Source organism: Lolium perenne, chromosome 2 (genome assembly GCF_019359855.2).
Source record: "Lolium perenne isolate Kyuss_39 chromosome 2, Kyuss_2.0, whole genome shotgun sequence".
NCBI classification, from domain to species: Eukaryota; Viridiplantae; Streptophyta; class Magnoliopsida; order Poales; family Poaceae; genus Lolium; species Lolium perenne.
The window spans coordinates 318,830,302-318,902,390 of NC_067245.2; the positions used below are offsets into that span (position 1 = coordinate 318,830,302).

At 47.3% G+C, this 72,089-nt stretch overlaps 2 protein-coding genes and 2 long non-coding RNA genes across 5 annotated transcripts; 1 reads left to right on the forward strand and 3 right to left on the reverse strand.

Annotated features, from left to right (window-relative positions):
* Positions 1-19,535: 19,535 nt before the first annotated feature.
* On the reverse strand, positions 19,536-22,573 carry LOC127330753 (uncharacterized). The gene is made up of 5 exons (XR_007869414.2): positions 22,486-22,573; positions 21,492-21,569; positions 19,991-20,194; positions 19,728-19,891; positions 19,536-19,621 (listed from the first exon to the last, which is right to left on the reverse strand). It is a non-coding gene; the product is annotated as an uncharacterized lncRNA (long non-coding RNA).
* Positions 22,574-23,667: 1,094 nt separating this feature from the next.
* Positions 23,668-38,577, reverse strand: LOC127336680 (uncharacterized). Its single transcript, XM_051363524.1, has 3 exons — positions 38,310-38,577; positions 24,589-24,777; positions 23,668-24,084 (listed from the first exon to the last, which is right to left on the reverse strand). Exons 1-3 carry the CDS (start codon positions 38,440-38,442, stop codon positions 23,915-23,917), a joined length of 492 nt encoding a protein of 163 aa, XP_051219484.1. The 5' UTR covers positions 38,443-38,577; the 3' UTR covers positions 23,668-23,914.
* Positions 38,578-41,715: 3,138 nt separating this feature from the next.
* LOC127329530 (uncharacterized) lies at positions 41,716-42,824 on the forward strand. Its single transcript, XM_051356036.1, has 2 exons — positions 41,716-41,997; positions 42,087-42,824. The coding sequence occupies exons 1-2, from the start codon at positions 41,716-41,718 to the stop codon at positions 42,822-42,824; spliced, it is 1,020 nt and encodes a 339-aa protein (XP_051211996.1).
* Positions 42,825-44,071: 1,247 nt separating this feature from the next.
* LOC127330752 (uncharacterized) lies at positions 44,072-45,222 on the reverse strand. 2 transcript variants are annotated; one of them, XR_007869413.2, is made up of 4 exons: positions 45,013-45,222; positions 44,647-44,872; positions 44,434-44,477; positions 44,072-44,285 (listed from the first exon to the last, which is right to left on the reverse strand). It is a non-coding gene; the product is annotated as an uncharacterized lncRNA (long non-coding RNA). The 2 variants fall into 2 exon arrangements; XR_011751168.1 differs by having other exon boundaries at positions 44,072-44,477.
* Positions 45,223-72,089: the final 26,867 nt, after the last annotated feature.

The window sequence follows — 72,089 nt, forward strand, 5'->3', positions numbered from 1 at the left end:
CTAAATGAATTTAGACGTAATCTGAATCTCTATGGAGGTTAGATTAAGGGGGATGTTAGAATTGTAATACCTTCTATATATGTATTGGGTATGATGTAGTACACCGACTCAATGTATTCGTGTACGCCACGATGAGGGCTTTTCTCACCACCTATAACACGCAACCGAGAACCCCCGATCGGGGTATCGTCCCTCCCAAAACACTAACAAATATAACCCACGTTTACACTTCCTTCACGGGTCCTAACATTGCAGATCTTAATCCATCCCCACTCTGCAGTGGGTTCCTAATTAGTCTCGTCCCAGTGTTACTTTCTCTTATAGTGCATTGTTGTCTCACTAATATTATTTGCACATTGTTCTTGTTATCATCGGAAGGAGCTAAATTAATCTATTAAAGCAATCACAACAACGATATCAAGATTTGTTAACGCGGTTCAATGATCAATGCCTACATCTGTGGGGCTTGCTTAACGGTCGTTTCTCCCCAAGAACTGGCATAGTGCCTTCAACGACAAGCCTGTCAGGTAGTTCAGATCTACAACGTCACGTCGGTCCAGTGCCCCTGCCCTTGCCACGGGGGCCGGACCGTTCCCGAAAACTCGATCTTGTGTCTAACCTAGACCACGTCTAGTCTATTTTGGCTACTCACGGTGCCTTTATATATTAGGCTAGGTTATAAGTGTTTGACTTCAACATGTAACCTTTCGTTAATTACAAGTCCAACTATAGCACTACTCGTACAAATACTCAACACACAAATAGTCAACACGTATCTCAACAAACTGCGCCTTGGCGAATATGTCCTTCACCATCCTGAAGCCACCATGCACGAACCTCTGTGTACCTGGACTTGAACAATTAATTATGAGCTCCACATCTAGTCCCTTGACTTCACAATATTTCACCTGCAACTATAGTCTCTTCCTTGCGTCATCACAGTCAATGCTCCCACGAAAATTAAGTTCTACCACACTTTTGTTTTGTGCTCCCAACTCTTCAGAGTATCCGTTCAATGCTGTCACACATGGATCATAAAATCACCATATCCGACAACACCGATGTATCATCACCTTGGTAGCTTCTTCAGCTCTATTTGAAAGTGAACAACTCACATATTAGGTGTCACATATAAGAATTACCGAACTCATCATCCTCGCTATTGTTGACTGCATGAGCATCTCGGCCCACCAAACATGCCCCCCATAAATTCATTTATCTTACCGCTTCATGCCTGGAAATCCTCTCTTGGTAAAAAAACAGAAGAAAATGAACCAATCAAGACCTTTAGAAGACTGTATGTCATCATAAGCCGTCAGTTATGCAAGAGAAAGAAATGATTTCATGTTGGACGATCTTTCCACTCCTATAATATGCCGTCAGTTAGAGATTGCAACGCTTCTCCATTTGCACAAGATTACAGAGGCCCGGTGAAGGTGCTTTTTTCCTATTGCTGCTTCCAACAGTCAACTTACAGATCAAACATAATCATGTTAACGGGCAGATAAATTTGTGTTGCATCGCAACCAGATGTAATGCAATTAAGACGTGACAGATTCTATCATACTTATATGTATCCATTTGCATCTCATGATTATATTTTAAAATGAAGATTAAACATGCATATTGACAAGTTCAGTTTAACTCACAATGCATCATCGTAGTCTCAACTCACTTCTATCTCTAGCTCATGTAGAATATCCAAAAAAAGGCAAATGTAAAAATATTTTCCGAGGATTACAACCTAGTCTTGGTACATGAACTAACTAATAAGAAGCAACAGTATGCATGATAAATTATTCTAGAAAATAGATCTATTAGATTGTCATTTCACCAAGTGAACAACAAAAGAATATAAATACAGGTTAATGCATCTAAAGGTATTCATCCTTTTACTGCAACGCAAGGAGATCAAAGCTGGCAGAACACCATTTGTATACAGTGATGCTTAATTAACCGTAGGCTTATAGCTAAAAGCACTACATATATTTTGGGTTTTTCAAAATGCAAGGTACAAAAAATATTAATTGCAGTGCTGTCAAGTGCAATAATTATAACCACTTGAAGAGCGTACACAATGGGCCAATGATAAAGGAATCATAACATGCCACATAAATAACTTGCAAGCAGTTTCAACTTTCGACAAATAAAATTTCCCAAAAAACTGAAAAATCTAATAGAACTGTGGAGTAACCAAAAGCAGTTGTCCACCACCAATATAAGCACATCTATAAAAATACCAACACTGATGAACATGTGACTGCAACCTGGGGAGGATAAAGAAGCTGTGGCGACTATTCTTCTCTCTAGCGCTTCAAGCGAAATTCGCCGCGAGTGAAGGCACGACAGTGGTGGCGAGTAAACTGCAAAGGAAGGCAGAGGATGGTCCATGGTAAGAAAAATAAATAGAAACAACAAGTCTTGCAGCCTATAATCATTGGCGTTTCTGATATCTTAATTCCAAGTGAGCACTTATGTTCCAGCTATGCTTCACATCAAACATCAGAATGTTGCAATATGAAGGAATATCGATGTTAAGACTATAAATGTTTCTTTCTGCTCACCTTCAATTCCATCTCACTTTATGGTTAAAGGACAGCCTTTTACAATAATAAGATGCATCAAGATTAGAGACATTATCAACCTTAGAAGGACCAGCTTAGCATACCCATCCTTCAGTACCATATTTGGCACATTTTCAGTATTTCTTCCTTGTGGTGATTATTGGGAAATAACAAGTTTTCTGATTACCAAGACAAAACACTCCCAGTTATACCATAACATGCTTTGTGATTATCATGGTACAAACCAGTAGATACCAACTCTCGGTTGAATAATAGTCAGTGGAAAGGAAAACTTGCTGTAACTAAATGGGGAGAATTGTACAAGATCGAGCACCTTGAAGACGACGTTGTCTTAACTCGTCCTGGCTTCCTCCATGAGCGCCTGCAAAAGCAAAAAAAAAAAAAAAAAGAAAAAGAAAAAAAAAAGAACATAACTTAGATTCTTGCATGTGACAGGTGAAGCTGCTCACGAACCTGTCGGCAGAGATTTGTCTGGGTGGCAAGATATTGCTCTTACCCATGGCAGCCCTCGCCCAGGACGGGCTCCTCCTCCCATGGCTTCTTTGTGGTGAGGGCTCTCCCTCATCGGTTGGGCCTCGGACGTGGTGATTGGCTAGGGGAGTGTGGTGTGGGCCTGGCTGGGGTGGTAGTGCGGGCGACCGGTGCGGCAGGTTGGGTGGGTGGCGGACCAGGCTGGACAGGTGGCGCACGGGGAGCGGTTGGCCGGTACGAGGAAGGGAGCGTGCAGATCCCGGGGGCGGATTTGTCTGCCAGGAGCGTCAGGCGGCGGATTCTCTGTGGCTGGGACGCTGCAGTCAGCAGAAAAATAGGGAAATGAAAACTCGTCAAAAACCACATGTCTAGATACAATTATGCGACACGATGAAAGGTCGAAGCAGCGATATCCTTTATGTTCCCGGGGGTACCCTAAGAATACACATGGTGTGGAACGCGGAGCGAGTTTGTGATCAGTAGTGGCGTACATGTTTGGATAGCATAGGCACCCGAAAACTCGAAGATGATCATAAGATGGATGAACGCCGTAAAAACGAAAATGCAGAGTGTCATGAGAGATGGAGCGGGATGGGCGGAGGTTTAAGAGGTGTGTGGCAGTGTGGAGCGCTTCAACCCAAAATGGAGGTGGTAATTTGGCTTGGATGAGAAGGGTTCTTAGGATGTCATTTGTTGTGCGGAGGAGACGTTCAGCTTTACCATTTTGTGGTGATGTATGAGGACATGAAATGCGAAAGGAGACACCACGATGAGCAAAGAAATCATGGAGTGCATTGGTGAGATATTCACCTCCATTATCACACTGTAGGCATTTGATAGTGACATGAAATTGGGTAAGGACAAAATGGAAGAAATTCTAAAGAGTGGCACATGTATCAGATTTATTTCTCAAAGGAAAGGTCCATGAATAATGAGTAAAATCATCTAGCACAACCAAGTAATATTTGTATCCTAAAAAACTAAGCACGGGTGATGTCCACAAGTCGCAATGAATGAGATCAAAAGCTGCGGATGTGTGAGATGCAGAGGTAGGAAAAGGAACGCGTGGTTGTTTACCAAGTTGACATGCATTACAAAGTGGTGAGCGACTAAAGGTGGTAACATCATTATTACATTGTTAAAGGAAATCTAGTGGTAAATGAGAGATGGAGGAGGCGCTAGGATGTCCAAGTCTTCTGTGCCAGAAATTACCACTGGGGGCGGAGTAGATGGCGGCCGGTGGTGTCTTGGTGCCAAAGAAGGGGTAGAGGTCGCCGTCACTATTGGAGTGGAGGAGGAGGGTCTTGGTGGCTAGATCCTTCACGGAAAAACCAAAAGGATCAAACTCAATAGAAACAAAGTTGTCACGTGTAAATTTGTGGACCGAAATTAAATTCTTGACTATTTGAGGAGAGACGAGGACATTCTGTAGGTATAAAGGGAGAGATGATATTTGGACAGAACCGGTGCTGATGATGGGGAGTTTGGACCCATTGCCAACAACAATATACTGAGAATTATGACCCAATGTAGAGCGAGATGTAGTCAAGTTACCCGTCTTACCAGTGACGTGTGAGGATGCTCCGGAATCCATGATCCAGTCAGTGGGGTACTGCGGCTGCTGATTATTGCTCATGGCGGCGTGGAGCAGGGCAGCATGATCGAGGCTGTACGATGGCGTGGGGTGGTGAGGCGCCGGCAGCTGGAGCGGAGCAGTGTACATGGCGGGGTAGACTTGTGAGGCGAGGCCGGGACGGGCGCCATGCACGTTCGCGGCGTTCGGCGCACTCCAGGGGAGCATGGCCGGCGGGAACGGGGCGCCCATGGGCGTGAAGTAACCCAGCCAGGGCTGGTGCGCGGCAGGGCTGCCGCTGCTGTTGTGCCCCCTGGTGTTGAAGCCACGGCCGCCGCCGTTTGGAGTGCCGCGCCCGCGGCCGCCGCTGTTCTAGTTGTCGCCACGGCCACCCCTGGGGCGGTACCCAGGGATGGGGTTCTTCCCACGATAATTTGGGCTGACCCCGGGGATGCGAGCATAGCCACCGCCGCTGACGTGGGCATTACCCTTCGGGTAACTGACATCGCCCTATCCTGTGCGGCCCAACTGGAGGCCCATGAAGATACCCGATGGCAAGGCGGGCCACTAGGACGGTGCTGGGGAAGATTCCTTGAAGAACAAGACAGAGAGGAGCCGAACAAGGAAAGTTTAGAGCTAGGTCTTTTGTAAACCTAGTCGTACCCGGACAGATCTCTTGAGACCTGGCCTCCTATATAAAGGCCAGGAGAGGGGCTGCCGAGGGACACACAATCAATCTTAGCAACTTTAGCCACCGCAAGTCCAGAGCTAGGTCCAAGTAGCGCTTAGCCTCTCGACGAAGCCACAGCCGAAACCTTCGGCACCCCATTGTAACCCGATATTTTCATAATCAAGATCAGACAGGCAGGACGTAAGGGTTTTACCTCATCGAGGGCCCCAAACCTGGGTAAATCGCTCTCCCCAGCTTGTCTGTTAACCGATGTCTCGTGTCAGCCTACAGGATTCCGTCAACCCTAAGCCCCAATCGGAGGGCATTGCCAAGGAGTACCCTCGACAATTGGCGCCGTCTATGGGAACCCTGTCGGCACAAGATCGGTCATCGGCAGATCCAGTCATGTCGTCGGCAGCTTCGTCAACGCCATCATCGTCATCATCGCCAAATTTAGGAAGCCCGATTCGATTCGGCTCCTATGAGTTCACCCCGCATAGCGACTCTTCTCGCTCGACTTTCTCAGATCTACAAGGAAACATGGAGATGACGTTCGGCAGCGTCCACTACAACGTCAACGCGGAAGGAGTCCTTCGACTGCTAGAACCGTATGCCACCAGGTCATCGAAGAAATCACCACCACCGGCCACGGGGCCAAGCATGTCGTCATCAGTCGACCCTTCGGCGGGCCTGACGGACTCGACAAACTCATCCTCGCCATCGACCCCTCGGTCGACGTCTTCAATGTCAGTTGGATCCGATAACCCCGTATCTTCGGAGATGACCTCGTACTACTGCTTGAACTGCGACACCAGGCACGGGTTGGGATCGAGCGACACACCGTTCATCTGCAGCGCCCAGCATTCATCGGAAGAGGACAACGTCAACAGCGTCGTCAAGGGGGTTACCTGGAGAGCGGCGCACCACCAAGTTTATGCCGCCAATAACACAGAAAACACAAGGAATAGGGGAGATGGAGATCACACCCCTCGCTCCAGCAGGCGGCTAAGTTTTCAAAACAGCGCCAGTAACAACAACAGCGATTACACCATCGCAGAGGAAGAGTGGGCAGCAGCCAGAGCAGCCGTGCTTAATAACACATCACTCCCCGCCGGAACTTCGGTTGGAACCCTCAATGCCTATCGTTCTATATTGGAGAAAAATCGGGAGCGTCTATCGAAAGAGCAAGCCACCCTCGAGAAACGTCTATTCGCCGCAGAGCAATCTAGCGAGCGACGAAGGGGCTCGCGAGGAAACGCCTCCCGAAGCAGTCAAGGCGTAGGGAAGCACCAATCGAGGTTATCCAGGCTATCGGAAGATGATGCTAGGGAAATCACGTCGAACCTGTCCAAGTCCTTCATGACTACAGACACTGCGGGTATGCTACGGCCTAAAACCGTCGAGGGAGCAACCGCCAATCTCGCGGCGTACCTCATCAATCAGCGACCCAAAGGTTCTATGGCTCAAGCTCACCGGGGCGCCTTAGAAAGCCTCGCAATCTTAGGAGATAACTTGGTCCCACTGAAGGAAAAGACCATGTTACAGGCCAGTGGCTCAAAGCATCGCTCGAGGGACGCTCGAGACGAAATCACCCAGAGTAGAATCGATAAAGCGAGGTGACGACGCGCCGCTAAGGAGGAATACGACAGTGACGCCTCAGATGAAAGCCAAGAGTACGACGGCGAGCTAAGGGGAGCTGACTGCTTGAGCTACAAGATCCGTGAGACGATGCCGCCCAGAAAATTCAAACCTACCCCCACTGACGCCGCTAAGTACGATGGACAGCAGGAGCCGAGGTCATGGATAGACGATTACCTACAGACTGTGATCCTACACAAGGGAAATCAGATAGCAGCAATGCAGTGCTTGCAGCTTTACCTAAAAGATTCGGCACGAGCTTGGTTGAGAGGCCTGCCGAAAGGTTCTATCAAATCATGGGATGACCTAGTGGACGCTTTCGTCGCGAATTTCCAAGCAACATACAAGAGGCCTGTTGGGATAGAGGAATTACGGCATTGCCAACAGAAGCAGAAGGAGTCGATGCGCGCATACATCGGAAGATTCACCAAACTCCTGAACGCTGCCGAAGACGTTTCCGTCGACAGAGCAATCGATGCCTTCAGCGATGGCATCCGACGTGAAACCTACATAGAGGAACTTGGGCGCAAGAAGCCGAAAACTATAACCAAGTTAATGGAAATTGCCAACAGCTGGGCTGATGGCGAAGACAACGCACGAAGACCACGACAACGCAGTGACGACGAAGACGACGATCAGCCGAAGCATGACTCGGGTGGACGAAGGGATCGCCATAAGAAAAGAAAAGACCGCAGTTACGACGACAGTAACCTGGTAGCTGCGGGGTATTCCGATCGGCAGGACGATCGGTACGACGACAGGCGAGATGATCGACAGGACGGCAACCGGAACAACTCTGGAAACCGTGGCAACTACAAACCGCGACCACAGAGGACTCCTGAGCTACCCTTTGCTGAACAGATAAATGCTCCATGCTATCTACACTCGTACATCGATTCTAAAGACAACAAGAAGAAGTCAAGTCACCTAATCAGAGATTGTCGGCAGTTCATCGAAATGCAGAAGCTCATCCAGCAGCAGCAACAGCCAACACCACCGCCACCTCCACCTCAGCACCAGGTCCAGCAAGCTCAGCCTCATAACCCAAACGAGTCGTTTCCACCACCACGTGGGCAGATGAGCATGATCCATAGGACAGGTGTTTCGAGAAGGGAAATGAAGAAGCTCACCCGAGAAATCAATCTGGCAGAAAGCATTATGGCCAACATTCCCGAATATATCGAGTGGTCGTCTCAGAGCATTATGTTCAGCAGAGCGGATCACCCGATGACAATCCCAAAACCAGGGCATGCTGCCTTAGTCGTTGAGGCACAAATCGGAGGGTTCAAGATGAGCAAAATCTTCATGGATGGTGGAAGTGGATTAAACCTGATATTCGTTGACATAATCAAAAGTATGGGGATTACTATGAGGATGCTAGAAGAGACAGACACCTGTTTCCATGGGATTCTCCCCACTTCACCGGCGTACTCTCTTGGCAAAGTTTACCTGAACGTCGTCTTTGGCAAACCCGACAACTTCAGGAAGGAAAAGATCGAGTTCGAAGTCGTAAACTGGGAATCGCAGTACCACGCTATACTTGAAAGACCAGCTTATGCCAAGTTCATGGTTGTGCCGCATTATGCATACCTCAAGCTGAAAATGCCTGGGAGCAATGGGATAAACATCACAGTCTATGGAAGTTTCTCACGCTCGGACAATTGTGATCGCGACTTTCAGAGGATCGCTGCGAAGTTTGGGGTAAAGCAAGAAGTTGTTGATCTCCCTTCAAAATCATCGGCACACGATAATAAGGAAGATGAACACGTCAGGAAGACGAAGCAGAAGCCAGCCGATCTTTCCTTAGAAGCTTCAACAGTGAAAACTTCGGCAGCTAATGGCACAGCAGTCATGAAAGAAAACAAGACACTGGCAATCACCGCTGGGACTCCTGGCGAAATCAACGACGCTTCCAAAATCGCTGATGCGACAGACAAGCTAGAAGATAAGAAGAACCCTCCTCTTGCTTAAGCGGATGGATAGTATTTAGTTTTCTCTTTTCAACAGGGCTTTTTTCTTTTCGCCCCTTAGTTTCTTGCTTACTTTATTAACGAGAACTCAAGTTTTGTTTCCTTAAAAGCATTGCAGTAATTCGGAACCACATCATCATAAACCTTGTTTGTGTATTTCGGCGAACATTGGTGCGATGAAGAACACGCCCAAAGATTGAATTCCAAAAAAGCCTCTGAAATTACGAGCGCTAAAGGACGCAAAATCAACGGGGACCCTGCTCTTTTCCTTTGCTATAGATGCCTCAAAGAGTGCCGCAAGTAGCAAGGATCAGGAAACACGTATACCAACGACCTACGTTCGATACTTTACTTATGGAAGCATCAAAGAACGACGGAGTCATCGGCAGAACTAGTGCTACCGATATATTCGGGAGCTGCTGTCAGATCATACATCGGTTGAAAGCAAAGTTGCACATACAACGGGTTTAGCAAGACCCGCAACATGAGCTGATCACTCAAATAATTTGCTGACCAACGAACACACATGCGCCTAAACGAGTAATTAAGATTTGCCCCCCAAAATGTGCCAACGGCATTAACATAGTAAAAGTGCATGTATATGCACCTACCGATAAAAACAGTTTAAGCCTAAACACTCGGATGTAGTCAGTAATCAAGTATTCTATTTACAATAGGGACACGATTCTGAATTATCCTTGTGGAGTTTCTTTTTCTTCAGATGCCTTCGAGGCCTCTTCAAGCCTGTTAACAATTATATTGGAAGGCAGTTCCACCTTCGGATACAGCGGCTCCAAACCACCCACCGCATTGGCAATTGCTAGCAGGTTTGCCAAAGGATAACGCACAAGGACGAGGGCAAGTGTGAATCTAGCTCCTGCCAAAAGTTGAGCTCGAACCAAGTCTCGGATTTTCTTGGTGTTACTAAATTCTGACATCAAAATCAACAGCGTGGGAGGGACCGCGTTTAAAGGGAACATCGTCTTCCATATTACCCTCAGCCCTTTGTAGCATTTGTCGAAGAAGCGATGGACCTGCTGGACCCGATCTTGGAACTTCGCGACAGCCGAAGCCTTCGAGTGCTCGTTCCAGAAAACTTCATCCGACGATGATAGCTGAGTTAATACGTTCACACGATCGTGAATCCGTTTGTTCTCTTCAGCAGGGTTCAGAGCTATGACTAGCAAAGGAAGCAAGAAAAGTTCAGACGATGCATTTCGTAGAAAAACAAGGAGTAAAAGGACAAGGGGGCTTACAGTTCAAACTTTCTGTGGCCCTATGTAATTCAGCAAGAGCATAGCGTTCTACGTCAGCTGCAAGCTCGCTCTTCTTTTTGATAATAGCAGCCAAGGCGTACGTACTGCGCATATCCTTCTCCATCTGTGTGATCCGATCCTTCATCCGCTGGAGTCGATCACTCTCAGAGACAGCACCCGAAGAATCATCAACAAATGCAGGCACAGGGAAAACCTGCAAGACATTGTTAAAGGGCATGACGGATTGTTTGGATTCAGCATTGAAAGTTACTCCCATCGGGAGAGTGCAAGTAAAAATGTCATAATAAGAGTGCACTGGCAACATTGCCAGCATGGAATTTATTACAACCACACAAGTCTCATGGCAGGACATTGTTTTAATCAAACTAAGTTACAAAAATCAGGGGGCCTGGGTCTGGTTTGACAAGCTTGGACCAGCTGATGATTTCTTTGCGGAAACTAGTTCAAGAAGCTGGCGAGCACACTTGAGAGCCGAGGTTTTAAAGACACCCAGATCGACAAATTGCCCATCTTGCTCTTTCGGCAGCTCTTTGGACATCTCCTCAATATTGGCTTTGAAGCCATGACCCATCATGAGTTGAAAGGCTAGGAGGGCGCCATAGGTACGCGAAGTACGTTTGAATACCTCGATAACCTCTTTGGTGTTGACGGCGAAAGCGTCGATCAGCTGCCCCAAAGTCTTGTCTTGACTAATCTTGGGGAAGATCATCGAGTGCATCCGCGTCATGGCTCCCTTGCCCTTCTGGAGGAGGTCCTGCGTGAGCCGATGAGAAGCAAGAGCCATCGACAGAGCGTTCGCCGGGGAATTGTCCAGAAGCTTATCCAGAGCTTCGACAGGGATATCCGCAGCCTCTGTGGAGAACGAAATAAGAGGAGTTTATTAACAAAGGATTGAATTTGCGAAGCAATAATCAACAAAAAAGCAGAAAGGGAATTACTAAGCAAAGCTAAGGAAGATTGGCGAAGAAGATCATCCTTCTCAATCGCCCAAGCTTCAGCGGCCATTCTGGATGCCTCTTCGTCCTTCAGCCTCTTCTTCAGCCCCTTGAGCTCCTCCTTCAGGGAGTCGACCTCCTGGCGAGCTTCGGCAGCTATTTTTATTACGCCCTCCAACTTCGAGGAAGAAGACTTGACCTCCTTTTGCAGTTGAGCCTTGTCAGCTTCCAGGGAGGTGTATTGGGAGGCGAAAGTCTCTAAAGAAGATATGACAGCATGCAAATCCTTAAGAAAAAAGGAAAAAACAGATATTTAATGAAGGATTATTAATCGAGGTCCATTCAGGAAAGCTTGCGTGCGACAGAAAAAGACTTACAGGTTTCCCTGAAGAAGGAGTTGCGGCAGCGGCAGTCGAAGGAGTATCCTTCCCCTTGGAAAGGGAGGAAGCAGTCGATATCTGGGCCACGGGAACCACAACAGGGGCCGAAGCCTCGGAAGCTGCAGGATTCGGCGGAACAGCGCCAGATTTGGCCTTCTTAGATGGAGGCTCGATGAAACCTTCGTCGCTGCGAAAAAAAGAATTGGCAAAGTCAAGAAAAGGATGTGAATGGTAAGGACGGAGTACAAACTCTGGAAAAGGAAGCAAGGGCTTACAGGTCGAAGAGATCATCTTCGTCAGCAAAGCCGCCGGATGGTCTCTTCACAGGCGAAGCTTTGACCTCCTCCACAGCTGCATCAACAAAGGCAGCATGATCAGCGTCATCTTCACGCATTGACCCCGCTGTGTCGCTAATATCGTTGGCTGGGGGTGGAGGATTGGTAAAGTCAGCTTCAGAGTTCATCGGATCATCACGTTCATCCTTTGAGCTTGCGTTCTCTTCAGTGTGAAATCCTACAGGGGCTGAGGAATCTCTTCCCTCAGAAGTATCGTCTGGCAGGTCTCGTAAGTTTTCAGGAGCTATGGGGATCTGTCGAAGTAAAACAAGTAAGAACAATGACAGTCATATTGACCAAGGGAAACAGCGTAATAAGAGTATGGAGAGGAAAATTTACCTCGGTTGGCTGATGATCAGCATCAAATGGCGGATGGGCAGATATCAGTGGGATTGAATCTTCCTGGCTGAAGAGAGTGAGGCGCCGAACTTCATCAAGCAGTTCCTTTTCGGATAATTCAGCGATATTTATCCTAGTCTCGTCCTTGGGACCCGAATACAACCACATCGGATGAGCCCTAACCATGATTGGCTGGACTCGACGCTTCAAGAACACAGCGGCTACCTCCATGCCTATCATGGTCTGACCATCGGCTTCTTTGATCCGAAGAAATCTGTCGAACAACTTGTTGACTGCTGGTTTTTCATCGGGAGAAAGGATGTTTTTCCAAGACTTCTTAGGCTTGGCTTCTAGAACATCGGAGAAACGAGGGAGCTGGGATTCAATTGTTGAAGTGTCCCTAATATAGAACCACTTCAGCCTCCACCCTTGCACAGACTCTCTCATCGGAAAGTTGATGTAGTTAACTTCTTTACGAGCGACAAATCCAACTCCGCCAATGACAAAGGAACCACCACTACTGCTGTACCTTTTCACGAAGAAAATTTTCTTCCACAATCCAAAGTGGGGCTCGATGCCCAGAAACGCTTCGCAGAGGGTGATAAAAATAGCAAGGTGAAGGATTGAGTTGGGAGTCAGCTGCCACAGTTGGATCTCGTAAACTCGAAGGAGGTGACGAAGGAATTTGTGAGCAGGGAGTGAAAGACCTCGGTACAAGTAAGATAAGAACATCACAGTAAAACCGGCGGGGGGATTGGGCCGTGAAATCGCACCTGGCAGAATCACATTCCCCTCGCCAGAAGAAATTAATCCAAGGCTTCGAGCCCTCTTTTCGTCACGCTTTGTGGTAGTAGATGCCGGCCAATCGCCGGGGATGGGTCCAGCCGTGGAGCTCGACGGCGCTGGCGGCGCCGGAGCTGGAGGAGGAACATCTGGAGCGCCTCTCTTCGATGGCTTCGGAGAAGTCTTGGCGGCGGCACCGCTGCTCGCAGCACTGGTGGCAAGAGTGGAGCTCTTCTTCTTCACCATTTTTAGATCTAAGGAGATCTAGAAACGACGACGGCGGCACAGTGGTTATGGGTGAAGAAGATGAATGAAGAAGAAAGAGGACGCGATGATGGATTGTGGAAAGGGAGGAGTTTACCCCGAAAGATTATAAAGTACAAGAAAACCTAAAGATTGAGTGGGCACGTGTCGTTGTTTCCAATTTATTAAGAGGGCCTCTTTTCATCATTGATCGCGGAAATCGAGGACACACCTTGGTAACTGCACGAGAGTAGCGGTCGTTTCTTGAAACAGAACCACGCAGAAGTAGGATGGGCCCAACGGGTCATGTCCTGTCAGTCAGAATTCCAGCAGTGATTGCATCATCAGTGACGTCGTGAAGCCCGCCAAAAGCATCTGAAGAGAAACGAAAAGAATCGGATGGTCAACTTGAGTCTACGCACGGATCGCAAGCATCCGCACCTAGACTCGGGGGCTACTCCCATCGGGAGCGCTGGGCGCGCACCCGATAAACATGAACTCGAAGTTATTCCTGTGAAGAAATATTTGAAGAAAAGGATGGAATGCTCAGTTCGAGTCTGCACCCGGTCACAAGCGCCCGCGCCCAGACTCGGGGGCTACTCCCATCGGGAGCGCTGGATGCGCACCCGATAAACCAGCGCTCCCGATAAAACTTTTTTGCACTCCAGGATCATGTCCGGGGACTTGATTCTGTGTAGGGTAACGTTGTTTTGCCATCGGCAGTTAACCAGCAAAGCTGGGCGCGTTACTCAATATCCTTTACGCGTTTAAACCTTATTGAAAATACAAGCCCCGGTACAAATGTATCGGATGACCTATGGAGACTTGCGGGAAACTTCGGCAGAAGAAGACGTTCGAGTGGCACAACTTGAGTCTACGCACGGATTGCAAGCATCCGTACCTAGACTCGGGGGCTACTCCCATCGGGAGCGCTGGACGCGCACCCGATAGAAGAAGATAATGTTGTTACAAGATGGACAAGAACAATCAAGGGAGAAGAACATTCGATGGAGGCATGCTTTAGTCTCTACCCGAAATATCTTCGGCTAGACACTCGGGGACTACTGACGTGGGCATTACCCTTCGGGTAACTGACATCGCCCTGTCCTGTGCAGCCCAACTGGAGGCCCATGAAGATACCCGATGGCAAGGCGGGCCACTAGGACGGTGCTGGGGAAGATTCCTTGAAGAACAAGACAGAGAGGAGCCGAACAAGGAAAGTTTAGAGCTAGATCTTTTGTAAACCTAGTCGTACCCGGACAGATCTCTTGAGACCTGGCCTCCTATATAAAGGCCAGGAGAGGGGCTGCCGAGGGACACACAATCAATCTTAGCAACTTTAGCCACCGCAAGTCCAGAGCTAGGTCCAAGTAGCGCTTAGCCTCTCGACGAAGCCACATCCGAAACCTTCGGCACCCCATTGTAACCCGATATTTTCATAATCAAGATCAGACAGGCAGGACGTAAGGGTTTTACCTCATTGAGGGCCCCGAACCTGGGTAAATCGCTCTCCTCCGCTTGTCTGTTAACCGATGTCTCGTGTCAGCCTACAGGATTCCGTCAACCCTAAGCCCCAATCGGAGGGCATTGCCGAGGAGTACCCTCGACAGCCGCTGCCCGAAGAGCTGCCGCTGGTATTGGGCGGGGCGCGATCGTGACGATCGCCACCACGATCACCGGCGCGGTCACCACCGCGATCGCCGCCGCGGTCATTGTGAACGGCGAGGGCTTGGGCGTCGTATTCGGGGGAGAGCTTAGCCAGCTGGACGCGGGAGCAGGCATCGGCGAAGGAGGGCAGGTTGCTCTTCATAATCTGGGCCTGCATCTTGTACTGGCTACCGAGCCCCTCGATGAACTGAAGGGCCAGGTCATGATCCTCGACGGGGCGTCCGATGGCGGCCAGGTCGTCGGCGATCGACTGGAGCTTGCTGGCGTAGGTGGAGATGGACATGTCCCCGCGCGGCGTGCTGCGGAAGGCTTTGCTGAGGAAGGCGTACCGCTGGGTTTGGTCATCGAAGAAGAAACGATGCACGCGCGTCCATGTGCTGTAGGCCGTCCCGTCGGCCCCTTGGACAAGACGATGCAGATCATCAGTGAGAGTGGCCATGAACCACAAACTGATGTGAATGTCGATGGCTCGCCAGCCGTCGTCGGGATTCTGAGGGGCGGCGCCCTCGGTGACGTGATCAAGTACTTGGTACATCGTGAGGAGGAGCTTGAGGATCTGCCTCCATTTTGAAAAATTTGCCCCGGATGTGTTGACTTGGAACTTGATGTAATTCTCGATGTGGACGCCTAGGATAGGGTGGGAGAAAGGGGCGGGAGCAGCAGTGGGTGGGAGAAAGGTTGTGGTGGCGCCGGCGGCCGCGATTACCGGCAGGTTCTCGCCGAGCCCATCTAGGTTGAGGGCGTCTGAAAATTGAGGGGTTGGGGGAGCACGAAGCATTGGTGGCCGTTGTTGGAGAGGAGTCCGGGAATCTGAGTCGAGTGGATTGGTTAAGGGGGTGAAGAGGGAGGAGGAGGCCGGCATGGTGGTCGCCGTGGAAGAAGAAGAAGTATCGGCCATTGGAGGAACGTGAGCAGAGCTCTGATACCAAACTGTTTTGGAAAACTCAACTGACTTCCATTGATTCAGGGCGAGAGTACAAATACGTGGGTGTGCGATCCTATTCTATCGCTAGACTAGTTCCCATAACGATATTACAAAAGGACATACAATGACGTGTTTCAACAGCAGACGAGGGCGCCACCACAGTCGACGAGGACGGCGAGTGGCGAGGGAGGCGGTAGCAGTGGTTCTCCCACTTGGCCGGCAGTACCAGCGCAAGATACAACGCCGACGAACTCAACCCGCGGCGATCTCCATGGTAGTGGCTACATTGGCGGCAGCATTGAAGTGTTTGATAGGATCAAGGAGGCATGCCAAAGGGCAAAAGCAACGGGGAGCAGTGTGCGCTGAAGCATCGTCGAGCAAGAAGATGTGGAGGCGCGGGGGAGCTGCAGCGAGGTCCCAGATGACCGCCACAGACCTGAAATTTAGGGGAAAATTGACAGATCTAACTGGGGTCGTATCTGGCCAGTACCAGGCTAATCGACCTCACACCTGCTGATAGTCGCTGAGTAGCCGCCGCCGTTAACACGCTGCGGTCTGCTGCCGCCACCGTTAGCACGCTGGATACCGGTGGTGCGGGATGGCGACGAGCGTCTCGGGGCTCCACAGATGGCCACGCTCTGCGACCTCCTTGCCCCCCGCCGGTGCCGGGAAATCAACTGGTGGCCACGTGAGATGGCTCCCCTCGCCGCTAGGAAACCCTCCACGCCGCCGTCCTCCTCTGGGACGCGCTCCTACAGCGGCACCTCTTGTCGCCGCCACAGCTATCCCGTCCAGGTCCGTCCGCTCACCGGCGAAGTGGCAGAAAGCGTGGTAAGGACATGGACATGACATGACGCCCCGAGACTGAAGGGGAGGAGACGAGGTGTGAGAGAAACGGGCGTCGCCGCGGAAGATTTTTTTGCCACGCGCCGCCATGGGTAAGACGAGAGGAAACAAAGAGGCCTCGATCTGTTTGGTGGGGGATATTTTCACCTCTGGATCGAGGTTTTCACTCGACACCGGCCAACGAAAAGGACGCAGAGAAGGGTGAGACAAAACGAGCAGCGTTGCTTCCCTCAACGTCCGAGTAGCCTTACAGCCTTTATAAGAGTAGTAACTAGATGACCCGTTGCGCCCTGCGCAAATACTGTAGGCAGATGCATCAAAACCATAAGCATTACGTTAGGAGTTGCGACATATTAAGGTGTAGATTGCAAGGATGATGGCTTGACATATGAACTTATGTGAAGAAATATGTCTCATTTTGTTTCGAACTAATAATTGTTCTGACCAAATGGCGCAAGCACTGGATCTTAGTATCTTAGGAGAATAAATGATCTCTTACACCGGTGACACGACTTATGCCATAAATGTAGGAGAAACAAAGAATTCAATCATTGGCACGAAGCATGTCTGGCGCAGGTGACATAATCAGGACATAACTCAAGCCAGCAATTTTATCTTGTTTTGCTTCTCATTGAAAGTCCTTATATGCCACTAAGATTCGCTGACTAACTGTAGATGCCTTTGAGCCACGGATATTTGGACCTTACATATGATGGCGCTCAATTGATTTTGGGGTTGCTAAATTCAGCTAATCCGTGGCCTATGCTTGTATCGGTACCAGAAGTGGCGCTACTTTATGGCGCCGATATCAAACATGTAAGTACTTGCAAGAAGCTCATATGTTATATTGTGAAGATAGTAGAATCCATTTCAAACCGGCACAAATGCTTTAGCGTGAAGATGGAAGAATCCATTTCAAACAGGTAGATCAATCATAAATAAATGGTCATCCGTGAGAACGTGGCCTATTTCATTTAGGGAGAAAATAACTATTTCTGTAATTTAAGATTGGTCGGGTTTAATCAATAAAGCTAGCCAGATGGCATTCAAAAAAAAAAGATTGGTCGGGTCTTTGTTTTAGATGGGGTTCTTAGGGCAGAATGTGCTAAATGGTCAGGCCTTTGAATATATTGCATTTTTGAACTGGCCGGGCCTTTCTGAAAAAGGAAACATTGTATACCATTTGAATATACCCATAACTGGCAGACTGTGCCAAGCACAAACATAGTCTATGCTAACTAATAAATAAAACATAGTTAAGTATATTGTAGATAATCTATATATAATCTTCAAGAATGCAATTTTTTAGGCACAACTTTTCCAGGCCACTTTTCATAAGTTGCTCTCTTCTGCTGAACTGTTCCAGATCAACCAAGAAACATGTAAATGACACAAGTCTTCCAAACAATGCTTTGATGCTACAACACATGTGATTCCATATCTCAAAAGGGAAAAAAGATTTCACCAACACCAGATAGTAACTTCAGTACAGCAGTTCGAATATTCATATTCGGCATGCTTCCATCACGTTTTTTTTTTCGATAAAGATGCTTCCATCACGTAAAGATTCAAGCCATTTTTTTAGAAGAGTGAGTATCTTTGATCAAAGAATTCCTGTAGGACAATTTTCCTGGAAATAGTTATACATAAAAATAAGACCTAGCTACAATAGATAGGAAATGGATTCACCAGAGAAAGTATTTAGTTTAGCTCTCCAGGACCTGTCACCTATTGAATTCATCCGGCTCTGGTAGCAATCCAGGTGGATAGCAGCCTGGTAAGCATGTGGGGTTAATATTTTTGTTGAATTGCTCTCAACATGTAGAACACCCGTGACTGAGAGGAATGCAGATATTAACTAAGCTAGATGCAGCTTAAGGTCTATCATGATATGCCACAACAGAAGACATAATCAGACCGGCAAGACGTGATTTAGTTTTTTTTTTCTCTAACAAGATATGGTAAATCATGTTGAACACATACCAGACCAACTTTACACAGTGCATAAACAAATAATAACATAACAATTAGATAAGTACCAATCAAATACAAGTAAAATTTTACCAGCTTGCTCAGACAGAATGTATTTAGAAATAAAAAAAGGTCAAATCAGCTATTTTGGCGCTCCAATATCGATCTAGGCGGTAGTCTTTCAGAGAAACAAACCGAGATATCTTATAATCCGATCACACCCACAGAACAAGAGCAATCAAGGCACAATTTTTCTGATGCTACTTCCATAAATAGAGGCACACAAAAGCTGGTAAGAAAACTTATGGAGCGAACCTAAAGTAGAGATAATGTGGCATGTATCTTCAGTGAAGTAGGTAAGAGCTTCCCATTGATAGTTAGGGTGATAAGGAGCGCAGCCAGTACCTATCGAGAAATAAATAACTCATCTGTTGTAGCTTATCAGCTATATCTGACATAGAATTAGACACGAGAACTCGTCAAGCATTAGAATACATATGACAAAAAGTTAAATCAATTTATCGTGTTCGACGAAGTTTGTTCTAAGATGGTCAATACTGATCTTCTGAAAACATTATGTCATTAACCATGGTTTTCACATACATTGCCAGCACCATGTGTAGTAGACATATTGGTGCTTAGTTTAATGATTGGTATTTACGACATTAACCTAGGCAATGCGAACACCACGTGTAGTAGATATATTTCTGCTTAGTTTAATAGCTGGCACTCAAGATGATATTCAAGAAGATAGACAATGTATAGATGGGAAGCGCTTCAAATTTTCAATAAGCAAAAGGGCCAGATCACTAACATTTCTGCATTTTAAATGCAAGCAGGGACAGAACAAGGCATACCATGACCCTAAATCTTATTTTTCAATGAACAAAAGTTTATACTTTAACTTAATTTATTTAAATGCAGCCTTTTGACTTTCATCGACATACTTGAAAGGGACCACGGACAGTGCCACCTCGAGGACCGCCAGCATCCATATCACCATCTATGTGTGCTGCAAAACAGAAAACACAAATTTTTAAAACCAGGTATGAAGAAGAGTAACCCGGCAGACAAATGGCGCTGCACAGGGACTGATCAGTGGGATGAACTGATGATACCTTTAGTGGCTTAGCCAGAACAACTGACCATAGCATGAGGATCACCACGTTTGCCATCTTGACGTACTTGTGCTCCTTCTTCATGCTGTCTTGTGCTTCCCTGCTTTTCATCATTGTCTTGTCAGAGGAAGTGTCGACAATCACCTCTGACAATCTCTCTATGCCTGGCCCAAAACAACGCACCCACCGCTAACATCAGGGATGCCACCAACGCAAAACTGAACCACTCGCTGCATTAAAATTACAAAGGGAAAAAAACTTACACAACAAGTTTACTGATCCAGGCTCAAATGCACTCAAAGTGGTGATCGGAGAGAGATTGCAATTGAGTGGTAATGATTTTTGCAATCTTTACATGTATATGATCAGCAAAGTTACAACAAGGACACTGCTCGTAACACGCGATCTATCCCACAAGGTTATCTGTTGGATCACTGACCCAGTTTGCTGATTGGGAATACCAAACCCTACATAAAGAGAACAAAGGTGTTCAGACTTTCAGTAGTACGAGAAGTCAAGGATTATGTTTCAAACTAAGTACAGCTCTCACTCCACCTATGTATGGCGTCTCTATCCAATAGCTATATGGCCATGGCCCATAGTCACAAAATTTTGTTGCTAATTAATTATTTACTTTTCAAGGCTTCCCGTGCTAGCTAAATTTAGTAAAATGAAACACGGCAAAGCAAAACTTCACCTAAACTTCCGGTGATTTCCCGACCGCAGTTACAGTACCTCTCTGGCTTTACAGAGCTAGTGCGTATTGATGCGGATAATATCGTCTAATAACATCTTTAACAAATTTTATCTCACCTCCAATAACTCGAGGGATGGATGCTTTTGCCAAGTCATATTAGAATTGGGAAATTATGAAATAAATAGAAGGATCCCCCAACGTGCACCATGATTACCAAACAACATAATAAAAGCCACTAGTTAACTCGAAACTGTTGGGCTAAAATAACATGGTGAGAATAAAGACATATATCATCTGCACGGTTCACTAAGCAACAAAACACAGTAAATAGGCATGAGTCTATCACTCTCCACAAAGCTAAAACAATAGAAATATGGACACTACCCGATTAACCAATCACTTCATGTAAAAAAGCATGACAATACAAACATATCTACCACATTTACTTGCAAATGCACCAACAGCTAGAAGCCCACAAGAATAAATAACATGTATCCCTGCTATTTGAAAGGTCTTCACTGATAAGGCAGTAGAACACCAAAAGATGGACAACAAGCAAAGTGAACATCTGAAAAAGAAAACCATGGTACCTCAAACATTTCCTGGGTACTATTTCAGAAACTCAGAAGCACCTCAAACAACAATTGCAAAAGGAAAACCATATCCTAGAATAGAATCCCGTAAGCAAAGCTATAAGCATAAAGTTTCATCACATACGCAAAGCATGTAATACTGTCAGAAAATCATAAGCACCTCAAGAAATATCTCAAGAACTAATAAAGCAAAATGAAAATAAATTGCACTGATGAACATTACAAAGATAAATCGCATAGCCAGTTTCCAACTAAATGACCTACATTTCTTCCTAAACTTCATTTCTTCGATGAAAAACACACAAAAAAGGGAGCCAATTAACGATCAAGACATGTTGACATGTGAAGGAAGAAGCATTTTTTCATCTGTATGTAGCAAATTAAATCTATGTAGATCCATCATTATCAAAACATAGAGAAAAAAGGCGCTGGAATCAAAGATGGATTTGTATTAAGGAAAAGAAAGATACAAACCTTAACACAGGCAGAGGAGCACAGAACTAGAGCCCAGTTGAGGATGTGACAAGAAACGAACCTACCAAATCATAGAACCTGCAAAGTGAAAGGGGACAATCAGCCAACAACCACATCGTAAAGCAGGGCAGCACCGAGCAAAAGTATATTGTCAAATTTTGGTCTATGAGGCAGTGAAGAAAATCCATGTGATATGTTACGACAAGAAATAAGGCAGAGCACCCTTCTAGTAGTCGGAGCAGCAAGCAGGTTCATAAGCGAATTTGATGTGGAAACCTGGTTTTCCTGTACTCATTTGGCTACTTAGGATATATTTTCTCATGTTTTCACAGCTAATAAGTTATGAACCAATCAAAGCTACTCACCAATCACTATAGTATATAAGTCATATATCTTGGGTGCTTTAAAAACTTCTCCAGCACATCGATAGAAATAATAATAACAAGGTGTGTAATCTCAGGGGCACCAATCCTTGTGTTGCTAGTGGATTTGTTTTACAATTCTCATACATGTGTACACTAAAGCACTGTCAGGTATGTTCTGGCTTAGCGAACTTGATTTTAGTATATAGCTTTTAGATTATGGTGGCAGTTAAATTCTACTATTAACCAACTCATTGGTAAATTAGATGCTACTGTCCTAATAGTTTTTTTGGTACTCAAATTGAAAGGTTTATAGATATTTGAGAGATTGGAGATATATTTACAGATAGCAACATATATGAGTTAGTTAACCAGCTTGTCATTTCGTCTAGAAGAGACGGGAACAAATAAAAATAGCTTGATCAAAGATGATGATGAGCTGCAGGAAAGGCCAATACTCGGGATGCTGATCTTAAAAACAGGCATCAAAGATGAAAAATAGAGTCTGTCAATTATGAGCTTCTGGTTTCTCATGTTGTCTTTTATTGACTAACAAGGTTAATAAGAATACCGAAAATCTAAGTAGGCAGAGACCAAATTATTTTATAGATGAAGGAGCATAAAGTACGTACTGTTTCCTCAGCACAACAGATATTTGTAGCAACCATCCTACCACATAAGTTCCACCTTCGCAATCTCTGATTCACTGCTCAGAATGCCTCTCAAATCTGGGACAACTCCTGCAATGAACAACGGATCATTAGACAAGTATAATCTTAAAATTATTTATGGATTAGAAAAAGAAATAAAACAAAGGCTAAGTTCTCAGGAATTAAACAGAAAGGCAATAGCATGCACCTCTGTATTTGTCAAAGGGTAAACCTTCTATTGGCAAGGATTTGTAACGAATACTCTTTAAAACCAGTCTAAAAAGAAGATAAACCTTAGAAACCAAGAGCTAATTATTCATCAAAAAACAGGAATGCATCAGCTAAAGCACTCACCCACATTTCAGATCTTCAAACTCACCAGTTCCGAAAAAATTGCTGCCCCTATATAACCATGAGTTCATCACCAAACTACACAAAAAGAGAAACTTGAATTAAATAGCATGTGCAATTGCTACAGGCTGTAAAAAATCAAAGGTCGTAGATGGGAGAACTGAACTGTGGTAACATGACATCACCTTCCTGGAAGCGTAAAGATGCAGACGGACCAAAACATCTTCAATGTGTTTGGAACATTAGCAATACACCTGAAATGTACTTGACCAGATGAGGATTAGGGGAATTAATGCTTTGCTGAAGCAGAACTACGTAATTAGAATACACTAATGTGAGGCAATCTTTTCATACCTTCATCTCCAAAGTTCCATAATGGAATTAGAAACCAAGATTCGGTCCTGCAGGCTTTCATGAGAGAAGAATAATGGAAACACCACATCAGCTATTGATAGTCTGGATTGTCCTCAAAATGCAGTGAGCGGAAGTGATGGAAGTAGGACTGAAATTCAGAAGGGTATCTATGACAGAGCCTGAAATTAAAAAAGACAATAATATATGCAAACTGGTTAAGGCATGACTGAATTTGCAGGCGTGGATGTGATGCAGCTCCTCCTCGATCCCTTCCTCCACCACACTGATCCCATCGACCTGTAATCAGTCCAAGAGAAGGCAGCCAAAGATCAATGTCTAGAAAACATAGGGAACAATAGCAGTAAAGGGAAGGAGAGTTGCGGCTGTATGTACCTTACGATCGGAGGAACCCATACGTACATTGATGACCTGCCATGGCTCAGCTGCATGGTAGTAGCCTCAGATCAATCTCGCAGGAGTACCATGCAAGCTAGCTGCATCAGGCCGGCTAGCTTAGAAGGCCCTTACGGACCAGGCGCAAACTGATATTTTTCTTGATAATGGACGCTTTATTACTTTGTGAAACAATTACACCCGGCCTCTGCATAGCTAGGATGTACACAGCCGTTTACGAGTCTCAAATATCATGGAAGTAACAAAAACAAAAGGCGAATTACATATCAATCTTGAGCAATTGTAAAAACGCCTAAAGGGGTAGGAGTGGTCCAATCCGTAGATTATGCTGCCACCCATGTTGGGAAAAGTATCGCTCGCCGTAGCCTCCAACCGTGTACAGATCTCCGTAAAGAGGTGTCGGTTCTCCACCTTTTGCATCACAGACCACAAACGGAGAGTACCGGTACATCTGTAAATAACCTGCAAGAGAGAACAATTTATATCATTAAAAACTTTGTCATTTCTACATAGCCATAGCGACCATACAACGGCAAGCGTTTCCACCCTAATAAACATTCTGAACCTGTGATCAATACCATGAAGCCAATTACCAAAGATATTGGCAACACTAGTCGGGGGATACAGATCAGATGCTACTTAGATACATGACCATATAGATCTGGCAAAGTGGCACTGGAAGAATAAGTGTTTAATCGTCTCATTGTGATAACAGAACATACACTGACTACTTCCAGTCCAATTGCGTTTAACAAGATTGTCTTTGGTGAGAATCACCCCGCGACGTAAATACCAACCAAAAATCTTAATCTTTAGTGGTATTTTCATCTTCCAAATCTTTTTGTTCTTATCAAATTCGATCAGCTTTGTGCTTCGATCTGATTTCTCTCGGGCGATCTCGACATGTCATTCTAGCAATATTTAAATCAAGACTGGGTGCAACAACAGAAAAACAGTTGCCGACACCTGATGCTGGGTGAATTACAGTGCTCGACGCTCTTGCGCCCGCCTGATGCCGAGAGTTGATGGCGAAGGTCGCTCCCGCGAGACAATGCCACGATGATATGGTGCTCCACGTAGCATCGATGCCTATGTCCTGTTTTTCTTCCAGGGGCAGGCCGTCACCGCACAAAGTGCCCTGCGCTAGGTCGGCAGCTGCTTTGAGTGACCAAAAAAACATAGCAGCAACAAAGGATCAGCATAGAGACATTACATCGAACAGTTCACAGTCATAGTTTAAAATAGCGGGCTATCTTCTTTAGCCGCAATTTTTTTAGAGGCTATAAAAGGCTATAGCTGGGTTATAGCGGGCTATTCCATTTAGCTTTTTTTCAAAAATTTAAAATATTTTTGTCATATCTTACCAAAAGAAGAGGAAAACTATGACTCAAATACGATTCGTGATACAACTTATTTAACTATTCAAGGCAAATAAGTATTCAGATATTCAACTCACAAGTTTTATCTAATTATACTGAACGCAAATTCAGAATACAAGAAATAAAAAATAAAAGAGAAGATAAATTCAAAATACAGGAGGTTTAGCGGCTAAATTAGAGGTTAATCAGGGGCTAAATTAGGCTATAGCCGGCTATTAGCGGTTTTTTCTCATTTAGCCTACAAAGGGCATAGCCGCAGCGGCAGGTCTCCTGAAAGGCTATAGCCGGGCTATAGCCAGGCTATAGCCGGCTATTTAAAACCATGGTTCACACGCAGGACGAACAGACACTACGGGGACGACCAGCTACACCGACGGCCCCGCACCGTCGGCACAACAACGTTCACCGTCGGCACCGTCTCTGCCGACGGTCACCGTCGGCGTCTCCCCGTCGGCACAAGAAAGGCCGGGGTCTGCGCGTGCACCGTCGGCACAGAACTTCACCGTCGGCACAGCCGTACGCTGACGGCTGGACGGTGGCCGTCGGCCGTCTCATCGTCGGCACAGCCAACCAGCCGTCACGCCGGCGCCGTCAACGTCCCACTGTGCCGACGGTGTAACCGTCGGCACAATTTTCTTTTTTTTTTTCCTGAATGGCGGCAAAACGGTGGCTGTTCAAACTGGAAAATCGCGCAACCGGCTGGCTGTGCCGACGGTGTCACCGTCGGCACGCACTCGCCATTTGGCACAGCTACGGGCTGTGCCGACGGTGACACCGTCGGCACAGCCAGGCCCAGTTTTTCCTGATTTTTGCCAATTTGGCCTCGTTTGCTCAGAAAATCGCAGAAAATGCACATATTATAGGATTGAATATGCAGTAACATATATATCACCATATAGCACACAGATATCACCGTATAGCACCAAATCTCACAAATATAGCATCAAATCTCACAAATAGCACAAATATAGCATACAAGACCATGGTACATACACCGGATCCACTACAAAGATGGAGCGTGTCATCATGTGCTAGTACAATGTAGAAACTATGGTGGTGCACCACCCGAGTGACGATCTAGCTCCGAGTGGGTGAAGTGAGGCCGCTGTATCTCGACGGTGCTCGGGGAGGTAGAACCACGACGAGAGCCACCGGAACCAGAAAAATGCCGAGGTTCGGCAGAAGCACCAGGAGAATGGCGACCGGGGTGCATCGGCGTACCACAAGGAGTGTCGTTCCCGGATTCTCCCAATCCCTACATGTTGGAGGGAGTTAGCAACTTAGCCATGTCACACCAAGTTAGCAACTTAGCCAAGTTAGCAACTTACCGGGGTCAACTGACGCTGACGCTTGTACATGATATAGAACTCCTCCTTGGACGGGAACACCGCGTCGGCCCCGGATGAGGTGGCTGCGGGAGTGGTTCCTCTCGCACTCCGGTCATCATGAACCGAGTGAAACTCTGCAAGAAACGGGAGAGATAGCTCAGATTCAAACATGGGGACTTATGATGTTTTGCAACCATAGAGATTGAAACTTACCGCCATCTCGGTTGCTCGTCCACCGGACATAGGCATCTTTCACAAGGTCATGCTCCTTAACCTTCTCGAGATACTCCTCGTAAGCTCACGCATAGGCCTCCTCGAGCTGAGTCTACAATTTCAGAAATAATGCGTCTCATCAACATAGCCATTCAGGAACAAGAGTCAAAACAGAGGATGAAAGTGTGGATGACTTACATCAACCTCTACCCGAGAACGGCATGTAGTCCGCGAGGAGGTAGCGTAGCTGCCGGAGGGAGGGTAGCCTTGATCTCGCGTGAAGTTCCTCTCGAGGCTTGAAACCCCAAAGGCAGGCGGGACGTCCATGCGGCTGGCCGTACCCGCCGACATCATCGCCACCTCGTCGTCGACCGGCTCGGTCATAGGGTCCTCCACCTCTGGATGGAGCTTGGCGTACTCCTCGCAGTATCTTTCCTTGTTCTCTTTGGCCTTGCCGTAGTACATCTCGTGCGCGGGCCGAGGCTCGTTCGGACCGGGCGTCACCAGCTTCATGTGCGTCCACGCTTCCATCTCACCAAGTTCCCTCCCGAGCTTCTTCCCCGCATCACAAAACAAATGTTATGCATATCATTGAAAATCAAAAAATGTAGCTTGTTCCATTTTTATATGTACCGTACGCTCCCGATAGCGATCGGTGCTGCTGCTCCCCGCAGTGTGTGTTCCACGAGAACCACGGTTGGCCTTGTTCCGGTCGCTCACGGCCTTGAAATCGGGGTTTTCGCCGACCCAATTCTTGACCAACTCCATGAAGGCGGCCCTCTTATTATTATCAGCCCAATGTGGTACAACCTGCAAAATCAAAACTCATTTGAAGAACAAACAATATAGTTGCAAGTTAGCCGCGGTACATAGAATCGCATTGACAATTACTTACCGACATGAAGTCATCTATCGTCATAGCCGGGGCGAGTCCTGCACAATCTCAGGCTTTGTGTACCTTACGCCCGCTCACGCATAGAAGTGGCCGATGCACGTGATCCTCTGGTTGTACCACTGCTGCCGTGTCAACTTCCGACACATGTTACGGAGCACCACGTCCGCCCTATCCTTATGCTCGCCGCCACCTGTAGTTGCGCTGCAATCAAGCATAACGAAAGTGTGAGAGGCATGAGTTATCACGGTGTGGTTATCAACTACATATGAACGAAACCCAAAGAGTATGCATTACGTACCCAAAACTTCTTGATCACGGCGTCGGCGGCGGAAGCAAAGCCAGGGTAAGGCGCTATCTCATAGTCTTCCCAAGTGTAGGCTAGCTTGGACTCGCCCCCAAGGACCGGAGTGTACATCCCCGGCCAGTACTTCCTAATAGCAGCTCCAATCAGACTCCCTGGCACGCGGACATTCTTCCCCGTGTATGTGAAATTCCTGCACAATTATCAAACATTAGAAAATGCTAAGTGTCATAACGAAAATGAAATCACCTTACTACTTACTCTATCTTTCCTCGGACAAGGAGCCACTTCTCATCCTCCGTAGCAGGTTCCTTACTCTCATCGGGAACCTGCGCTTCCCCACGAATCCGCAACTTCTTCGGAGCCATCTCCGTCGAAGCCTCCTCGTCCCTAGACTCCTCCTCCTCCTCCTCCCTAGTGTCCTCCTCCTCCTCCCTAGTGTCCTCCTCCTCGTCCATAGACTGTGAAGCCACTGAGCCAGAAGCAGAGGGAATGTCAGCTAGAAGGAGCTGTGCATTCCCCCCTCGTCCTCCAGCTCGTCCTCCCCCTCGTCCTCCAGCTCGTCCTCCCCCTCGTCCTCCAGCTCGTCCTCCCCCTCGTCCTCCCCGTCCTCCGTCTGCGTCTTCGTAACGCCGGGTGGGAATAATGGGTCTTGCACTCCGTCTGGAAGCACCCGGCCCTGGCTTCCGCTGATGCATCTGATCAAGCAAGGAGCTCGATGATGCCTTCCGTCCGCTCATATTGGGCAATTACCTGCATAAGAAAAAGAGAAAATAATTAATAAGCATGTTGAAAATTAATAAGCATAATGACAAATATAGGTACTAAGCATAATGAAAAATGTAGGTATTAAGCATAATGACAAATGTATGTATTAAGCATAATGATAATGTAGGTACTAAGCATAATGACAAATGTATGTATTAAGCATAATGATAATGTAGGTACTAAGCATAAAAGACCCTCACCATTCATCACCACTCTCATCTCTAGGCATTGGGTTCTCAGCCTCACTATCAAAATCAGTATCATATGAGTATTCATGGTCGGCATTGGGTTCCGGTTGAGTCTCGACAATGTTGTCTTTGCTCGCATGGCGCTTGGTGAGCATAGCTATGTCCTTCGGGTCCACCACGGTCTCACCACGCATTTGTACATCGTTGTGGAGATCCTGAAGACCTATGTCTATTTGAAGAGCCCCGAACTGCTCTTCCTCTTGATAGAAAATTCCCTCATATGTTACCGGGTCAATGTTGTTGTAATCGTCCTCGGAGGGGATGGGTAGCTTACCATGTGGCGATACCTGGAACACGACTTCCCAGCCCATGAGTTCCTCATTCTGACATGGGTAGGACAAATAATAAACTTGCTTGGTTTGGTGAGCCACAACATAGACGTCGGATCCGCTGTAGGTGGTTGTAGGCCTAACTTCAACTAAACCAATGGAAGGGGTGCTTCTCATTCCACCGTGTGGGTCAAACCAGTGGCATTTGAACACAAAGAGCTTGAGTTCTATGTTTGCGTTGTTGAACGTCAACTCGTATACCTTTTGTAACCTTCCATAGTAATCAAGATCATCGGCTCCGCGGGTGTAGACCCCAGTATTTATTGTTTTTGCATTAGGCCGGTTCTTCTGGTGAAACTCCGTATGGAAGCGATACCCATTTACATCATACTTCTCATGCGTATGGACTCTACGGTTAAAACCCTGGGAAACGCATCTCAACTCATCTGTCATCTCAACGTTGGGATCAGCTCCCTACAAGTTCAGTTCAGATTATTTTGTGCATTAGTTACGTGTAATAAGACAAATAATAAAAATTTGTCAATGCAAATTTCAATTTCCATTTCTATTCCTTCATTTTCATTTCAATTTACATTACAATTTCAATTTCAATTTCCAAATTCTTTACTTCATTTCAATTTCAATTTCAATTTGCAAATTCTATTTCAATTTGAAAATTTACAATTAGAATTCTATTTTCAATTTCAATTTCAATTTCAATTTCAATTCAATTTCAATTTCAATTTGCAAATTGTTTACTTCATTTCAATTTTAATTTGCAAATTTACATTACATTACAATTACAATTACCTACCTAATTGCAAAAACTAAAAAGCGGAAAAAAAGAAACTTACCTAAGTGGGGCAAGGGCTGCGGGGACGGCGCGGTGGATGGCTGCGGCGGGGACGGCGCTGGGCAGCAGGCGGCGGCGGCCGGGAGGACGGCGGCGGCGCTGGGGCAGTGGCGGCGGGCCGGGAGGACGGCGGCGGCGCGGGCAGGGCGTGGGCGCGGGCCGGGTGAGGGCGGCGCAGGCGCGGCGGCAGATGGCGGCGCAGTGGCGGCGGCGGCGCGGGGGCAGGAAGCGGCGGCGGCCGGGAGGACGGCGGCGGCGCTGGGGCAGGGCGGCGGGCCGGGAGGACGGCGGCGGCGCGGGGGCAGGGCGTGGGCGCGGGCCGGGGAGGGCGTGGTGCGGCGGCTGGCAGGGCGGCGGCGGGCGGCGGCGGGCGGGGGCAGGGCGCGGGCGGCAGGGCGGCGGGAGGACGGCGGCGGCGCGGGGGCAGGGCGGCGGCGGCGCGCGCGGGGGGAAGGCGTGGGCGCGGGGGGAAGGGCGTGTTTGGGGATGAGGCAGGGCGGCCCGCGTCGACCCCACTTAAGTGGGGTTCTGTGCCGACGGCCAGCTTGTGCCGACGGTCACCGTCGGCACACCTTCTTTTTTTTTTTTTTTTTTTTTAGACTCTTTTTCTATTTGTATTATAGATGTGTGTATGCATCCATATATGTATATACATTTTTTTTTATCAAAACTTCAAGCCAAGAATACCAAGGTTTAGGATTTACGGCTACACCGCACATGTTCTTCTCCTCGGTGCTCATCCATGCTCATTTATCGCCCGCTAAAATATATAGCCTAGTCCTTTCTAACCGTTTGAATTATTAGCTAGTGCATTAATTCAATATAATATAAGAGTCGGGAGGTCTCAAGTTCAACCCCGACTAACACACTTTCTAATGTAAAAATGGTTGCGGACTCCTATCTATGCATGTTTGTTGTCTTCTAGTTAGACCTCCTTTGTCCATCCTCAAAGTGTGTCGACGGTTAGGTCATAGGTACATGTGCATGCCATGTGGACACACACAAATTTTGGGGCCATTCCCTAGGTCCGATGCTCGATTTCTGACGAAACCCTAGTTCTGTTGACCGCGCCGTCTACCCCTTTGACTGCATCCCATCGGGGGTCCCCCGGTGGGCGTATGCCTACGTTTGAGCTTGGTTAGGTCATAGGTACATGTGGAAACAAGTACCATCCCCTATGATCCCAAGGTTCTCTCGGTTCACCTCCGAGGGAGTTCCCCCTATACATGCGTAGACCGCCTAAGTGTAGGAACCCCATCTCCGAGAAGCGGGCACACCGGAGGGGGTAGCATTGGATATAGAACCATCTCAAATCACTTTTGTGCATGCCATGTGGACACACACAACTTTTGGGGCCATTCCCTAGGTCCGATGCTCGATTTCTGACGAAACCCTAGTCTCCGTTGGACCGCGTCGTCTACCCCTTTGATCGCATCCCATCGGGGTCCCCGGTGGGCGTATGCCTACGTTTGAGCTTGGTTAGGTCATAGGTACATGTGGAAACAAGTACCATCCCCTATGATCCCAAGGTTCTCTCTGGTTCACCTCCGAGGGAGTTCCCCCCTATACATGCAGAATCTGCCTAAGTGTAGGAACCCCATCTCCGAGAAGCCGGGCACACCCGGAGGGGGTAGCATTGGATATAGAACCATCTCAAATCACTTTTGTGCATGCCATGTGGACACACACAACTTTTGGGGCCATTCCCTAGGTCCGATGCTCGATTTCTGACGAAACCCTAGTTACGTTGACCGCGTCGTCTACCCCTTTGATCGCATCCCATCGGGGGTCCCCCGGTGGGCGTATGCCTACGTTTGAGCTTGGTTAGGTCATAGGTACATGTGGAAACAAGTACCATCCCCTATGATCCCAAGGTTCTCTCCGGTTCACCTCCGAGGGAGTTCACCCCTATACATCCTTAATCTGCCTAAGTGTAGGAACCCCATCTCCGAGAAGTCGGGCACACCCGGAGGGGGTAGCATTGGATATAGAACCATCTTAAATCACTTTTGTGCATGCCATGTGGACACACACAACTTTTGGGGCCATTCCCTAGGTCCGATGCTCGATTTCTGACGAAACCCTAGTTCTGTTGACCGCGTCGTCTACCCCTTTGACTGCATCCCATCGGGGGTCCCCCGGTGGGCGTATGCCTACGTTTAAGCTTGGTTAGGTCATAGGTACATGTGGAAACAAGTACCATCCCCTATGATCCCAAGGTTCTCTCCGGTTCACCTCCGAGGGAGTTCTCCCCTATACATGCAGACCTGCCTAAGTGTAGGAACCCCATCTCCGAGAAGCCGGCACACCCGGAGGGGGTAGCATTGGATATAGAACCATCTCAAATCACTTTTGTGCATGCCATGTGGACACACACAACTTTTGGGGCCATTCCCTAGGTCCGATGCTCGATTTCTGACGAAACCCTAGTTCTGTTGACCGCGTCGTCTACCCCTTTGACTGCATCCCATCGGGGGTCCCCCGGTGGGCGTATGCCTACGTTTGAGCTTGGTTAGGTCATAGGTACATGTGGAAACAAGTACCATCCGCTATGATCCCAAGGTTCTCTCCGGTTCACCTCCGAGGGAGTTCTCCCCTATACATGCATAATCTGCCTAAGTGTAGGAACCCCATCTCCGAGAAGCCGGGCACACCCGGAGGGGGTAGCATTGGATATAGAACCATCTCAAATCACTTTTGTGCATGCCATGTGGACACACACAACTTTTGGGGCCATTCCCTAGGTCCGATGCTCGATTTCTGACCAAACCCTAGTTCTCGTTGGACCGCGTCGTCTACCCCTTTGATCGCATCCCATCGGGGTCCCAGTGGGGCGTATGCCTACGTTTGAGCTTGGTTAGGTCATAGGTACATGTGGAAACAAGTACCATCCGCTATGATCCCAAGGTTCTCTCCGGTTCACCTCCGAGGGAGTTCCCCCTATACATGCAGAACGCCTAAGTGTAGGAACCCCATCTCCGAGAAGCCGGCACACCGGAGGGGGTAGCATTGGATATAGAACCATCTCAAATCACTTTTGTGCATGCCATGTGGACACACACAACTTTTGGGGCCATTCCCTAGGTCCGATGCTCGATTTCGACGAAACCCTAGTTACGTTGACCGCGTCGTCTACCCCTTTGATCGCATCCCATCGGGGGTCCCCCGGTGGGCGTATGCCTACGTTTGAGCTTGCTTAGGTCATAGGTACATGTGGAAACAAGTACCATCCTCTATGATCCCAAGGTTCTCTCCGGTTCACCTCCGAGGGAGTTCCCCCCTATACATGCAGAATCTGCCTAAGTGTAGGAACCCCATCTCCGAGAAGCCGGGCACACCCGGAGGGGGTAGCATTGGATATAGAACCATCTCAAATCACTTTTGTGCATGCCATGTGGACACACACAACTTTTGGGGCCATTCCCTAGGTCCGATGCTCGATTTCGACGAAACCCTAGTTACGTTGACCGCGTCGTCTACCCCTTTGATCGCATCCCATCGGGGTCCCCAGTGGGCGTATGCCTACGTTTGAGCTTGGTTAGGTCATAGGTACATGTGGAAACAAGTACCATCCGCTATGATCGCAAGGTGCTCTCCGGTTCACCTCAGGGAGTTCCCCCCTATACATGCAGAATCTGCCTAAGTGTAGGAACCCCATCTCCGAGAAGCCGGGCACACCCGGAGGGGGTAGCATTGGATATAGAACCATCTCAAATCACTTTTGTGCATGCCATGTGGACACACACAACTTTTGGGGCCATTCCCTAGGTCCGATGCTCGATTTCTGACGAAACCCTAGTTACGTTGACCGCGTCGTCTACCCCAATGACTGCCTCCCAGCGGGGGTCCCCCGGTGGGCGTATGCCTACGTTTGAGCTTGCTTAGGTCATAGGTACATGTGGAAACAAGTACCATCCCCTATGATCCCAAGGTTCTCTCCGGTTCACCTCCGAGGGAGTTCCCCCTATACATGCGAGAATCTGCTAAGTGTAGGAACCCCATCTCCGAGAAGCCGGGCACACCCGGAGGGGGTAGCATTGGATATAGAACCATCTCAAATCACTTTTGTGCATGCCATGTGGACACACACAACTTTTGGGGCCATTCCCTAGGTCCGATGCTCGATTTCTGACGAAACCCTAGTTCTGTTGACCGCGTCGTCTACCCCTTTGACTGCATCCCATCGGGGGTCCCCCGGTGGGCGTATGCCTACGTTTAAGCTTGGTTAGGTCATAGGTACATGTGGAAACAAGTACCATCCCCTATGATCCCAAGGTTCTCTCCGGTTCACCTCCGAGGGAGTTCCCCCCTATACATGCAGAATCTGCCTAAGTGTAGGAACCCCATCTCCGAGAAGCCGGGCACACCCGGAGGGGGTAGCATTGGATATAGAACCATCTCTAATCACTTTTGTGCATGCCATGTGGACACACACAACTTTTGGGGCCATTCCCTAGGTCCGATGCTCGATTTCGACGAAACCCTAGTTCCGTTGACCGCGTCGTCTACCCCTTTGATCGCATCCCATCGGGGTCCCCGGTGGCGTATGCCTACGTTTGAGCTTGCTTAGGTCATAGGTACATGTGGAAACAAGTACCATCCCCTATGATCCCAAGGTTCTCTCCGGTTCACCTCAGGGAGTTCCCCTATACATGCAGAATCTGCCTAAGTGTAGGAACCCCATCTCCGAGAAGCCGGCACACCGGAGGGGGTAGCATTGGATATAGAACCATCTCAAATCACTTTTGTGCATGCCATGTGGACACACACAACTTTTGGGGCCATTCCCTAGGTCCGATGCTCGATTTCTGACGAAACCCTAGTTCTGTTGACCGCGCCGTCTACCCCTTTGACTGCATCCCATCGGGGGTCCCCCGGTCGGCGTATGCGTACGTTTGAGCTTGGTTAGGTCATAGGTACATGTGGAAACAAGTACCATCCGCTATGATCCCAAGGTTCTCTCCGGTTCACCTCCGAGGGAGTTCCCCTATACATGCAGAATCTTGCCTAAGTGTAGGAACCCCATCTCAGAAGCCGGGCACACCCGGGGGTAGCATTGGATATAGAACCATCTTAAATCACTTTTGTGCATGCCATGTGGACACACACAACTTTTGGGGCCATTCCCTAGGTCCGATGCTCGATTTCCGACGAAACCCTAGTTACATTGACCGCGTCGTCTACCCCTTTGCGCATCCCATCGGGGTCCCCGGTGGGCGTATGCCTACGTTTAAGCTTGGTTAGGTCATAGGTACGTGTGGAAACAAGTACCATCCCCTATGATCCCAAGGTTCTCTCGGTTCACCTCCGAGGAGTTCCCTATACATGCGAGACCTGCCTAAGTGTAGGAACCCCATCTCCGAGAAGCCGGGCACACCGGAGGGGGTAGCATTGGATATAGAACCATCTCAAATCACTTTTGTGCATGCCATGTGGACACACACAACTTTTGGGGCCATTCCCTAGGTCCGATGCTCGATTTCGACGAAACCCTAGTTACGTTGGACCGCGTCGTCTACCCCTTTGTTGCATCCCATCGGGGGTCCCGGTGGGCGTATGCCTACGTTTAAGCTTGGTTAGGTCATAGGTACATGTGGAAACAAGTACCATCCCCTATGATCCCAAGGTTCTCTCCGGTTCACCTCAGGGAGTTCCCCCTATACATGCAGACCGCCTAAGTGTAGGAACCCCATCTCCGAGAAGCCGGGCACACCGGAGGGGGTAGCATTGGATATAGAACCATCTCAAATCACTTTTGTGCATGCCATGTGGACACACACAACTTTTGGGGCCATTCCCTAGGTCCGATGCTCGATTTCGACGAAACCCTAGTTACGTTGACCGCGCCGTCTACCCCTTTGATCGCATCCCATCGGGGTCCCCGGTGGGCGTATGCCTACGTTTGAGCTTGGTTAGGTCATAGGTACATGTGGAAACAAGTACCATCCCCTATGATCCCAAGGTTCTCTCCGGTTCACCTCAGGGAGTTCCCTATACATGCAGAATCCGCCTATGTGTAGGAACCCCATGTCCGAGAAGCGGGCACACCGGAGGGGGTAGCATTGGATATAGAACCATCTCAAATCACTTTTGTGCATGCCATGTGGACACACACAACTTTTGGGGCCATTCCCTAGGTCCGATGCTCGATTTCGACGAAACCCTAGTTACGTTGACCGCGCCGTCTACCCCTTTGACTGCATCCCATCGGGGGTCCCCCGGTGGGCGTATGCCTACGTTTGAGCTTGGTTAGGTCATAGGTACATGTGGAAACAAGTACCATCCCCTATGATCCCAAGGTTCTCTCCGGTTCACCTCCGAGGGAGTTCCCCCCTATACATGCAGAATCTGCCTATGTGTAGGAACCCCATGTCCGAGAAGCCGGGCACACCCGGAGGGGGTAGCATTGGATATAGAACCATCTCAAATCACTTTTGTGCATGCCATGTGGACACACACAACTTTTGGGGCCATTCCCTAGGTCCGATGCTCGATTTCTGACGAAACCCTAGTTCTGTTGACCGCGTCGTCTACCCCTTTGACTGCATCCCATCGGGGGTCCCCCGGTGGGCGTATGCCTACGTTTGAGCTTGCTTAGGTCATAGGTACATGTGGAAACAAGTACCATCCCCTATGATCCCAAGGTTCTCTCCGGTTCACCTCCGAGGGAGTTCCCCCCTATACATGCAGACTCTCTCCTGCCCTTTTTTTCCCGCCCCCCCTTTTCCCGCTGCTTCTCTCCCGCCCTTTTTTCCCGCCCACCCTTTCCCGCTCCTTCTCTCCCGCCCTTTTTCCCGCCCACCCTTTCCCGCTGCTTCTCTCCCGCCCTTTTTTCCCGCCCACCCTTTCCCGCCCATTCTCTCCCGCCATGTTTTCCCGCCGTTTCAGCCCCTCGTCGGCCTATATATAGCCATGGCTTCTCCACTAACAGCACCAGCAACATTTCTCCCTTCATCACTTCTCTCATCCAATAGAACCACAAAATCCTCTGAGCTGAGCTGCCGCTGAGATGGCTCCTCGTCGCCGTAGCAACACGGGCTTCATCGGCGTTCGCCTGCGGCCTGCGGGACATTTCGCGGCTAAAATCACCGCCGGTGGTACGCGTGTGTGGCTCGGCACCTTCTACACGAAGGAAGCTGCTGCCCGCGCATACGACGTTGCGGCTTGGAGGTTTGGCCGGCCGCGCCACGAAATGAACTTCCCGGAGGTCAGGTCTCTGACGGAAGCTCAGAGTCTCTCTACTGAGCCACTACTTCGCTCACAGGGTGAAGCGCGGCGGTACAGGGCTGGCCAGCGGCGGATTGATACCACCGAGGCGGACGAGCAGTTCATGGCACAGTGGCGCAGAGACCATCCCGGAGACGTCGAGGCAACGCGCGCATTCTGGAAGGAGAAGCAGACGTACAGGAGAGAGAGGAGGGCGGGAAAGCGGCAGAGGAAGGCCGAGGTTGAAGCAGAGTACGCCAAAGGAGAGGCGTCGACATGGGGGGAGAATGATGAACGGTGGTTGTGGAACCTCACAACCACCGCTTGCAGGACACCCCAGCGAGGATGAAGATTTCGACTTCTCTGATTAATATGTGTGTGTCGACCCAGTGTTAAGTGCTTTGTTCGTGTGTGGGTGTAGTTCTTTAAAAGCTTTGGTTTGTGTGTGGGTCTAGTTCTTTAAGTGTTTTGGTTCATGTGTGTGGGTGTAGTTTCTTTAAGTGTTTTGCTTCCTCTGTGTGGGTGTAGTTCTTTAACTGTTTCGGTTCGTGTGTGGGTCTAGTTCTGTAAGCGCTTTGGTATGTGTGTGAGTCTAGTTATTTAAGTATTTTGTATCGTGTGTGGGTCTTAAGTATTTTGTATCGTGTGTGGGCCATTCACCCTCCGAGGTTCGATTTACGCGAAGGGGTTCTATACCGCCCTTATACATATATATAGGTTTCTCGCAAAGGGGTTCGCCAAAATAGCAGTGAGAAATAAATAAACAAAAAAAATGATATGGATTAATAATTATATGGGTAATAATTATCTCTTTGATGCAAAAAAAAACAGGAAAAACCAAAAAATGTGCATATTTGGCTGTGCCGACGGCCGCCGTTGCGCCGTGGGCTACCGTCGGCACAGTGCAGACGGCGCCGTGACAGTTTAACGGCTGGGCCCTCCTGTCAGAGCGTGTACCGACGGTTGCAGATGTGCCGACGGTGACCTTCGGGCTCCACCTAGCTGTGCCGACGGCCGAGGTTGCGCCGAGGGTGGCCGTCGGTGTACCGTGCGTTGTGCCGACGGCCCCGCTGTGCCGACGGTGAGCTTCGTCGCCGGTAGCTGGAGGCCTCTGTGCCGACGGCCCCGACATTTGGCCGTCGGCACATAGCCTGGCCGTCGGCACACGTCGGTTCTCCCGTAGTGAGAGGCCAGAGATGACACAACAAGATAAAAGAGGTACCTCACCTAATGCTTCCTGCTTCGGACCGAGGCGACATAGCGGCTTGGAGGAGGGCACGATGTGGAGGAGGCCGACGAGCTGGAGTAGGGCGGCAGGCTGGAGGAGGGCCTCGGGCTGGACGAGGTTGACCACCAGCATGGTGCAGAGATGGTGTAGTCCTCAAGCTCGGGCGTTGGGTTTGAGGAGGGTGGCGTTGTGGCGAGCTGGATGACTTGTTCTGGACCGGCAGCCATGCTATAGGTGCAGAAATAAAGTCATCATTAGGCATAATCTCCAAGCTTCTTTTGTGCCATAGTGCTACTTTTTATGTGTTTTGGTATAAGATGAATGATAAAAACAAGTAACTAATTTTTTGGGTTTTCAATAGATAACAAAAAGTAAACTAATAACAATAAATAAAGTAAAACAAAAATAAAACTAATTAACAAGGTCTCTAGTAACATTACCATGATAGCCAAATTGCTTCCCCCGCAACGATGCCAGAAAAAAGGTTGATACCTTCGACCCGGATTACGGATGCAGTATAGTAGTTTTTTTCTAGAAGACCTAGGTTTATCGAACCTTGGGAAACACTTCCTGACGGTTAAGAAACGTCTACAAGACTTGCTAGTTCGTTTTATCTTACGTTTACCGGACCTTTCTAGTTTTCTTTGTATCTAGAGTTGTGTCGATGGATGGAGATAGGCCAGGGTTAAAGTTTCACTTACAGCTATGCATACATATGGGATAAAGATAAAGTTAAACACATTCATATGTAAATGATCTAACATAGATAGGATTTATGGGCAACATATCCGTAAATACTATAGCCCCTGCGAGCCACATGCATGGCATATAGTCTCTTGGTCCAACCATTAAACCACGAAGCACTGGGCTATAAACGATTATTAAGTAAAATACAGATCAAAATATTAAGAATGATGATGTTATTGTTATTCCCAAGTGGATCACTAAACGAATACTTTGTTGTCACTGGGTTTTGCGCGTAGACGCCGTTTACCACACATCTCACCTCGAACCTTGATCAATCCTCGGTGTCTTGAGTACCTGACAAGTCCACGGATTGAGGTAAGAGACAATGATACAAATACAAGTCTCCTATGAATCACCACACAATATTTCCATGTAATTAGATGCACATAATCACTGCGAAGCTAATCCTCAACCCGCAGTCCGTGAGGACTACTCACTCATGATAACACGATCAATGAAAGAAAATATTGTAGAATTACTTAGATCAATACCAAATATTCTTACAAGGTCTCCAATCGCGAGGAGATCCCAATTACAAGCCATGGTTATGGCTATGAGATGGAGATGGAGATGGGGATGATGAACAATGGTGGAGGTGATGTGGTGGATCTTCCTCAGGTGTGTTTCTGATGCAATCTGATAATGGCGGCTCTCTGTGCAGCGGCTGGAGTCTCGAAATATATAGGTGCCTTCACGAAAGTTACTCCGTTTGACCTGGCGAAGGCGGTGCCGAGTGGTACGCGAGGACCGTATGGGCGAGCCCCGCCCGTACGATCGCTCGTTAACACAACTGGATTCAGTTCTTCAACCTCAGTTGACTTGTGAGTATTGGCAACTCGTGATTCTTCCCTTTTTGCTCCAGATTTTGCCATAAAAACATGATTTTCTGTATCACACAATTTAAAACAAAGATTTGCACATCTTTGCAATAATTAGTCATTAGTGGCATGGCTAGAGAGATATTTCATCAATTGCTTGACTTAATATACGATTTAAACACGGATAAAGATGGTTGTTTTCACAGCCGTCAGTATTCGAAATGTTTTGGATATTTTTTGAAGGTAACGGAAGGTTCCTGAACATCCCGGAACATCCAAAATATTCCGCGGAAGAGCTCGGAAGGTTCCGAAGGGTGAAGCCCGGAGGGGCACCATGGGCTAAGGGCCACATGGGACCTCATAGGTCAACCGAACCAAGGGGAGGAGGGAGTCCTAGTTGGAGTAGGACCTGCCCCCTAGTCGGTTTGGAAAGAGGAAGTCCTAGCCTAGGTCTTCCCCATTAGGTCGGTTTTTGAGGGGGGGGGGGGGGGGGAGGGAGTCTGAGGTGACTCCACTCTAGGTTTGTTTTGGGGTGGAGCCTGACCGGCCTCCTATATAAGGGTGGGGATGGGGGCGGGTTAGGGTAAGCCAAGCCGCACACCCCCTTGCCCAAACCCTAGCCGCCCCAACCCGCCGTGTTACCACCCAAGCGCCACCGTACCGCCGCCTTCTCCACCGCCCCACCTCTCCCTAAGCCGCCGCCCTAGCCGATGCCTTTGGGAACACCGCCGTGGAGGACTTCTTCTTCTTGGACGCGAAAGCGCTGCCGGATTCTGCCCACCGTCCAGTACCAATCTAGACAGTGATCGCGGAAGTGCTGCCGGATCTTCATCGACACCTTCCCGCTTCGAATGCGTGCTTGATCAACGCGGTGCCTCTGATCTCGGACGCGTGGATACCTAGGAGGTGTTGTACGTGCAACGCTGATCATGATCTACATCAACCTCATCATCGATAACTTCCGCTAGATCGATCTACGAGGGTATGGTCCGTTGCCTCTCTCCTTGCATATGATCTTGGTTTATGCGCTAGAATTTTTTTTTTTTTTGCATAGTGTGTTCCCTAACATTATATCCTTCGTCACCTCATCCATCACTAAGGAAAACATGTATGGGCTCAAGCTTGACCCTTGATGTAGTTGTATCGTGATTGGAAAGGTATCGTTCTCACTATCACCTACGCGAACACTTGTCACAACATTATTGTACATATCTTTTATGAGGGTAATGTACTTTGTTGGAACTTTGTGTTTCTCCAGCGCCACCACATGACCGTCCTTGGTATCTTGTCATATGCTTTCTCTAAGTCTATGAAGACCATATGTAGGTTCTTCTTACACTCCCTATATCTTTCCATAAGTTGGCGAAGTAAGAAAATCGCCTCTATAGTTGATCCCCCGGGCATAAAACCGAATTGGTTTTTAGTGACATTCGTCACTCTCCTCAAGCGACACCTTTAGGTTGTTGGTAACCACGACTTGTGTTGCAAAACTGAAATTCAATGGGTTCATTACCTAGAGAACAATAGGGGGAACTCAAAGTTTATGGGGGGAGGGGGAGGGGGGGGGGGGGGGTTAAAATGTGCTAAGAAACACAAATTTAAAAGGACTAAGTAATTGATATGTCAAATAATCATGACGGATTTAAGAAGGGAATTATTCAATGACAACTATAATTGCACATGGTCCATTTTTGGGGAGAAACACGGGGCATATGATCAAATGGTGTAAACCGGGGGCGTATTAATACTAAATATCCCCTCCCTGAATCATATATCTAAACCTCATCACAAGATCTGTTTGTGGGCATGAAATCAGGTTAGAATTAGGCCAAGGAGAAGCATGGCTGGGCAGGACAAGAGGATGTCGCCATTGATGTTGGTAGGCAATGGCAAGCGCAACGCTAAGAAGGGGAGGGCACACGCCCTTGTTCCCATGATGAAACCAAACCAGCAACAACAGGTAACTGGAGATCTTGAGGATGGGGAGTTGGCTCATGGCACAAACGTGCAAGTCTTGGTGCCGTTGGTACAAGAGATGCCGCCACAGATTGATGTGAGGGTCGATGTGACGTTGCTCCACTGCCAGGCTTGCCGCCTACCCCTCCAGCCACCCGTTTTCGTGGTAAATACAACATATATTTGTTTTCGATTTGAGTTAGATTTTTTTGTTTTATCCAATCTTGAGATTTTTTTTTGTGTTTGCGGTCGCAGTGCGCATCCGGACATGTCATGTGTTGCCACTGCTGCAAGGGCCATGACGAGGTGTGTGATGTTGCCAGCATCCACTGTGGTGGGTTGGGTGCCTTCATTTGCGTATCCAAGGTGCCATGCTCCTACAAGGACTTCGGTTGCGATAGCCATGTCGTCTACCATCAGGCTGGCGCGCACATGCGCGCATGCCATTTTGCACCTTGTAAGTGCCCGGAGTCCGGCTGTGGCTTCCTGGGTTCCCCGCCAGGGCTCGTGGATCACTTCGCCACCATTCACTCCCAGCCCATCACCTACGTCCGCTACGGGCGGTCCTGGAACCTCAGCCTCCCACTTACAAAGAGTTGGCATGTCGTCGTTGGGCAGGAGGACCAAAATGTCTTCATGGTCACTCTGGGTGAGCTCGGTGCCGCTGGCACAGCGGTGTCGCTGGTGTGTGTCAGGGCAAACAACACCGCCACCACGGTGACCCAGTTTTGGTGTAAGCTCTCGGTGGTGCACCCTGGTGGTGACAAGGACAAGGTGGTCCTGATGTCTTCGGCGGTGAGCAACAACGCAATGTTCGACGGCACCCCAAGTCCGGAGCAGGAGATGTTCCTGGCGGTGCCGCAGGAGTTGATTTTTGGTGAATTACTCGCTATCAACGTCCATATTGATCCAATACACTCGATTGATGTTGCAACCATGACCGAGACGATGCACCCACCACCACATGCTAGGAAAACTAGAAGGTTCCGTTGAACTTCCTTGTTCGTTGGGTATATTTGGTTGATTACCATAATCTACCCTATTACAAGTTTGGTCGTGGTTAAAATGTGGTCTCTTATTTGGAGGTTGCCCAATATGCTGGCATGCTCATGCTTAGCAAACTTCCATTTTTCCTGCCAACACTAGTTCAAATACACCTATTGTATGTGCGGTACATATTGGCATGTAGGTACATAATCGACACATGTAACTGATAAACTAGATAATACCCCGCTCGTTGTGGCGGGATTTGCATAAAGAAAAGTTGAATATATTAGACAAATGAGTAAGAACAAATTTGATTGTCTTTAGTAATTTACCACAACCTCTGTCGGGAAATTGAAAATAATTACATGAGATTGATCAATGCACGACCGGAAAGAAATGTAATACGTGTTCTCTAAAGTAGGAGTTAGAACAATTCAGCAGTTGTCACGATTGTAAAAATTAGAACACCGCGGATGCAAGGGTTTTTTGTGAGAAAAAAGAAAGTACCACATTCCACGTTGAAGTGTTTCTAGTACAATTTAGATGGCATACCGTACATAAATGGTTGGCAAATTCTTCTCAAATTACTAAAAACCTAGGGTATAATAATAAGAATTGATGCCTCCAATGGAAATCAAAGCATCTAACAAACCCTACGCCATGGTCATGGAGTTGATGCCCTGATATTAGTTCATCAAGTGTATTTTTCTTCACCCAGTATGTATATATATACACATAACGACTGAACTTGCACGCACAACCTTTTGTTGGGAAAATAATGCAAGTCTGTATTGGCATGGTAAAATTTTTTTTGAAACAAGGCAAAAGATTTGCCATTTTCCATTGATTAAGGAGAAGTTTAGAAAGGTCTTACAAACCAACTCGGCATAAGCCAAGCCCGAGAACCAAAGCCTACTCTCGTGGCATTAAAATACACAGTCCGCCGATCATCTTCTCTACAAATGCCGGTTCACCACTAGAATATGGATTGAGTTGAAGGAGTGGCTTGGCCTTCATGACGTGGACCCAAGGGCGTGGCACAATAGGAGGACGGTGAAGGAATGGTGGACAAAAAGTATCCTACAAAGAGGTCAATCAAGGAAAGCGATGGCCTCCTTAGCTATGTTGGTTTCTTGGGAGATTTGGAAAGAGAGGAACGCTCGTGTCTTTCAAAATAGTGCAACAACATCTTTCATGTTGATCGCGAAAATTAAGGACGAGATGGCAATGTGGTGCCACGCCGGGGCTGGCATGGTAAAATTAACTACAGTAGAAAAGGCGCATGAATATTGTGGAGTTAAACAGTCAAACCTTGAACCATACAAAACTGGCAAAAAGGTTAGACATTTCATCCGTGCCATATTTTCACACACTATCAAATTCCGCTACATTTTAGTTCAGCCTGGTATATTTTCACCACCACCGGTAAAAAGGATAGCAGTATTTTAGTTTGTGACTCCTCCTTACCTACATAATCCGATAAAAAAAATACATGTCAGCATGAGAATGCTATCCAATATCTGAAAATACGAACCTTGGGTGGTCCTGATTTCATAACATGAATATACCAACAAATGAACTACATTCACGGCACGCAAAAAAAATCGAGTAGTACCATTTCTTGATTATCCTTGATGTGAAATTCCTCTTCATCCACAACTGAACCAAACAGGAAGGGAAAATTTGTAGTTTCAACCGTTGTAAACAAAACAAATGCTATAATATTGTGCTACAATTGGCGGCGGAAACTAAAATAAAGGTAAAATAGATGCATGTGCTTATCCAATGTAAATTAAAATTTAAGAGCAGGAGATTAGAACTTGCTTACCAATGGAAGCATGAGATTTAAAATAGACGTGGTGCGTGTGGTACAATATAAAGGCACAAAGTATTCCGTGAATAATTCTTCGTAGCAGTAGTGCAGAAATATCCGCGAACAAATCATTTGTTGGATGAACTATGAAAATAGCTCTATGATAAGAAAGGAAATCCGTGTTTAATTCTGCGTATCAATAGTGCAGAAATATCCGCAAACAGATCATTCGTAGGATGACCTACAGAAGTAGCTATATGAGAATATGAGAAAATATGTGTATTTACTGGTCCCTGTCAATCCACTTGACATCATACAAAGGTTACTGATTAGATGCGCTTACTGGAACAGAACAGGGGAAGGAGATTATAACATGCCTACCAGTTAATAGAAGAAGTCGCTATGTACTCTCCGGAGAGCGAGTACTCAATAAACTCAAGTAAATATCCCCGAGCAGTTCGAGAATCCAAGAAAACCGCAGGAATTGAGAGGGCCTGAGGTAGCAGTTGACTGAATCCAATAGAATCGGGTGGCTCTGTACAACGTCGAGCCGTATTCCAGCAAGAGATGAACCTGTCAGATTCCAAATATATCTTGAGGGATTGTGAAAAAATGAAGGAGGGATTAGAAAGGGGATCGGTGTGAAATCGGATCGCCCATTTGCGAGCTGACCTTCCAGGCCATGCTTTGCAGCCCATATCGGCCGGAAGCGTGCTTTGCAGCCCAGGCGGAGGAACGCGATCGTTCGGAAAGAAGGCGAATCAAGGCATGAGGAGCCGAGGAGCCTGTGCGCCTAAGCACGGTTTTGCAAGAAAAGAGGTGACGTGGCTTCACCACAGGCTAGCAAAATCAGTAATGGGGTGTTCCTATTTAGAGATAAAAGATAAGTAATACATCTATTGTATGTGCGGAAATTCATTTTTGAACTTGGGTGCATATGCTCCTGCCACCGGAAAAATCATTTTAAAATATCAAAAAATTCTGAACAAAAATTTGGACACAGGCACAGGTGAATGCAAAAAGACAAGCATATGCAGAAGCAAAAAAGAACAGATTTACCCTATACCAGAATCAGATCTCTAGGTTTACCAAATCCTTCTCAATCAACGTTGATCCTTGTTTCACAAATGTATGGCGTGACTGCAGGGGACGAATCCTCCCTGGATCCCACGCACGGCTGGCCAAATTCTTATCTTTTTTTTCGGTGAGGCCGATTACGCATGCGTGCCCCCTGTGGCATCGCTTTGCCGGTGCAGTTTGCCTCGTCATCATGATTCAGGGCACCAACATGGCCCATGAGGCGAAAAGGTTGGCCGGCTTTTGAAATATTTTCCCAAACTTTAGCTTTATGACGTGGATAAGATATCCAATTCCCTAGATGTAAAATGGAAGTGTTTTTTAAAGAATTTTTTATAGCATGCAAGGTCATATCTAGATAACTGTTTTTATAAGAAAAGCGGTAATTGTGGTAAGTCGTGTCACTCGTAAGTGATAAGCCGCATCTCATATATGGCATAAGTTGTAGCACATATATAAGATATAAGTGATATGCTTATATGATACAAATACTACAAAGCCTATATATGTTAAATACTTTCGAGTGATTGTTAAGCAGCATTTCACATTTTAAGTCACTAAAAACTAAATTAATCCATGTGTTTGTTGGTAATTGGTCAACCAACTCATAAGCTTCAGTAGTTGCTATCTCTCTCTCATATTCATATTATTTTCCCACTTTGTAATATTGTTGACCTGGCAAGCACCCACAAGTCATTCTTGAAAGTTTCATAGGTAGGTTGCTGGTCTAATCGAACAAGTTAACCTGTACCAGCGATTAGTTTATCTTCGTCGTCGTGCTGCGCCCACTACTCTGTTTTAAGAAATTATTAGAACTCGTGTAGACAGTTCGTTCACGAGTCCTAGCGTAGTATCACCTGATCACGATACGTTGTTAGCTAGCTGCAGGTCTTAATTTATCTCCAGTCCGCAATGGAAGAGTTCCTTAATTTCGCTTGCACTACCTGCCGTGGCCTGCAAATCTGCAACGCGATTAACTGTCACTGCAGACACTGTGTGGCAAGTGGGGATCCCGATTTAGTTCATTTTGTCACTTCTAGTAAATTTACACTATAATTAATAAAAGAGTTAATTGGATATATGCCACTGCAATTTTCCAGCCTATTTGAGAAACGCCAATAAAATTTTGGTCTTTCGAAAAGCACCATTGCAATTCTCTATACATTCTAAATATGTCATTATGCCCACTTAAACACACATACCGGCCGATATACACTGTATTTCTGATGTACATACGTATACATGGTAGTCCCCACATGAATCAGCTTAGACCTGAACCGGCTGCACCGGACTCGAATCAAGCCACGATGGATTCGAGTTATCCGTTTCTGTGAAGAATCCAGCTACCAGCAGAGCCTATGCGCCATCGCCGCTGCACCTCCCCGCATGCTGCTGCCGCTCGCTGTTGTCCCTGCACGACCACCGCTGCACCCGCGCGCCAATTTTCCTCCCCGCATGGCCCAGCATGTATCCGAGCTCGCGTTCTTCTCTATCTCCGGCCAAATATGCCAACGGGGGAACGTAGATGATTCCATCATCCGCAGTGAGCCCTCATTCAATTCCTCACATAGGAAGGACCCTGTCCTCTCCTCCAATTAATTTCCGGACCCAATTTGAGGAACTGATGGACAGCAACAAGATCCACAATTTGTATTCTAGATTGAGCTCAGCAGCTGCAGTATTGTTTCCGGTGGAGGGGATGTCAGGGACTACTAGTGCTATGGAGTTGTAGTATGTTGGTAGGTAAGGGCATATTAGGTATTGCACCTAAGTAGGTATCTAGTAGTTGGTTTGGTCTATATAAGCTACCATTGTATCTTGTGATCCAACCAAGAAATATGAACCCTAATTTTATCCTTTATTTCCTGCAATTTATCTTATATTTAATTCAGCAATTTATCCCTTTTTATCCCTAATTATCTTCAAATTCTTGTTCTTGATAATCCTCTTTCGGTCAGATCCATCGGGATCCTGACAAGTGGTATCAGAGCAGTTCGGTCGATCGGACCTGCTCCCACCCTTCCCTCCCGTTCATCTCTGCGATTCGATTTGCGATTCCCCACCCTCTCTTCCCCAAATCAGCCACTATCTCCTCTGATTCGCGTCCATGGCGACCGCGCCAATCCCCTTCTTCCCTACCACCAAGGTTCCCCCGCCCCCGTGTGGCTACGGAGCACCTGCGTACGCCCCCTGCAGCTTTCCCCCCCGCCGTCGCCTACCCACCCACTCCTTTTACCGGCGGCTACCATCCCTCCCCTTTCCCCTTCTACAACAACGCACCCGCCTTCCCCTACGCCGCCACCTTCCCCTACCCGCCTCCCGCCTCCGCGTACACGCCCACCTTCCTAGCACCCGCAGCCGGCTTCTCCCCAAGCTGGCCAAATTGACCCCCGCATGCTCCAGACCTGACTTCCTCCACCACCTTCAGCTCCCCCTCCAGCAGCTATGTGGGATCCTCTGCATCTGATCTCCCCGCGGCTGCAGCCAAGGATATGGGCAAGGACTTGGCGCCCGAGAGCACTCCCAGCCCCAGAGCCGCCACAAGCCGAACCAGCGACCATGATTTGTCCTCGTCGCCGGTCCACCACGCCTCGTCGCCGCACAAGGATGTGGGCAAGTACACTACACCAGCTTCCCGACCACACACGGCTGATCGAACCCCTAGACGCCGACGGTCTCGTCCTCAGGCAGATGGCCTCACACCGGCGCGTGCAGTCCCCCGTCATCTAGTTCATCAAGATGGCCACGGTCTACTTCAGGTTATGCAAGACGGACACCACGAAGCAGTTCCTCACCATGGAGATAAAGCTTCGGCCACCTCCGAGAGGCAGGCCACTAACTCCACCTCTGCACCCAAGCTCCCACCCCTCGATGGCCTCCTCGCTGACGTCTTTGACCGCACTCCTGAGGTGACCTCTTCCACCCACTCAAGGTTCTCTAATATGTGTGCAGCAACAAGCTCGTCAGAAATTTCTCTTGGCTCCCGTTTTGGTGAATCTTTTGCTGCCCCTACACCGGTGTGTCCTTCTGTTTCTACAACAAGTGCACCAACACTACAATCAGCTACTGCAGATGCTGCTCTCCAAGTGTTTGTTGAAATGCCAACACAAATCTCTTGGCAGGGAAAACAGGGGATAGCTCCCAATAAATGTTCTGGGCATCATAATCCAACTCAGAGTTCATGTCTGAGCACCATCAGTGAGCAGAATCTTGATGCACAGCCACAACCTGACGGTTTCCACAATCTCCTTCGCCAAAGCGTGTCACTAGCTGATGGTACTAAGCGTGACTACTTTGCACTACTAGAAGATTATCCATTGCAGCAGGCTAGTCCACCCATTTCACCTTCAGCAGAGGAAAAATATGGTGTCACAGCTCCCCTGTCACGACGCGCAGCGCGGAGATTTCCTGCCTACACGCCCTCTATAAATAGTACGTCCCCGTCTCCCACTTCACTCACCGAACCCTAGCCCATTTTACAATGCCCCCAAAGCCGCACCCGCCGCCGGTGGAGGTGGACCCGCAGCTCACGGAGATAGAGGAGTGGGAGGAGCTGCAGCAGGAGGCGGCAGCCAGGAGGGCAGCAGTGGATGAGGTGGACCCGCAGCTCGCAGAGATAGAGGAGTGGGAGGAGGCGGCGCTAGCGGCTACCATAGAAGCATTTGAGAGGCAGAGTCTCCAGGAGCTGCATAAGCGGCCGCGTGTGGCGGATCTGGATAGTGAGCAGATGCATAAGCGTCGTCGTGAGGAGGAGCTGCAGCAGCTGCTGCGGCAGGAGGCGGCAGCCAGGAGGGCAGCAGCTGATGCGCGGAAGAACTAGTAGAAGTCGTTATTTTAGTTTAAATTTAGTTATTGTATCTTGTTAAATTTCAATAAAGTCGTTGTCGTTGTTTTAGTTTAAATTTAGTTAATGTATCTTGTTAAATTTCAATAAAGTCGTTGTCGTTGTTTTAGTTTAAATTTAGTTAAATCTGAGATGGTGGGTTAGTTTATATACCCCTTTTATCCCGGTTCGTGGCTGGAACCGGTGCTAAAGATGGGGGGGCTTAATCTGGGGGAGGCTTTATCTGGTGTTTGCCTTATCTGGGGTGGCCTCATCTTGGGGGGGGGAGGGGATTATCTGGAGGCACACCGCTATATATAGCCCCTCCGGGGAGAGTAGAGAGAGCAGCCCGAGAGCAGAAAGAGGAGAGGCAACGAGCAGGAAGGAAAGAGCCTCTCTGGCGAAGCTTCTCGAAGATGTCTTAGATGGCCGGCCGTCTTAGACATCTTCGGAAGCTCCGCCTGAGTAACTCTTCCCTCAAGCAAGGAGTCACGCTCGGAAGCTGCTAGTATACACCCAACAACCAGTAGCTCAGGGTAAGGAGGGGAGAGCATAGAGAGCATGCCGGGAGCTGGTATACACCCGGCGATGGCGACCTCGAAGGAAAGAGCCTCTCCGGCGGAGCTTCTCGAATATATCTTAGATGGCCTGCCGTCTTAGACATATTCGGAAGCTCTGCCCGAGGAACTTTTCCCGCAAGCAGGACTCCTGCCCGGACGCTGCTAGTATACACCCAACAAGTCATAAAAAATTAAAAAATGATCCAAACAACGCGAGACCTTTGCGTGCTGTCATATTATGTGTTATAGTTGCAAAGAAAAATAATAAACTTGGATAATTGCATACATCACAAAAAATCCTTCACAATATGAGCTATCGTGTTCGAGGTTTCATGGTATTTAGGTCAAACGACCAATGTTACTGATACATCACAAAAAAATCCTTCACAATATGAGCTCAAGGTACATGATAATAATACATTATGATCGCTTCGACCGTAACCATGGAGCATCTTCAGCATTTAACGCGATGGTTGGGTCAATATTCACTCTGAAGGGCGGAATTTCACCAAACTTATTATAATCTTCTGACATGTCTGTCTTGTCCTCGACTCCCACGATGGTTCTTTTCCCTGAAAGAACTATGTGACGCTTTGGCTCATCGGATGAGCTCGTTTTTTTATGTTTTCTTTTCTTCGGTCTGGAGGACATGTCCTTGACATAGAAAACCTGAGCCACATCATTGGCTAGGACGAATGGTTCGTCTAGGTAACCAAGATTGTTGAGATCCACTGTTGTTGTTCCGTACAGCTGGTCTACCTTTACCCCTTTTCCATCCAGCTTGACCCATTTGCATCGAAACAAAGGGATCTTAAAAGAAGGTCCATAGTCAAGTTCCCATATCTCCTCTATGTAACCATAATATGTGTCATTTTCCCCATTGTTAGTGTTTGTTGCATCAATGCGGACACCACTGTTTTGGTTGGCGCTCTTTTTATCTTAGGCGATCGTGTAGAAGGTATTTTCATTTATCTCGTACCCTTGGAAAGTCACTACAGTCGAAGATGGTGACCTGGCCAACAAGTACAACTGATCTCCAACATCGTTGTTATTAATAAGATGTGTTCGCAGCCAACCGCCGAAAGTCTGCATATGTTTATGTGTAATCCAGTCTTCTGACTGCCCCGGGTGTTGGGAGCGTACAATATTCTTGTGTTCAGTGATATACGAGGCCACCAAGGTGGAACTTTGTAGAACTGTATAGTGTGCTTGAGTGAAAGAAATCCCGTACCTACATATCATTGACTTCCTTCCTAGCGTGCCTTTTCCACTTAGTCTCCCCTCATGCCGCGATTCAGGAACACCAATCGACTTAAGGTCAGGAATAAAGTTAACACAGAACTCAATGACCTCCTCTGTTCCATAGCCCTTGGAGATGCTTCCTTATGGCATAGCACGGTTATGAACATATTTCTTTAAGACTCCCATGAACCTCTCGAAGGGGAACATATTGTGTAGAAATACAGGACCGAGGATGGCAATCTCTTCGACAAGGTGAACCAGGAGATGTGTCATAATATTGAAGAAAGATGGCGGAAACACCAACTCAAAACTAACAAGACATTCCACCACATCCTTCTGTAACCTTGGTAGACTAGCTGGATCGATTACCTTCTGAGATATTGCATTGAGGAATGCACATAGCTTCACAATGGGTATTCGAACATTTTCCGGCAGAAGCCCCCTCAGTGCAATTGGAAGCAACTGCGTCATAATAATGTGGCAGTCATGCGACTTCAAGTTTTGGAATTTTTTCTCTGCCATATTAATAATCCCCTTTATATTTGATGAGAAGCCAGACGGCACCTTGATACTGTAAAGGACTTCAAAAAAGATTTCCTTCTCTGCTTTGGTAAGAGCGTAGCTGGCAAGACTTAAGCGACGCCCTGTATCCGTCTTGTAATTCTCTTCTTGTTTATTTTTTGGGACTTTCATACGATACTGGTCCTCCCGTGCTTCTGGTGTATCTTTTGTCTTCCCATACACGCCTAAGAAGCCTAGCAGGTTCACGCAAAGATTATTCGTCACGTGCATCACGTCGATTGAAGAGCGGACCTCTAGGACTTTCCAATAGGGTAGCTCCCAAAATATAGATTTTTCTTCCACATGGGTGCGTGTCCGGTAGCGACGTCATTCGGAACAGATTGACCGCCAGGACCCTTTCCAAATATTACTTTTATGTCCTTGACCATATCAAGTAAAGCATCATCGGTACGGAGTTCAGGCTTCTCCCGGTGATCTGACTCACCTCCGAAATGATTGCCTTTCTTTCTGACGGGGTGCCTCTTTGGAAGAAATCGACGATGCCCCAGGTACACAACCTTCTTACATTTATCCAAATATGCATCTTCGGTCTCATCTAAACAGTGCGTGCATGCATTGTATCCCTTGTTTGTCTATCCTGAAAGGTTACTAAGAGCAGGCCAATCATTGATGGTCACGAAAAGCAACGCTCGTAGGTCAAATGACTCATGTTTGTGCTCATCCCACGCATGTACACCTGGTTTGGCCCACAACTGTAAGAGTTCTTCAAATAATGGCCTTAGGTACACATCAATGTCGTTGCCGGGTTGCTTTGGGCCTTGGATGAGCACTGGCATCATAATGAACTTCCGCTTCATGCACAACCTTGGCAGGAACCCTCTTCCTGGGGGGCTCACCCTCAACATCACTAGGGCCATCTCGCCTGATCTTATACCGCAGTGCAGTGCATACCGGACATTTTTCCAAATTTTCGTACTCAGCGCGGTAGAGGATGCAGTCATTAATGTATGCATGTATCTTCAGCACCTCTAATCCTAGAGGGCAGAGAACCTTCTTTGCTTAAATGCGTCTTTCATCGGGCAATTCGTTATCCTTTGGAAGCCTCTTCTTCATTATTTTCAGTAACTACTCAAATGGCTTGTCACATATACCAGCCTCTGGCTTCCATTACAGCAACTCCAGTGTGGCACCGAGCTTTATGTTGCCATCTTCGCAATTTGGGTATAACTTTTTTTTTGTGATCCTCTAACATGCCCTTTAACTTTCACTTCTCGTTTTCAGTTTCTGCTTCTCTGTGTGCATCAGCGATGGCCCGACGAAGATCATCATCAATGGGCTCATCTGATGCCTCTTCATCTTCAGCTCCTCCTGCCTCTTCATCTTCATCATGCCCCGTTGCAGTATCACCGTAGTTAGGGTACATATCATCATCCTGTTCTTCTTCTTCATTGTCTTCCATCATAACCCCTCTTTCTCCATGCTTGGTCCAATAATTATAGCTGGGCATGAAACCTTTCCAAAGCAGGTGGGAGTGAATGACTTGCCATTCACGGTATTGCTTTAAGTTCCGGCAACCAACACATGGACAACATATAAAACCATCCGCCTGTGGGTTTTTCGCAGCCACACGAAGAAAATCTTCCAGGCCCGAAGTGAACTCGGGTAGGCGTCGGTCAACGTACATCCATTGCCGCTGGTTCATCTACATCAAATAATTAAGTTTATCAAAAAACCATTACAAGACATCATAATATATATAAATAGTGGAAATTACCACTGTACAAATGAAAGGGTAAAGTTGCTTAACCTTGATCGAGGAGGAAAGAAAGAGGAGAAAGCTTAAGTGTCGCTCCGGCACCTCATATCATTTTTGTTTTGTGTGAAATCAAGCGGCATCATTCTCTCAGACATTTCATTGAGCACCTCATGTGCATGGCAAAGAAAAGCAAGCAAGCACACAACCCTCACACCTTCCACCAAGAAAAAATGAAGTGAGGGGGCTGGTTGGGGGTGAGCTGAATATATAGGGCAAAGGGGAGCTTTAGTTTTCCTTTAGCACCGGTTCGTGACCACGAACCGGTGCTAAAGGTTTCGCGGCTGCCACCGGCAAACCTTTAGCACCGGTTCGTGTCACGAACCGATGCTAAAGATACCGCACGAACCAGTGCTAATGCCGCGGCTGGTCCCCTGGACGTCCAGACCGCATGAACCGGTGCTAATGACCCCCTTTAGCACCGGTTCGTGCCAAATCCGGTGCTAATGCTCTTTGGAGCAAAAAACCAAAGCCCTCTTTTCTACTAGTGTCAATTCGACTGCAATGTCTATGTCAACAGCTACTCACATGACATTGGTTTTGTGTTCTGGAAAAATAGCTCAAGAAGAAAAGTATGCGGCAGCTATGTACCAACTCTTAAAAACTCAAATACCAATGAGAAAAGGCTCTCATAGTTGGGATCCAGGTATCAAATTCATCTTATATGAGCTATGGTGGTTGAGTAAAGGGACTGGATATGTATTGAGGCATCTACTGGCTGTGAGGTTTGGTACTCAGAATTACACTTACTTCATTGATATTGCTGCCAGTATATCTTGGCCTCCTGCAAACTTTATTCTGCAAAGAAGAAATGTTGCAGCACTGCTTCATTTTTGGCAATGCATATTACTAAGCAGTGGTGTATGTCTATGGGACCCTGGAATTGCAATTTCCTCATACATGCATAGCTGGATGGAAATGACAGCAGTGAAGACATTACTTGGTCACCAAGGCCACTACTCAACTACTCCCTCCGTTCCTTGATATAAGCCATACATTTTTTTGGCAAAAAATCCAAAATATAAGCCGTATTAGAATTGTTGTCAAAACTACCCCTGCCTAAGTTGCCGCATGAGATTTCTGCTATTAAGACACCGCATGCCAATCCCTGCCAATCCCTGAAATTTTGGAATAGATGATTTGGCCGGCTAGCTAGCTTGCCTTGTTTGTCTTTTTTCTTCCTCTCTCACGTAGCTAGATTGCCTTGTTTGCCTTGTTTGTCTTTAAAGGAGAGAGAGATTTGTGGGATCTGTTGGGAGATAATCAAGGAAGTATCAGATTGGTTGGGAGAGGATCCAGACTTTCCTAAACATCCACTAATAATACATCCTCTTCTAGGGGTAATTAGGTCCAAAACCAGCGAAAATAAGAATCTTAGGTTGTGCGTTAATTATCGTGCGGAAAAACTATGCGGTCTATAATAAGGAACGGAGGGAGTATTTGCAATGTCAATTACCAATGAGCAACACCTCTTGCAGTGAAGATAAGTTCATCCATCAGCAAGGTGTCCATGAAAATTACAATGCCAAGAAGTTGCTGCTACTCTCACCAAAATATCTTCAGATCTGGAAACTGGATATCATCTTCATTACATTTCTACCTGTAAGGGTATATTGCCCCTATGTGTGGTTTTGGTAATTAATGACAACTCCTATGGACTAATGTTTTCATTGAGTTTATATGAAGGAATATTCCATAGGTACTACTTGTAGTCCATGTGTTGGATTCAAGTATGGATGCCATGAAGATAAAGATATACCTTGAGTATTGGCATCAAGATCATCGATTTGAAGACATATATGTGATATGATCAAGAAGAAGAAATGAAGATGGAGTTCCTATGTGGAACTCAATATTAGCCATGCTCTAGCTTATGTGATAAGCAATGGATGATCAAGATCTTGAGTGCTTGATTCCAAGTGAAGAATTCAAGTTATGGCTCTAAGTCGGTGTCATTATAGTCTCATAAGTTGAGCTATGGTTGACTAAGATTTAGAGCATGCAAACAAATGAAGAATTCTTTACACACCTCAAGATAGTATGATAGAGCATGAGAAGATACAAGGTTGACCAATACAAAGAGTGAAGAATAGATTCAAGTTTGGTCAACACATGAAGCATGAAGAATGTGCCACACAAAGTCATGTGGTATGGTATCTTTCCATGGGCATGCATCAAAAGTGAGATCTCATATAGCCCATGAGAGGATGGCATCAAGTGGTGATCGTCATCAAGGTTGAGTTGGGCAAGTTCAAGATGAGCATCTCAAGAAGATCACATGCTTGGAGCTTGCCGTCCATTTGGTGATAATGGGCATGTGAAGATGTGCATCAATGGAGCTTTCCCATCATGGTGTATGGGGGAGCATTTGTGAGTCTTCACGAAGCAACAATGATCAAGTGAGGCATTCCGACTTGAGTGGAGCTTGAAGAGTTATCATCAAGATCAAGCGGGATGCGCAAGGCAAAGGTATGGCCTTGCTAGGTTTTCCTTTTACCGGTCTCAAGGTGGTTGATGGGAGACCGGATTATAGGATAGATAGCCGCACTATCAAGAGGGGCTTTCGGTTGGGTAACTTGATCACATCGTCTTAGGAAGCTCAATCCTTTGCATACTTTGCATATCCCAATTGCTTCTTGGTGTTTCTCTGTGTGAGGTTCTTGAGCTTGTTGCTAGCTTTACAACAAGCCCAAGTTCATCGAAAACGGAATCCGCATGCATCTCCTATTGCGTTTCTTAACGGTGGGATACTCCCTCTCTAGAATCATCTACAATATTCTGTAAGGAAAATATTCTGTGAGGAGTCTCCATTTTGTGGTGTTCTATTCGTCGTTATCTTTCCAACAAAATTGGTTTCATCTCAATCGGAGTTCGGGAGCATTTTCTATTTTATGGAAAAGGGCTGCTTAGCCTCGGCCGGCCATAGGCCCGGCCGACCGGCCGTGGCACCGGCTAGCCCGGTTCCGACAGGCCCCAGGACCGGTGCACACCGGGCGCATTCCAGATTAGTTTTCAGCTTCGCCCGGTGCTGGCCCGGCTTGTGGTCCGGTTTGAACCGGCCGGGTCCGGCCCCTCGTCCGGTCTGACCGGGCGGAGGACCGGCCTCCCCGGCACAGTTTCAGCGCGACAAAAACCCCGCTCCGGTCACTCGCCCGGTCGACCGTTCTGTGGACCGGATGGCCCGGTCTGTGGCCCGGTCTGACCGGGTCCTGCACCGGACGGCCCAGCCCCAGGCCCGGTTGACCGGCCTCCTCGACGGTTGACTCAGCCCAACTTTTCTCCAACGGTTATATTTGCTCTTGGGCTATAAATAGCCCTTCTTCCACCTTGGGCTAGATAAGTTCTTCCATTCTCTCTCCTCCATTGTTGATTTTGAAGAACTTGCTCTCTCTCTTGATTCCCCCCATGATTCTTGCTCATTCTTGAGGGATCTAAGAGAGGAGATCTAGATCTACAATCCCCACCAATCCATTTCTCCTCTAAGTGAGGGGAACCCCTTGGATCTAGATCTTGGAGTCATTTGTTGATTTCCTCTTTGTTCTTCCTCTCCAATCTCATCCTAGCATTTGTTGCTTTGGTGGGACTTGAGTGTGAAGGATTTGAACACCTCTAGTGTTCTTGCTTTGCATCATTGCAGTGTGTTGAGCTCTCCACCACGATTAGTTTGAGTGAGAGACCGTGAGCTTGTTACTCTTGGAGGGAGACCTCCTAGTTGGCTTGGCGGTTGGTGCTCCGGTGATCTCTTCAAGGAAGATTGTGAAGAGGCCCGGGCTTCTCCTTCGTGGAGCTTGTGAAGTGGTTTTGGAGCTTGCCATCTCCGGAGTGGAGGAAAAACTAACCATAAGGAAAGGGCCATTATCCTTCGTGGGTTTGGCTCGGAGAATAGGGTGAGCCTTCGTGGCGTTGGGGAATCCTTCGTGGGACCTCCACTCCTCCAAACGTGACGTACCTTCTTGCAAAGGAAGGGAACACGGGAATACATCCTCGTCTCCGCGTGCCTCGGTTATTTCTATACCCGAGCTTACTTTCCTTGTGATAGCCATCGTGCTTGAAGTACATATATCTTGCTATCACTTGTGCTACATATATCTTGTGCCTATCTTGCTTAGCTCTAGTTGTTGTTGTTGCACTTAGGTGAGCCTAGCATATTTAGGGTTTGTGCTTGTAGAATAAACATAGTTTAATTCCGCATTCTTACAAGCCAAATCCGTAAGAGTTTTTAAACGCCTATTCACCCCTCCCCCCTCTAGGCGACATCTCGTCCTTTCACTTCCTCCCTGATATGGTGAACGAATCCTGAAGGATAATCGACAATGACAAAAGTTTCTGAAGAAACTTGTCCATTGCTGAGCAATGGTCTCAAAGGGGGGAGTAATGTCAGGGACTAGTAGTGCTATGGAGTTGTAGTATGTTGGTAGGTAAGGGCATATTAGGTATTGCACCTAAGTAGGTATCTAGTAGTTGGTTTGGTCTATATAAGCTACCATTGTATCTTGTGATCCAACCAAGAAATATGAACCCTAATTTTATCCTTTATTTTCTGCAATTTATCTTATATTTAATTCAGAAATTTATCCTTTTTTATCCCTAATTATCCTCAAATTCTTGTTCTTGATGATCCTCTTCCGGTCAGATCCATCGGGATCCTGACAGGGGAGCATCGGATGGAGCAGCCCAGGAGGGGCCTAAGAGCCGGGGGAGATATCTCCGTGCTCTCCAGTGTTGTGGACGTCCGCCTTGGCCGTCCCTAGTTGCGGCGGTGAAGGTCGCCGTGTATGCTCTCGTCGCTCCCCCTTGTCCAGGTTCTTTGTACGGGAGATATGCGAACAGATACGACGAGAAAGACTCTCAATCCATAAAATCTTATATTCAGATGGGGCCCATCACCAATACATATGTATCGACAACAACACTAGTGTATATTGGCTGTTTGTGTGTTTAAGTGGGCATAATGGCATATTTAGAATGTGTAAAGAGTTGCAGTGGCGTTTTTCGAAAGATAAAATTTATGGAATTTCTCAAATAGCCAATAATTGCTGTGGCATATATCAAATTAACCCTTAATAAAATGAGCTATACGTGAGATTTAACCGAACTCCAGTTTACGCGGAGGATTATTTATCATAAATAAATAGCCCGATCTCATCTGACCTTATATGCATCTACACTATACCTGGCCATGGGCAGCCCGGCCCGAAGCCCGGCCCAAAAATCCCGGGCCTAGGCCCAAAAACGTTGGCCCAATAGCGGGGCCGGACTAGGCCTGGGTAGCCCGAAAACAACATTTAACGAAGCGACCCGGTCCGCAGCCCGATGGGCTTTTCGGGCTTTTAGCTAGGCTCGGGCCTGATTTTTCACTACCGGGCTTTTCTCGGCCCGGCCTGGCCCGACACATGGCCAGGTATAATCTGCACCAAGTTTTAAAATAGCGTGCTAAAATAAATAGCGGCGGCCTCCCCCAAACGCTATACACGCTATATCGTGCTAATAGCGTGATATATTTCAAATAGCGTTTCGAAAAAAATACTAGATATAGCCTAAAAATAAAGGATTTCGGCAAAAATAAAGGATATAATCCAAAAGTGACAGAACCATACATACATAACCACATAAAAGAAAAGTTCTCTAATTTTTTAGAAACCTAGCATCAACATTCCACGAGGCAATAACATAGAATAAATTATTTATTAAGAATCATCAGGATTAGCGATATTATCTTCCGATTCAGATGAGGAACCAACAGATTGCAATTTATCACAACGAAAAAAAAGGAACTTATTCTTTTCTCATGGAGGAAAACTCGGACCCTTTGTCTAATAGGATGGACAAAATAGCGCGCTAACCCTATAATGTTTTAGCGTGATATAGGCATATAACATGTTATTTTGCAAATAGCGCCATAGCAAACAAAATTATTAAAATTTAACGTTGACTCTCCAGATATGCTATAGGGCGCTAATCTTGATCTGCACGGCTCTGTAGCGTACCCGGCGCAAGAGATTCAGTTCAAACTGGCCAGTGGCCTACCTTTTCTGCTTATATACTGTCATGCCACTGTGCCAGGTACAGTAACTATCATTGCCAGTGTGCACTCCAGCTTTGTCCACGCATTGCATCACCACTGATTCCCTTCGGATTATTCTACTGAGTATGGAAATACGGAGGAGTTCAAGTTGAACCGTTCCATACAACTAGTAGCAGGGAAAAACTCCCATTATCTAGCAAGTGGAACCGGCTCCTCTAACGTACAGAAGACAAGTCAGAGACTGACGTTGCTTCTTCACACAGGCTGATTCTCTCAAAAAAAAAAATGGAAAAGGAAAATGAAACCACTGCAAGGAAATCTCGTCCGTGCCTGGCTCCATTTAGCGCCACCTGTTGATCGACTCGTCGCCGACGGCGCGTCTCCACCTGATTTGCTAGCCCTCCACTGATTCGACCTCGCCTCAGCTGACTCGCCGCACTGACTCGTTCCTTTGTCGACACGTTGTGTTGGTGTCTACGCCATCGTTCGTGTTCAGCTCACCGTCGACTCGCCGTGCTGGGTCCGCGCCATCGTCTGCGACGGAAAATTTCGTGGAAAGCCGTGCTCGCCCTGCTGCCATCCACACCTTCGTTGCCCACGACGAGTCGTCCGCGCCGCCGAACGCCCCTTTGCCGAGCTCGTCGCGCTGGCGTCTGCGCTGTCGTCGGCGACGGAAAATTTCCGAGGCTGCCATGCGCGTCCAGCTGCCATCCGCACCTTTGTTGCCGACGATGCATCGTCCACACCGCCGGACGCCCCTCCGTCGAGCTTGTCGCTGAGTCAGAGTTTCCTTTTTATTTTTCCTTTATTTTTGGAGAGGACCGGGCCATGTGCAGAAGTAAAGTCAGAGCCTGACTTGTGTTCTTGACGTTAGAGGAGCCCGCCGGCTCCTCTAACTTTGAGGAGCAAAGTTAGTGAAAAGAATGAAGCAAAGTTAGGACGAGGCGTTTCTAGTCCCGAGCTCATCTGAGCTCGTTTTCTGGACCATACGTTTTGGCTGGGACATATGCCACCTAGTTTTTTTTTTAGGACTGACAGGCCTGCAGAAATCAGGAAACATACGAATACGTGTATGCTACAGGGTGCTCAGGCGGAGCGCCGCGCCGTACTTGCAGGTCATCAGACACTAGGGGAAGAGCAGAATTGAGGGTACCGCTGCAGAATGTGGCCGTGGCGCTGAGGGAGGAGACGGCTTTCACAACGAGGAGAACTCGCGCGCGGGGCGGTGAGCTGTCGGGGTGGGTCGACGAACATGAGGGAGGGAGCGGCAGGGGAGGGGAAGAAGCCCACGTCGAGGGGAGCAACTAATTCAGCGGCGTCCACCTCCACGGCGAGCGCGGGCACGGCGTCCCTCAACGTGGCCACGAGGAGCTCCGCCCGCCGCGGGAGCGTCGCTATCCGGGAGCGCCGCGAGGAGCTCCGCCCGCCGCGGGAGCGTCGCGATGCGCGGCCTCGAAGTGGACGATGGCGGCTCGCGTCCTGGCAGCCGGCGACGCCCTCCGGTGGTTTTTGGTGGACGCAGCGGGGGAGTGCAAGGGGAGGAGGCCAGGAGGGCGTGGCACTCATCGGCGAGGAACATCCGGCGGCGAATGGATACGGGAGCAGGGCCTGTACGGGAGCCGGGGCCAATTTCGGAGACTGAAATAAATACGTCTACCAACGTGGGCCACGAAGCTGCAGGGCAAATGAATGGTCCAGAAAAAGGGAGTATTTGTGCCCGGGTTCAGATATGCTTTTCCGGCAAAGTTAGGGCATCTTAAGCATTTGTACCATATTATGTGATGTAAATAATTACTGTAGACAATTACTGTCGACGTGAAATTTTGAACTAAATTTTATTCCACCATAATTTTGTCTGTATATAGTTACTCTAAATGCAAAACATAATTTTGTATTTTGTAAACCAATTCAAATCATTTTGGCCTTAATCCTACAATTTTGAAGAAGGAAAGTCAGGCTACTGTAGCATAGCTGACTTTACTCCTCAATGTCAGAGGATCCCGTCCCGGTTGACGTCTGGAGGTGGAGGACTAACCATTTGTCGTCGCTGTTATTGTAATAATAAAAGGCGATTACATCCGCACGAGCGCTGCCGCCATCCCTTGCTTTTCTGTAATATAAGAATGTTCTAGTGGTAAGTCTATTGTAGCCATTGTGTTCAAGATAATCGTCCATAGAACAGGGTTAGGTCGTCTTTGTTTTCTCCGCGTCTAGATTTCGAATGCACATCAATGATATTTTTTTGTTTAACTTCATTTTATTGCCAACCAAAGAAAAATTTGCTAAGAATTAATAAAATAATGTGGCAATCATCAGTCTCTTTAAGCACTCGAACACACATAACCACCTTCCACCATAGACGCCCTAAGATGTACAATTTACATGAAGAATTGATACTTCCTCCGGCCCAAACTAATTCGCGCAGCTCAAGAGTACATTTGTACCGGATATAGTATGTGGCTACGCTAATTAATTTTGGCCGGGCGGAGTACTATGTTTAACTTATTTGTCATTATCTCATTGACAATGCCACGGGCGGTTCTAGGATGGGTGCGAGATGGATCTTTAAGGAGAGGGGCGAGCGGCTCAATGACAAATTAAAGGTAGAAAAATCTAGAGAGCAGAACGCGAACCACGAGAGAGAGACGGGAGAGAGAGAGATGACCCACGAGCACGTGTCTAGTCAATGAGAGTAACAATGATTAACTGAAAACGCGAAGTATATATTGCTGGTTTCAGGGATAGAGATAGAAGTTTGATTGCGAACTATTTACCTTGGATAGGTTAGTGCGTATGACAACTAATAATTTGTGTAGTTTAAATTAGGGTGCCTCTAATTCTTAGTCGGCAGAGTAAGTGACGTCATCAGTTAAATTTACAGCTGGAATTTTTTTTTCAGTTGCAACCGAAATGCAACTCACCTCTAACACGAATTAGGATGCAAGTCCAAAGGCTAGGACTTGACTGGGCTCTAAGTTAATTCTCATAATTAGCAAAGACGTTCAAATTATATGCCAACCTAGCCGATGCGGACGTTTGGGACGTGGCAACGCGCGAGGTCGACATCGCGCCCGTTCATAACTGGGCGGCGATTAGCACCTAATATAGCGATTAGCTTATACGCTGCTTTCATGTGATTTAGTAAGCTGGATACGGATGCTTATACATACCGGTCGCGCATGCATGTGCGGGCGGACGCTAGGTGTCGGTCGCCGGATCGGTGGGCTAAAATCGGTTGCTTTGGCGCCTGTTGGATTAACATCCCATGGCTAGCAATCGATCACGTTTTCCGCTGCTGCATGTCGCTGTCATCTATGGCACTTGGCCCACCATGTGCATTGAAAGTGAAGCTGCATGACGTGCTGCTCTGAGTTCTCTGCATGCACACAGAAAAGTCAAATTACTATTGTTACAACCACAAGCTACACGTGAAATGACGATATTTAAAATTGCACCGATGGCTCAAAAAAGTGGTTAAGCAACAATATTTTATAGCAATTAGATTTACAACAAAATTTGCCGACACTTTTTACAAAAAATCGGAGATGAATACAACAAAAATCCCATATGTTTGCAAACAATGCAAGTTAGTCAAGCAATAATTAATTTTGTACATATTGAATTACAACAAAAATAGCATACTATTTTTTACAAATGTCACAAACGATTACAACAAAAACCCATATGTTTACAAACAACGTAAAAGTGGTCAAGCAACAATTAATTTGCTACGGATTGAATTACAATAAAAATCATTCAAAACTCACAGACGTTTACAATAAAAATTTCATATGTTTGCAAACAATGCAAAGTGGTCAAGCAACAATTAATCCGGTACATATTAAATTACAACAAAAAACACCAACTATTTCTACAAAAAATCACAAACGATTACAACGAAAAACAGGTGCACAAAGAAGCGTCCAGCTCGCTAAAAATTGCTACTCCCTCCAGTTCAAATTAATTGACTCAACTTTGTCTAGATATGGATGTACATCTGTGTCTAGATAAAGTTGAATCAATTAATATGAATCGGAGGGAGTAATAATTACTTGTACTTCTTTCTGTGGTGGTGGACCCTCTCTCCACCTTGTTTGCTCGACGCGGCGTCTGTGCCGCGGCCGTAGCCGTTGTAGTCCGGTTGTAACCTCTTCTTCTATTAATATATCGAGCAGCTCACCTGCCGAATTCTCAAAAAAAAAAAAAATTACTTGTACTTATTGGACAACATTGCGGATGTCGACTCGGAGGGGTAGAATAAGTAAACGGACAACGACGACGCGAACCAACGAATATTGGGGCGAGCGACCAAAAACAGAGCAAACGTAATAACAGAACAAAATCAAAGCTAGGTAAAAAAAAAGCAAAGATAGCTAGTACTCGAGCCTGCAATTTTCAGCGAGGAAGAGCAAGTTAGCTAAGCACCGAGCCTCGATGCTAATTAGCCACGAAACCAACATGCATGCTAGCTCTGGTAACAGCGCGCTTGAAAAGAAGCAAAAGGGGACCAGGTGGACATGTGAGACAAGACAGCATGGTGCAAGTTTGAAGAGAGTGGTAGCGACCCGCGCGTAGGAAGGCAGGCCACCTGCGCTGCGTCAGCTCGACCGATCCCTCTCGCTCGATCGGTCAAGCGTTTTCCTTAATTGAAACTTCGGTGCATGGTGCAGCTGATATCTTTATTGCGATCTTCATTTACGCCCACATCCTCGGTGTCCCTCTGCACACTGCGAGGAAGACACCAGTGCATCTGGCCAATACTGTAGATCTTCTCCAACCTCTCGACAAGAGTTACAGAGCATCAGCTCCGGCAAGCATTGCCAGCCTTGGAGCGTGTTTCAGGTGAGGACTGCAGTTCTTTCTGAGCTTGCAGGCCTTCTCTCTAGACATGTGTTATAAATCTTTTCTCGGAGACGCCGAGCTGCAGCCGCGCATCGTGGACAACGTCTTCTTCCCTACCGTCATTGCGTCACAATTAGCGTCATGTTCGTGTTTTGGTCGCCTGAGGCAGTGAGGTCACCGCCGCACCACAGTAGCAGCGTGTCCCCATGTCAGCCAGGTACGGTGTCGTGCTCCTCGAGCTCGTCACGGGGAGGTTCCCCTCGCGGTACCTCCTCAACCACTAGTAGAAAAACGGGTAAACGATTTCACCTTTAGTACCGGTTTCCTTATGAACCGGTATTAAAGGCTACATTAGTATCGATTTAACTGCCTAGGTTGCCGAGAAACTTTAATACCGGTTCGTTAAGCATCTATCGTACCGGTTCGTGTTACGAACCGATACGAAAGGGTTTCGCGCCAAATTTGAGGCGGAGGTGGGGCCAGCGATGCATCTTTAGTACCGGTGGGTCTCCTGCCTATTTCTCCACCCGAGCCACCGAGTAGCTCCATTTTTCCTTCTCCTCTCACATTTCCAAATATTTTCCTACTCTCACACTCCAACAAATCATCATTTTTCTCCACCATTTTGTCAAGATTGACGGCACCCATCTATCCAAGGGTTAGCTATATCATCCTTTCTTCCGACGTTCCTAATTTAGCTTATTTCTTTGCTAGTTTAACTCGTATCACTTTTCTAGTGCTAGCAAGGTGTTCGATGAAATGTCTAAGTTAGGGATTTCATTCTTTTTATATGCAATTTGAGCTCAAATTAAAGTATGATTTATTGGTTTTAGTATCGTCCCCGTCCTCACCGCCGTCGATCGCCAGCGTCGTCCCCTAGCCGGCACCACCTTGGTGAGCCTCTTCTTTTTTATAAAAAACTTAGTTTTATGTGATAAACTTGAATATTAATTAATTTGGTCACTCATATATTCATGATGTTGTGTAATTAATGATTTTTTATATCTATATCTATAACTAATAATAAAAGGAGAAGCGTTTCCGTGGTTTGGTCCGTCTGTTTTATTGGTTCGTCCTTCAGCCTTCGTCCGTCACACGTCCTTCCACTACAGGAATGGTGACAGACGCCGACGGCCAGCTGCCCTCGGCGTAGCCGCGCCTGGCCCTCGGCGTAGGCTACGCCGACGGCGGCCCTCGGCGTAGCGCCTCGGCGTGTAGGTCCCTCGGCGTAGCCAGGTGAGCCGTCGGCGTAGGGCTAGCCCTCGGCGTACACGTTCTACGCCGACGGCCAGGTCAGCCCCTCGGCGTCGCTGCCCTCGGCGTCTCCTGGCGGTGCGACATCACCGTTAACGGAGCGTCGGCAGACGCCGACGGCATGGCCCTCAGCATAGGCCAGGTAGCCTGCGTGAGTAGAGGCGACGTGGCCGTCTGTGGTGCTGCCAGTGCAGCCTCTACGCCGACGGCATAGCCCTCGGCATATGCATGATCCAGGCTGGGACACGTGGCGCGCGGCCAGCGCACGGTCTACGCCGAGGGCAACCCCCTCGGCATAGACCTGACCATATGGTCTATGCCAGGGTATATGCCGACGGCATTGCCCTCGGCGTAGGCCTTGCAATTTTTTTCCCTGTTCCATCCAAATTCCTGTTCCAATTCAATTCAAATTCAATTCAGCAGGTCCAGTTCATCCAAAATCGACCAAATTCGCCATAATTCACCAACATAGTATATAATTCACATAATAGCATACATGGTGCACATAATAGCATACAAGCGGAGAGCGGGGAGTGCGATGTCATCCAAATACATAGTAGTAGCAAGCAAACCCTAGTTCTGAGCTGACTAGCGCATGAAGGACCCGGGCGGGGTGTGTCCGCCCACATCGTTGGCGAAACGAGCAGCCCGGGGTTGCGCTCCGGTAGAAGCTGCAGAAGAACCACCTGGAGAAGGACCGGAACTACGCCCAGGAGAAGTCGACGGAGAGGCACCGGGAGTAGTCCCAGGAGTAGTCGACGGAGAGGCACCAGCAGAACGCCCAGGAGACCGACCACCTTCATGAACCGGTGTGACCTCGCGCCCACCCTGCGAGGCCTGGTTCCCGGAGCATCCCGTTCCCTACATGTTCCCTACATGTTAGCAACTTGCGATGCAAAGGGAAGTGGTAACTACGGGTTTGGCAAAGAACTTACCTCCGGTGTGGATCCGTAGTAAGTCGCAGCGAAAGCTGCCCTCGATGGCATGATAGGCATGTCCCCCGCCACGTTAACTCGAGCCGGTGGCGGTGTACCAGTAGACATAGAAATCATCATTTCCTGCAAGATAGGTTACAAGTTAGGTTTTGCAGAAATAAAGCACCAAACTGAGACTTGTCATCTACTTGCGAGAAGAAAGATTCAGACTTACTCCTATATACGCCATGTAGGCTGTATTCTGCCTATTCCACTGCGCAGCGGCCTGCTGATACGCTTCATTACAGGCTTCGAAGGCCGCCTCGAACTCGGGCTACAATTTCAGAAACAATGAATCTCGTCAACACTTAGCCATGTAGGAAGGAAAACCGGAAAGAGGATGAAAACGAGGAAAACTTACATCGTAGGCGGGTGGACGAGCAGGCCGGGGACGAGGCTAGGGGCTGTCGGCGGTGAGGGTATGCTTGAGACGCGTGTAGCTCGTGGCGTGGGTAGGCTTGACCACCTTATTCAGAAAGGGGAAACGGCCATGCCGACGCCCCTGCCCCGACAGGACCAACGACTCCTCGTCGGTCGGCATGCGCAAGGGGTCATCCACCTCCGGGTGACGAGACCTCACCATGTCGCAGTAGTCATCCTTGGCGGCCTTGGCATTGCCGTAGTACTGTGGCTGAGGCAATGCGGGATTGGGCTTCTGCTTCGTCCGCATCATGTCATATATCTGGGGATCATGAAGCACCACCCCAGGTGGTGCCTCGGCCAGCTGCATCGCGAAAAGGAAGGTTATGCGTATCACAAATGCAACATGACAGGAAATGAAAGAAGGTCATTCCATGTATATACATACCATCTTCCCCTTGTAGCGGGTGTAGTCGCGGTTTCCCGCGCAGTGTGTGCCACCGGTGCCTCGGTTCTCCATGTTACGCCTCGACACGGCTACAAACTCCTCGTCCTCCCTAAGCCACCTCGCCCTAATCAGCTCCTCCCATGCCTCCCTATGCTGCTCGGCCCACTCGGGACAAACCTGAAAACGCAATACTCAACTCAAGATAATCCAATGAAAACTTAGCAGCAATGTAGAATCTCATTGACATTTTACTCACCGACATGTACTCATCAATGGTCATTGCCCATTCCTCCGTAGGCTGGTTACCGACATAGTACTCCTTCTTGACCCTCTTACCCTTGTTAGCCCAGAAGGCACTAGCGCAGGTGACCTTTTGGTTGTACCACTGCTGAGGTGTCAACCGCTCGCAAGCGCCACGCAAAGTGAGACGCGCCTTCGTCTCAAGCTCCGGGTCCACACGATAGAAGCACTTCAATCATGCATAAATCAGTTGTGAAAGTCATGAGTTAGCACATTAGGGTCATCAACTATGAACGGTGCTCGAGAAATATATGCCTTACCCAAAACTTGGTGGTCACAGCCTCAGCAGCTGTCGCGAAGCCTACGGTAGGGGCATACTCATAGTCCGCCCAAGTAGTGGCTAGCTTCGTCTAGCCACCGGGGACCGTGCTAAGGGGAGTGTATCTGCCCGGCCAGAACTTCTTAATCAGAGCCCCAAGCAAGCTGTTAGGCTAGCGGGGGGTGATGGCGTGTAACTCACACGTTCGTTGGGAACCCCAAGAGGAAGGTATGATGCGCACAGCAGCAAGTTTTCCCTCAGAAAGAAACCAAGGTTTATCGAACCAGGAGGAGCCAAGAAGCACGTTGAAGGTTGATGGCGGTGGGATGTAGTGCGGCGCAACACCAGGGATTCCGGCGCCAACGTGGAACCTGCACAACACAACCAAAGTACTTTGCCCCAACGAAACAGTGAGGTTGTCAATCTCACCGGCTTGCTGTAACAAAGGATTAACCGTATTGTGTGGAAGATGATTGTTTGCAGAAAACAGTAAAACAGTATTGCAGTAGATTGAATTTCAGTAAAGAGAATTGGACCGGGGTCCACAGTTCACTAGAGGTGTCTCTCCCATAAGACAAACAGCATGTTGGGTGAACAAATTACAGTTGGGCAATTGACAAATAAAGAGGGCATGACCATGCACATACATATCATGATGAGTATAGTGAGATTTAATTGGGCATTACGACAAAGTACATAGACCGTCATCCAACTGCATCTATGCCTAAAAAGTCCACCTTCAGGTTATCATCCGAACCCCTTCCAGTATTAAGTTGCAAAGCAACAGACAATTGCATTAAGTATGGTGCGTAATGTAATCAACAACTACATCCTTAGACATAGCATCAATGTTTTATCCCTAGTGGCAACAACACAACACAACCTTAGAACTTTCTGTCACTGTCCCAGGTGTCAATGCAGGCATGAACCCACTATCGAGCATAAATACTCCCTCTTGGAGTTACTAGCATCAACTTGGCCAGAGCATCTACTAATAACGGAGAGCATGCAAGATCATAAACAACACATAGACATAGCTTTGATAATCAACATAACAAATATTCTCTATTCATCGGATCCCAACAAACGCAACATATAGAATTACAGATAGATGATCTTGATCATGTTAGGCAGCTCACAAGATCCGACAATGATAGCACAATGGGGAGAAGACAACCATCTAGCTACTGCTATGGACCCATAGTCCAGGGGTAGACTACTCACACATCACACCGGAGGCGACCATGGCGGCGTAGAGTCCTCCGGGAGATGATTCCCCTCTCCGGCAGGGTGCCGGAGGCGATCTCTGGATCCCCGAGATGGGATCGGCGTTGGCGGCGTCTCCGGAAGGTTTTCCGTATCGTGGCTCTCGGTGCGGGGGTTTCGTCACGGAGGCTTTAAGTAGGCGGAAGGGCAAGTCAGAGGGGGCACAGGGCCCCACACCATAGGCCGGCGCGGCCGAGGGGGCCGCGCCGCCTAGGGTTTGGGCACCACTGTGGCCCCACTTCGTTTCGTCTTCGGACTTCGGAAGCTTCGTGGAAAAATAGGCCCCCGGGCGTTGATTTCGTCCAATTCCGAGAATATTTCCTTACTAGGATTTCTGAAACCAAAAACAGCAGAAAACAAAGAATCGGCACTTCGGCATCTTGTTAATAGGTTAGTTCCGAAAATGCACGAATATGACATAAAGTGTGCATAAAACATGTAGATAACATCAATAATGTGGCATGGAACATAAGAACTTATCGATACGTCGGAGACGTATCAGCATCCCCAAGCTTAGTTCTGCTCGTCCCGAGCAGATAAAACGATAACACAGATAATTTCTGGAGTGACATGCCATCATAATCTTGATCATACTATTTGTAAAGCATATGTAGTGAATGCAGCGATCAAAACAATGTATATGACATGAGTAAACAAGTGAATCATAAAGCAAAGACTTTTCATGAATAGCACTTCAAGACAAGCATCAATAAGTCTTGCATAAGAGTTAACTCATAAAGCAATAATTCAAAGTAAAGGCATTGAAGCAACACAAAAGAAGATTAAGTTTCAGCGGTTGCTTTCAACTTGTAACATGTATATCTCATGGATATTGTCAACATAGAGTAATATAACAAGTGCAATAAGCAAGTATGTAGGAATCAATGCACAGTTCACACAAGTGTTTGCTTCTTGAGGTGGAGAGAAATAGGTGAACTGACTCAACATTGAAAGTAAAAGAATGGTCCTCCATAGAGGAAAAGCATCGATTGCTATATTTGTGCTAGAGCTTTGATTTTGAAAACATGAAACAATTTTGTCAACGGTAGTAATAAAGCATATGTATCATGTAAATTATATCTTATAAGTTGCAAGCCTCATGCATAGTATACTAATAGTGCCCGCACCTTGTCCTAATTAGCTTGGACTACCGGATCATCACAATGCACATGTTTTTACCAAGTGTCACAAAGGGGTACCTCTATGCCGCTTTGTACAAAGGTCTAAGGAGAAAGCTCGCATTGGATTTCTCGCTATTGATTATTCTTCAACTTAGACATCCATACCGGGACAACATAGACAACAGATAATGGACTCCTCTTTTATGCATAAGCATGTAACAACAATTAATAATTTTCTCATTTGAGATTGAGGATATATGTCCAAAACTGAAACTTCCACCATGGATCATGGCTTTAGTTAGCGGCCCAATGTTCTTCTCTAACAATATGCATGCTCAACCATAAGGTGGTAGATCTCTCTTACTTCAGACAAGACGGACATGCATAGCAACTCACATGAAATTCAACAATGAATAGTTGATGGCGTCCCCAGTGAACATGGTTATCGCACAACAAGCAACTTAATAAGAGATAAAGTGCATAATTACATATTCAATACCACAATAGTTTTTAAGCTATTTGTCCCATGAGCTATATATTGCAAAGGTGAATGATGGAATTTTAAAGGTAGCACTCAAGCAATTTACTTTGGAATGGCGGAAAATACCATGTAGTAGGTAGGTATGGTGGACACAAATGGCATAGTGGTTGGCTCAAGTATTTTGGATGCATGAGAAGTATTCCCTCTCGATACAAGGTTTAGGCTAGCAAGGCTTATTTGAAACAAACACAAGGATGAACCAGTGCAGCAAAACTCACATAAAAGACATATTGAAAACATTATAAGACTCTACACCGTCTTCCTTGTTGTTCAAACTCAATACTAGAAATTATCTAGACCTTAGAGAAACCAAATATGCAAACCAAATTTTAGCATGCTCTATGTATTTCTTCATTAATGGGTGCAAAGTATATGATTGAAGAGCTTAATCATGAGCACAACAATTGCCAAGTATCACATTACCCAAGACATTTATAGCAATTACTACATGTATCATTTTCCAATTCCAACCATATAACAATTTAACGAAGAAGAAACTTCGCCATGAATACTATGAGTAGAAACCAAGGACACACTTGTCCGTATGCTACAGCGGAGCGTGTCTCTCTCCCATAAAGTGAATGCTAGGATCCATTTTATTCAAACAAAACAAAAACAAAAACAAACCGACGCTCCAAGAAAAGCACATAAGATGTGATGGAATAAAAATATAGTTTCAGGGGAGGAACCTGATAATGTTGTCGATGAAGAAGGGGATGCCTTGGGCATCCCCAAGCTTAGACGCTTGAGTCTTCTTAGAATATGCAGGGGTGAACCACCGGGGCATCCCCAAGCTTAGAGCTTTCACTCTCCTTGATCATGTTGCATCATACTCCTCTCTTGATCCTTGAAAACTTCCTCCACACCAAACTCGAAACAACTTATTAGAGGGTTAGTGCACAATAAAAATTAACATATTCAGAGGTGACACAATCATTCTTAACACTTCTGGACATTGCATAATGCTACTGGACATTAGTGGATCAAAGAAATTCATCCATCATAGCAAAAGAGGCAATGCGAAATAAAAG

Coding starts and splice junctions, on each gene's coding strand:
- LOC127336680 (XM_051363524.1), bottom strand. CDS start 38,442: ATGCTGGTGGTCAACCTCGTCCAGCCCGAGGCCCTCCTCCAGCCTGCC. Junction 24,778..38,309: donor TCCGAAGCAGGAAGCATTAG/GTGAGGTACCTC, acceptor CACTCAAAGCAG/CTGCCGACCTAGCGCAGGGC. Junction 24,085..24,588: donor TGTAATTCACCCAGCATCAG/GTGTCGGCAACT, acceptor TCTCTCTTGCAG/GTTATTTACAGATGTACCGG.
- LOC127329530 (XM_051356036.1), top strand. CDS start 41,716: ATGGCTGGGCAGGACAAGAGGATGTCGCCATTGATGTTGGTAGGCAAT. Junction 41,998..42,086: donor TCCAGCCACCCGTTTTCGTG/GTAAATACAACA, acceptor TTGCGGTCGCAG/TGCGCATCCGGACATGTCAT.